The sequence below is a fragment of the Dasypus novemcinctus genome, chromosome 20 (genome assembly GCF_030445035.2).
Source record: "Dasypus novemcinctus isolate mDasNov1 chromosome 20, mDasNov1.1.hap2, whole genome shotgun sequence".
NCBI classification, from domain to species: domain Eukaryota; kingdom Metazoa; phylum Chordata; class Mammalia; order Cingulata; family Dasypodidae; genus Dasypus; species Dasypus novemcinctus.
Genome location: NC_080692.1, coordinates 12676010 through 12748098, shown reverse-complemented (window position 1 = coordinate 12748098; position 72089 = coordinate 12676010). Strand labels below are relative to the sequence as shown.

Below are 72089 nucleotides of genomic sequence, written 5' to 3'. Positions count from 1 at the left end.
TCCTAACTCCTTTTGAAATCTCTGGGCTATAAGAATTCTTTTGTATCTGGTGTTTCCCCCTTTTGGTCAAAGTTTTTTTCCAAATGCATCACTGGTTGATGCTTGATATTAATCCCTTGGTGCCAGGGAGGCTCATCCCCAGGAGTTATGCCATGGGGAAGGTGGCACATTTATTTGCCAGGTTTGGCTTAGACAGAGGTCACATTTGAGTGTGGAGGTTTTCAGGAGTTAACTCTTAGGCAATAGTTATTATTACACTAATTTTCAATTTTACAAGAATAAGGTTCTTAGTCACATACATTAATATGGAGGGTTGGCATATTAATCTGTGTAGCTCTATTAGCACTGCCTATGTACATGAGAGATTCTTGCCTCTCTCTTTGAGAATGTAGCAGGACTCCCCAGGGTGCAATTTTAATATTTTGTTGTTTATTGTGTTGTTCTCCACCCACTGAGATAATACCCTATAACAAGATGAACACATTCATATTCAACAGAAGCATGCTCCAGGTGCACCCTTTCCCACACATCCTCTTACTACCAACACCTTGCACCAGTGAGACTCCCCTGCCAAATTTGGAGGACATTCCCACAACTGTATTTTCAATCACAGACCTCTACTTCCACATAGTTCACCTTTTCCTTCTCAGGATGAGTCTTAATCTGTATGACTGAAGGTCTTATAAGAAGAGGAAATACAAATGCAGTCAGTTAGTAGAAACCAGAAACCAACAGAAGTCAGAAGAAGAAAGGAGAAGTCAGTGGAAACAAGGAGATAGCAATCACCATGTGATGGAGGCAGAGAACAAGCCAAGGTACTCCAAGGACTGCAGGAAACCAGCATTAGAACACTAAAGGCTCCAGGGAGAAAGTATGACCTTGCCAATGCCTTCATTTGGGACTTTCAGCCTGTAAAACAGTAAACCAATAAATTATTGTTGCTTACCAGTGTGTGGTATTTTCCGGCAGCCCTGGAAAACTATGATATCATCTATGCCTTGCATAGGATCTAAGGTCCACCAAGTCAGAGGGCACAGGGTGGGGTATGATGGAGCTGCCCATGGTCCTCAGCCATCTGTCCATGCTGACAACTGGGTCACCCCATCTGATGTAGGACCCTCTGCCTGCCTCTTCTCAAGGGCTCGATTGACAATCTGACCTCCAGTTTCAAGGTTCGTCTCACTCCACCCCTGTGTCCTCTCATTCCACCCTTTCAGGCCAGCTGGCTTTCCATACCACATCTACACCATCATCAGTCACCCCCAGCAAACCCTTTGCATCATCCCCTCTACATCAGGACCTAAGGCTCTGTCTTAGACTGCCAGGCTATGACAAATACTGCACACTGGTTGGCTTAATCAACACACATTGTCTCATGGTTTTTCATCAGAGAAGATACACAGATGATAAACAAACACACGAAAAGATTTCAACATCATTAGCCATTAGGGAAGTGCTAATTACAACCCCAACAGAATATCACTGCACACCTGTTAGAACTGTTAAAAAAAAAAAAAATTAAAAGTGACAAGCCCGAAAGTTGAGAAGGATGCAAAGAAACTGATCTTCAGACATTGCTGGTGGAAGCATGAAATGGAACGGCCACTATAGAAAATAGTTTGGCCACTTCTTTTTTTAAAAACTAAACATGCAGCTACCATACGACTCAGCAATCTCACTCCTAGGCATTTATCCCAGAGAAATAAAAAATGTCTTTCCACACAAAAATCTGCCCATGAATATTCATAGCTTTATTTGTAACAGTCAAGAATTACAAACAACCCAAATGGCCTTCAGTGGGTAAAAGATTAAACAAACTATGGTGCGTCCAACCCATGGATTGATACACGCACACTGTTGATACCCAGAGCTTGGATGGATCACAAAGGCATCATGCTGAGGGGAAAAAACCAATCGCAGTGGCATACTATATGATTCCATTTGTATAACATTCTCAAAAGAGCAAAATTACACAAATGGAGGAGACACGATATGTTTGCAAGGGATGGGGAGGGAACAGGGGAGTGGGTGTGGCTATAACAGGATATACAGGGAAGCGGACTTGGCCCAGTGGTTAGGACATCTGCCTCCCACATGGGAGGTCCACCGTTCAAATCCCGGGCCTCCTGACCCATGTGGAGCTGGCCCATGTACCATGCTGATGTGCACAAGGAGTGCCATGCCACACAGGAGTGTCCCCCACATAGGGGAGCCCCACGCGCAAGGAGTGCTCCCCGTAAGGAGAGCCGCCCAGTGTGAAAGAAAGTGCAGCCAGCCCAGGAATGGCACTGCACACACAGAGAGCTGACACAGCAAGATGATGCAACAAAAAGAAACACAGATTCCCGTGCTGCTGACAACAACAGAAGTGGACAAAAATAAGAACACACAGCAAATGGACCCAGAGAATAGACAACTCGGGGCGGGGAAGGGGAGAGAAATTTAAAAATTTTTAAAAAATAAAAAAATACAAAATACAGAAACAGGATATACACATATGATGAAATTACATGGAACTACACACACAAATGAGTGCATGTAAAACTGTGGATTGCACCAATGTCAATTCCTCATTTTGACACTGTACTGTGGTTCTGTAAGATGTAATCAGCGGAAAAATATGGTGAAGCGAACGCGAGACCTCTACGTACCATTTTTGCAACTTCCTGTGAATCTATAATCAATTTCAAAACAAAATTTAAAATTACAAACTAAAGTTGGGAAGCAGGTGTGGCTCAACGATTTGGGTGCCCACCTGCCACATGGGAGGTCCCAGGTTTGAGTCCCGGTGCCTCCTAAAAAAAGACAAACAGATGCTGCCTTCCCCCACAACAGAGCTAGATGCTGCCCCCACCGCAACAAGCAGAGGCCACAAGCCAGCAGACGCCACAGCCCACAGGGAGCAGATGTTGGGCATTCCCCTCTCATGTGGGAGGTCCCAGGTTCAGTTCCCGGTACCTCCTGAAAAAGGCAAGCAAACAATGAGCAGGCAGATGAGAGAACCATGGGGGGCGTGGGCGGGAATAAAGAAAGAAAAATAAAGTGAAAAATAAATAAATCGTAAAAAAACAGCAACTAGAGTTTATTATACCATGAATCCTGATGGAAAACAGGACACCAGCTGTCGGTGGGGACAAGGGCAGGAGGGAAAGGTTCTTTTCTGCTATACTTGATATGTTCCAGCAACTGTGTGTGTGTGAATGTGTGAGTGTGTGAGCATGTATACAAGTGTGACTGTGTGTATATGAGTGTACGAGTGGTCATCTTCTCCCTTTTCTTTACTAGAATTACCGTCTTCACTTTTGACCTGTCTAATAGGAAACAGAAAGTCATTATATGTGGCTAACTATCAATCAAGCAAGACACACCTAACACTTAATAATGAAGACTGTTGGTCAAAGAAATCCTACTCTATGGGGCCCTTTCTCAGCTCTGCCACTGATATGTGGTCTAGCCTTCTAATGGAGCATTATTTTTTTTCATTGCCTTGGTTTTACCACCTCTCTACTGATATATGTTCCACTTCTATTAAGACTCTTGCTAAGATAACTTTATTACCACAAGAAAGAAAGCTGACTGCCATCTGTCTTAACACACCATATTCCAACACTGTGCTAAGTGTTTTACAAACCATATCTGTTTTATCCCTCAGGACAATCTCCAGTGCACAAATGAAAATACAGCTTCAAAGAGGTGACAGAATTTAATAAACACATCAATATCTGAACTTCAAAATAGCCACATAGCTCATATTACCTGATAAGGCCATTGTGTTTTTATTGAATATTTAGCCTTCGATTTAGTCTACTCTAAATTTTGTGGGTCACTAAATTTTTAGAGTCACTAAATATAGAAAATGTCACAGATTATGTCATTTAAACTTGCATTGGAGTATCTTTTATTTTTACATTGCCTAGGTTTTACTATCTTTTAAATGGGAACACCATTTCCCCTTCTCAAGAGTCTTACTAAGAAACCTTATATTTTGTGTGATTTTTGTATCTTAAAAAAAAAAGACTATAAAAAAATAGAGCTATTAAAACTGAAAAAAAGATGTTATTTAATTCAGAAAATAAGCCAAACAAAACAAAACAAAAAGAAACCTTACATCCAAAGGAGGAAGTATTCTTTTCTATGACATATAACTAATATACATAAGTTATATATTAGCAGAGGCAGATGTCCCAAGAGACCGCCTGTATCAGTCTCCTATTGCTGCTGTAACAAATTACCACAAATTTAGTGGCTTAAAACAATACAAACTTCTTAGCACACAGTTCTGAAGGGCTGAAGTCTAAAATAGGTCAGCCAGGCTGGGTTCCTGGAGGTTCTCAGGGAGAACCTTGCCTTTTCCAGCTTCTAGGGCTGCCTTCATTCCTTGGCTCGTGGCCCCGCATCATGCCCACCTCTGCTTTCATCACCTTCCCTCTCAGACCCTGACACTCCTGTCCCCCTCTTTCTCTTTGAGGGACCCTTGTGATAACATGGGGGCCCACTCAGATAATCCAGGGTGATTTCCTCATCTTAAGACTTTTAATTTAATCACACTTTTACCAGGTAAAAATGTATTCACAGGTTCCCGGGATTGACACGGGCATCTCTGAGGGGCTATTATTCAGTCCACGACCCCATCTGAATATTTACTTGGTGTCCTGCCCCACAGCGAAAAGAAGAATCTTCTACGGGGACCCTATCTGCTCATGCTCAAAGATGAAGGCCAAAACAATGCATGCCCAGTTCCAAAATGAGATGCCACACTCCCTCCCCAGGAAGGTCTTGGGAAGACATGTCCCCAGGCCAATTGTGTGGCCCTTCACTCATCACCAGCCTCAAGGGAATCGCACGTAGGGCTGATGTTGGAAGACTGAAGTGAGGGACACACATCCCCAGAAGGCTGTTTGGGAGTGCCCTGGTGTCTCCCTTCCCCGGGAGGCTGGCTGATGCTGCCCATCCATTCTTCTGTCTCTCTGTCCATCCATCTGGGGTGGGAAGAAGGCCATCTGGGGATAGAGCTGCCCCTGCCCATGATGAACCTGTGTGTCCTGGGGAGTCAATGATAGTCCTACAGGGGAGGGATCACGGGGTTCCCTGTTTCCACCCAAGATGACTGCGTGGAGGTCCTCATTAGGGCCCCAATAAAGGGGACAGTTGGAGAAAGCCAGGGGCAGGGGGAGGCAGTCCGAGCCATGGGAGCACAGACACTGCTGATGGCAGGGGGTCTGCAGTTGGGCCCCTCTCCCTTGAGAAAGCACCCCTCTAGCCTGCTCAGGAAAGGACACCTCAGCCCCACCCAGGGCTCCTGTGCTGGGTCACGCCTGCGTCCTCCCTGCCTCACCTCTCTCTGCCTCAGGGGGTGCCCAGAGTAAAGCCAGGAACAAGAAAAGAAACCCACCTGCTATGATTCATTCTTCATTTTATGATTATTGTCTTCTGGAATGGCATTGCGCCTCCAGACCGGAAACCTCTGACCAGCTTTCAAAGCTCCCAAGGCTCCCCCAGCCCCTGCCCCACCAGTCATGGCCTCTCACTTCTTTTTCCACATTATCTCCAAAGTCTAAATTAAAGCTTTCAAGTGGAGGGAAGAAGATTGCAGAAATGTTGATGACCGTTGAAGTCATCCAGGGGGACTCTTTATACTCATCCTTTTCCTTTTATTTATGTCTTGGAATTTCCTATAATAAGAATTGTTTAAAAAGAAAACTTTTCATCTACCAGATAAGATGCATTCAGCTTCATGTAACAGAGTGCTCAGTGAACAGTGGCTGACTTTGTGACCGTATTTATTTTTCACTTAGCAGCTTCATAAGAATTCCAAACATAAGAGGTTGACATCATTGCTTCAGCTCTCACTTCTGGTCCCCACATTCTTTTATCTTCTTGCTTTGTCTTGGCTTCTTCCTTGTCATGTCACTGTCTCAGGAAGATCGCTACTTCTTCAGACAATGTACCCATGTTAAAACAGGAAAGGGAAGAAAGAGAATCTCCAGCTTGTCGGTCCTTTTCATCAGGAAAGTAAAAACTTTCTCAGAAGCCACCCGGCAGACTTTCCCTTACTCCTTATTGGCTAGAACTCAATTTCAAGGACACTCCAGGTGCAAGAAGGGATGGGAAGTTCAATACCTGGCAAAGGGGAACCAGATCATCATGGGAGGTCTATGGACTGGGCTGTGTTCCCCCCAAAGAAGAAATGTTGAAGTCCTAACCCTCAGCACCTCAGATTATGAGCTTCTTTGGATATAGGGTCTTTGCAAAAGGAATTGGTTCAATTAAGATGAGGTCATACTGGAGGGAGGCGGGTCTCCTAATCCAATATGGCATCCTTATATGAAGAGAGTAATTTGGACACAGCATCGGACAGACAGAGGGGAGAAGGCCATGTGACCATGAAAAGAGAAGACTAAGAGCCGTAGCTGCAAGTCAAGGGACGCCAAGCTTCTGGCCACCGCTAGAAGCCAGGAAGAGGCAAGGAAGGATTCTGCCCTAGAGTTCAGAGAGAACCCTGCTGACACCTCAGTTTCAGACTTCCAGCCTCCAGACTGTGGGACAATGAACTTCTATTGTTTTAAGCCACCCAGTTCGTGGTACATTGTTATGGCACCCCTGGGCTAAGACACTAGGTATCAATCACTCATGATTCATCGCCTGGACTTGGTACCTTGCCCCCTTGCACAAAACTTAGCAAGGAGGAAGGAGAAATGGCTGTTGAATAAGGAACTAACTGCATCTGCCAGATTCCTTGTTGCCTCCTGAATAAACTAGCAGGGCCCCCAAGGATCTGCACAATCACCCGGGATGGTTAGGTGAATGGGTCAACTCAGCCAGGCAATGGTGCCCAGTTGTTTGGTCAAGCAAGCACTTGACTTGTTATAACACAAGGACATTTATGGACTTTAATCATCAGTGAGTTGATTGCATAGATGACTGATTACATCTACAATCAATGGAGGAGATTGCCGTCAGCCATGAGTTGAAGGCCTTGAAGGGGCAAGTGATTTCAGCAATAAGGGAAAGAATTTCCATATCTACTTCAGACAGCCGGCGTCTCCCGGGCGCTCTTCAACGGCCTTCATCAGAGTCCCTGAGGAATTTGGACGTCCCCAGTTGCGTGAGACAGTTTTATAAAAATCTCATACTGTTTACAGATATCTCCTGCCGGTTCTGCTTCCCTAGAGAACCCTGGCTAACACATCATCTAAGCCCACACTCACTTCCCAGCCCTATTTCCACAGCACGACTCCAAGCTCTATTCATTTCTACCTTCTCTAGATCCCACAAGCGCATCCACTGCTTCTGGGCCTTTCTCCAGGCTGTTTCTTCCACTGGTGATGCTTTTCTCACCCTCCCACACACTGAACCCTTTCCCATTTGGGGAAGATCTGCTCAAATGCTACCTCCTCTTCTCCAGGTTATTATAGCCGTTAGCATCATTAGTATCATTTTGTGTTTCTTTGTGCCATCTTCCTTCTCCTGTGAAATGCCTAGATTTTGTAAGGTAGAGACCATGCCTTCCACACTCTCTTAGCCCTTTGAGTCACCTACATTCTCATAGCCCTTTGAGTCACCCACATTCTCATAGCCCTTTGAGTCACCCAGAGTGGCCAACACAGGGTCCAGAACAGTGCTTTTCACCTAATAGTACCTGGTGCATTTTTGTTCCATTGAACCTTACAGTGAGTTCCTATGTACAGTGAGGAATTAAGTTTTTAAAATGATATTGATGATTAAATTTTGTCTAGCACTTAATATATTCCAGGCAATATCTGAGGTCCTTTACAAATATTAACTCCTTACCCTCACCCTGTGAGGCAGACTTTATCATCCCCACTTTACAGATGAGAAAAGTGAGGCACAGAGAGGTTAACTTATTAGCTAAGGCCATAGCTAATAAGTGATGGGAACTCAGAGTACAAATTCATGGTCCCAAAGAGCATGCTCTCAAAGAATATGCCACACTGCCTCGTGTGCTGTATAAAGTCCAATAATGCACCCTGAACATAGAAAATATTCCGTGAGCATTGACTGACAGATGGATGATTTTCTCTGAATAACTATCTACATCCTCCATTGTAAGTGCTGTTTCTGAAAAATACTTTTTAAAAAAGACTTAGTTTTTATATCCATTATGTGTGTTTATTTTGTGTCAGGATCATTAAATATTAGTAGTTTGCATACATGACTATTCAACTATGTTACCGAGAAAGTAGTCTAGTGGCCATCTCATAGTATTATTATTCTAGGATGGCATAGTCTTAGAATCTGTCCACTGCACGGTCTTAGAATCTGCCCCCAGCGTGAGGCGGTATTTTACATTCAAGGATGTCGTCCCAAAATGGGTGGGTATCTTCCGCCATCTAGTGGAGACACATCTTGAAAACCATTTTTCAAGTGGCCTAAAACTCTCAGGGTTGCGTATTGAGCCCATCCAAATGCCAAAGAGAGACTTATGAGTAAAAATAAAAACAGAAACTTTAGATAAAACTGGATTCTTTCGCCCAATAAGTTGCTGCTCTGAAATTATTCTTCCAGCTGGTTGCATCCTTGTGCCTGATTCCCCACAACAGCTTCCTAAGGAAAATACCCTCCTGAAGTATCTAGAAAGAACTGTTCTGATTAACTGACCCCAGGGCTTCGTTCTCTTCACAGCACGACCAAGGCGCTCCCTTGATTGGCGTCTAAGGAAAAGAGGGTGCAGGATGCGGTGGAAAATGCCCATCTGTGGTTTGTAGTGGTCCCTACAGTTCACCTTGGTTATTGATGTGAATGTTACTTGAATGGACTCTTCTGTGCCTGGCGGGAGGCTCAGGGCCTTCCCCAAGAGTTCTGCAAGTTCTGGGGCTCGCTCTCGGGGTCACATCTCCTTTTTGTCCCGTTGACTCTCAGCCTCGATTATAGCTTTCCTCTGTAGACGTTATCACTGTACACCAAAATCCAGTTTCCTTCTTCTTGCAGAGGTAGGGAAAGACGGCGCTTCTCCACTCCCGTGATGTTAACACGGCCGTGTGCCTTGCTCAGGCCAATGAACTATGACTAGAAATGACGTGTGTCACTTCCATGTGGAAACACTTAGCCAATGTGCTTCTTCCCATTTTTTCATTCTCGCTGCCATGCCGCTCTCAGCCTGGGCCTCTGGGTGGCGGTAGTGAAGAACAGAGCCCTCAGCCAACTGCAGCAGGCAGGTCATATGTCCCAGACAAATTTTGTTGTTTTGGAATATGACTCTGTCTTTTTCTAGTTCACCAAAATACCACTCAATAAAAGCTCCAGTGAACATAAGAAACATCTTCCTTTCTTCCTCCCTTCCTCTCTCCCTCCCTCCCTCCCTTTCAGGAGGTACCAGGGATTGAACCTGGGACCATGGACATGGGAAGCAGGTGCTCAACCACTTGAGCTACGGTCCACTCCCCACACGACATATCTTTTCTTATTTTTTAAGATTTTTTATTTTTATTTATTTCTCTCCCCTTCCCATCCCCTTGTCTGCCCTCTGTGTCCATTTGCTGTGTGTTCTTTGTCCACTTGCATTCTCTGGAGTACCAGGAATCTATGTCTCTTTTAGTTGCATCATCTTGCTGTGTCAGCTCTCTGTGTGTGCAGCACCACTCCCAGGTGGGCTGCTCTTGTTTTGCACGGGCAGCTCAATGCAGGTGCACTCCTTGCCCATGGGGCTCCCCTACGTGGGGGATACCCCTGAGTAGCATGACACGCCTTGCGCACAGCAGCACCCTGCATGGGCCAACTCACTGTATGGGCCAAGAGGCCCTGGGTTTGAACCCTGGACCTCCCATGAGGTAGGTAGACGCTCTATCAGTTGAGCCACATCCTCTTCCCAAGACATATCTTTTTAAATGAAACATTATACAGTCTTGTTCATAATAGCTCTTGGCCACCATTCCCATCACTGGAATAGCCCTTCCATACTTCTTTACTCTCTTCTCCCCGCAACTCCTGCTACCCAGAATATTTTAGCCATCCCTTTGTCTTGTTGCTTCCTTCTAAAGCAATTATTCTTAATTCTGCCTGACCTAGAATCCTGTTTTTTAAAATATTTTGAAACTCCCTTTACTATGCTGAAATAAGATGAATAGATAATATAGCCTACCTACACATGTGATTTTTAAAATTCAATATAAATTCCTAACTGGACTATAAAGGAGAAACAAAAGGAAAACCTTCTCTAATAAAATATTATTTTCAATAAACACATGTCCAAGCATAACCACACTAGAAGACATTTTAAGGGAGTCAGATGCTGGCACTCAAGCATAGGCACCTGTAACCTGTGGTGTTACGTATCAGATGGATAAGGCTGTCTTGTGTTAATGGCTTGGATTCCATAATCAGCATTGTCACCAGTGATGACATTTTCCAAAGTGTTGAAGACTTCTCTGTGTAGTACAGCTCTATCTCAGTTTGCACAGTAGTTGCATTCCTTCAAAATTCATTGCATATTAAAATATTTCAAAAGACTATTTTGTCAGGTAGGCTGTGGGAGCCTACCATCTCCACATCCCCATTCCATGTTTCACACTCCAGAGAGTCTCGGTGTTTATTCCCAGTTTCACACTTAACTCATCCCACCCAACCCCATGATCTTTTTTTTTTTAAACAAGAAAGTTTCAGGGAATCAAGAGGTAAGAAACTTCTTTTTTTTTTTTTTTTAAAGATTTATTTTTTTATTTATTTAATTCCCCTCCCCTCCCCCGGTTGTCTGTTTTCTGTGTCTATTTGCTGCGTCTTGTTTCTTTGTCCGCTTCTGTTGTCGTCAGCGGCACGGGAAGTGTGGGCGGCGTCATTCCTCGGCAGGCTGCTCCCTCCTTCGCGCTGGGCGGCTCTCCTTATGGGTGCACTCCTTGCGCGTGGGGCTCCCCTACGCGGGGGACACCCCTGCGTGGCACGGCACTCCTTGTGCGCATCAGCACTGCACGTGGGCCAGTTCCACATGGGTCAAGGAGGCCGGGGCTTGAACTGCGGGCCTCCCATGTGGTAGACGGACGCCCTAACCACTGGGCCAAAATCCGTTTCCCAAGAAACTTCTTAACCTAGCTGAAATAAAGAGTCATATATTTTGCTACGACTATTATTGTATTACAGAAAAATCACTTTGCCCATATAGTGGGTGGAAAGTGTGAGCCTGTCTGCCCTCATGACAACTTGCATGTTGAACCAGCACTGTTGCTTCAGGGTAGCATTTCTGAAAGGAAAACCCCAAAGCTTCAGGAAACTTGCCCCAAATACTACTTGGTTATCCCTCCCTTACCAGTTTTTGAGTGTTGTGTGTGTGAACACATCGGGTTGGGATTTTCTGTTGATGACTCGCGGGGCCTTTGGGTGTAAGATCAAAGCAGAAGCAAGAGGTCTCTCTCGGTGATTGTAATCATGGTGGGTCTCATTCCAGTTTCTTAATTCCCCACGACTGCCCATGCTTTATCTTGAAAATCTTGTTTCTCTTGCTCTTTCCTGGCGCTTCACCTCTCTACTTCCGTATTTTAGAGTTGTATAAACCTGTCAGTGAAAGGCCTCCCTCTGTCACCAGGTGGGGCCATCTTTTGGATTGCTGTGGTACTTTGCTGTGTACTGTGGCATCATGCTACTGGGTAAATAAACCCATTTTAATATACACTTTAAAAAAAGACTATTTTGTGAAGCAGAGTTCAATCTTAAGCTCAAATGATTTTAAACATGTTTTTCACTGACATGAATGCCTGGCAGGGCACTGAAACGTCTTGTGGTACTCAAGACAATTTTTTATTTTTAGGCACTGTCCTGCCCAGAGAAGGACATTTAGCATCCCTGATCCCACCCACCAAATGCTAGCAGCACCTGCGATCAGAAGGCCAACCAAAAAGTGCCCCTCTAAATTTCCCAAATGGCCCCTGGTGGGGACACATTTCATTGATAGTCACAGTTTGAACAATTCCAAAGGGGTCTCATCAAAGCAAGTATTTGTATATATGTAATCTATATTTATATTTACAAGTTTACCTATACACACACAGACTCACACACACAGGGGAAGCCCTCACTTTCATAGTAGGTCAGGACCATAAAAACAAGTATCCAACTGATGCAGAGGAAAAGAAATGCAATTTAAAATTCACAACCGATTGAAACTGCCTCTGTCTCTAAAGAAGTGTAGGCTTTCTCTCCTGAAAATGTCATTATGGGTATATAGCCATTTACATACAGGCGGTCCTTGTGCTACACGATTCTGATAGATGTGAATTTCAGCCACTGCGGATTAGTTAAGTACCAGTCCCCAAGCACCATGGTTCACATTTCAGCTAACATGGTATATAATGTGTGTAATTGCATAAAGTACTTAGTTCACTGCGAGCTCTTTGGTCCACAAATCACTATGTAAATAATAGACGTACCTCATGGTCAGTGACCGATCACATCACCTCTTTCATGTCTGCCTGTGGTTGGTCACTGCCCATGTCATCCAGTTCATGCACAAATAACAAAACCTTTAGTTTGTTGCCTCCTTTTCTCCCAATGACAAACCTCTGTGACATTTTACAAAAACAGGTAACTGGGGAAGTGGGTGTGGCTCAAGTGATAAGGCCTCCGCCTACAATGTGGGAGGAAAGGGGTTTGATTCCTGGGACCTCCTGGTGAAAAAAAAAGAAGAGAAAGCATGCCTGTGTGGCGAGCCAGTGCCCACGTGGTGAGCCAGTGCCCACGGGAGTGCCCGCATGGTGAGCCAGTGCCCACATGGTGCCTGCTTGGTGAGCCGGTGCCCACCCAAGTGAGTCACGCAGCAAGATGGTGACGCAACAAAAAAGAGAGACGAAGGGGAGAGTGAAAGCAAAGCGCAGCAGAGACCAGGACTGAGGTGGTGCAATTGATAGGAAACGCTCTCCACATCAGAGGTCCCCAGGATTGAATCCCTCAGACTCTTAGAGGAGAAAGATGAGAAGAGAAGACAAAAAAGAGAAATAGATACAGAAGACCAAACAGCAAATGGACACAGACAGAAAAAAAACAGCAGGGTGGGGGAGGGGGAAATAAATATTTTTTTTCAGTTGGGTAATTGAAAGAGGGAATTGGTCAGCACAGATGAAAGCATAGCAAAAAAACAGAAATGATAAACCTGGAAGCAAAATTTGAATTGAACGTAAATGGAGTTTACTTAAATGGTAAAAGAAAGAGTTGATGCTCTTTGACCTTGAGTAAAAGGGGGAAATGGCAAAGACAAATGAGTTGATATGGCTAAGAGTCTTCCAAAAAGAGTTGGGAGGTCCTCAGAGGGGTCGTGCTTATGCACAGCTCAGCAGGCCCCAGAAAAAGTCAAAGCAGTTACAACCCTAGGTACTGGTTCTCCTGATGGCTACGGAGATCCACAGAGTATATAGTCATGGCAGATGGATTTGGAGCTCTGTGCCATGTCAGAGAGCCCTACTTTGGAATTTGTGCTCCTGAGTGTGATGGAGCTGGACTCAGATGTGACTTTTCTACACACGCCTCTTCTGTCACTTTTACTGAACTTGTGATTGGCGCTAGGGATGGTCCATACTCAGGAGACTTGAATCTCTGGACTGCCCATGTGCCAGCTGGGCCCTGAGCCTCAGCAGAGTGGCGACTCCTACTCTCTGGTTCGTTGGTCTTACTCAGGTCAGCCAATAGGGAGGTGAAGGTCAACTGACCACACCAGGGAACCAAGAGTGCCTACAACTGCAAGCAGAGGAATTGCATCCATCATCCATGTGGAATCTAAGCCCCCACTTGATCTAGAGGTGGAGAGGACATCACCATCCCAGGGTCCACAGAATGGAGGAATAAAATATGGACTAGAGTGGACTTACTGATATTCTACTATAAAACTATTGTGATGAGTAATAGAAGAAATTTTAGCATCGAGGTGGAGAAAGCGGCCACAGTAGTTGCTGAGGGCAGGGAGAGGGTAGCAGAGATGTGATGTGGGGCATTCTTGGGATTTTGAGTTATTCTAAATGATATTGCAGGGTCAGATGCTGGACTTTATATATCCTGCCATAATACAGAGTGTCCTGGGGGAGAGTGCAAACTACAGGGTAAACTTTCATCTGTGTAGTGCAGCAGTGTCCCAAATTGTGTTCACCGAGTGCTGTGAGTGTGCCACAATGATGAGGGAGTTTGCTGGTGTGGGAGGAGTGGGGTGGGGGGTGGAGGATATAAGGGAACCTCTTATATTTTTTAATGTAACTTTTTTGTGTGTGATGTATATATCTTCAAAAAAATACAATTTACAAAAATGATGTGGTGGGGGGGGAGTGGGTTATATGGGAACCGCTTATGTTTTTTGTTTATTTATGTTTTTTAATGTAACATTCCTTGTGATCTATTAACTTTAATTTAAAAATAAATAAATAAAATATTTATATGGGAAAAAAAAAAGAGTTAAGCCTGGGGATGTTGATTCCAAAGATGCAGTTACAGGAAATTAGGGAAGGTGAACTTATCAACAGAAACGAGAAAAGTGATTGTCACAGAAAGGATGAAGCTATTCCAGAAGAAGCAACACCAGCAAATAAATTTTTTAAATCTTTTTAAAAATATTTTTTCTTAAAAGAACTCTTGGAAATGTTTTACAAGATTGAAGACACAAATGATAAAATTTGGAAGCCAATCCAAACTCAGTAGGAGTATGACAATTCACCAAGGCATAGAAAAGATATTGACTAGTATCATAAATTATACTGCAATAAGAAGGCAAGCACTGTTAAACTACTCTGATAAGTTTTTGACAAAGAAATAAAACACTTTAATTCTCAATATTAATGTGTAACTTATAGTGTTCTAAATAAATATCAATGCTATGATTTTTTATTTCCATATTCGTTTTATAACTGACAGAGATTTTAATGTTTGACAAAAATTGTTAAAGATCACAAAACAATCATAATTTTCCCCATTGATCATTAAGATTGCTTTGCACTGGGAAGCGGGTCTGGCTCAAGTGATTGCTTGCATAGGAATAGTCAAGAAGTAAGCGCTGACTGAGCAGACGAATGAATTGGCAACCCAGTCCCTAGATAGAAGAAATAAAACAATAGCAAACTTGTTTACATAGATTAGGTTCTATACAAAAGTAACACCATAGCATAAATACATGTTTCAAATATATGTATTTGTTTTTGCTATAAGTAAGGCATAGAATCACACTGACCCCAAATCCTTCTCTTTTGGGGCTGCATTTATCTTACGCTGCCCTCTTTTCATAACTGGACTCAAATTAGACTCTTCTCTAGATAAGAGAAGAACAAAACTGGAATGTTGAAGAGCAATTTCTTCACTATCCCAGACAGGAGAAGGGTAGGAGCACTGAGACAAGTGAGAAATGAGAGAAAGTTTTTTCTCTAGATTTCTGTTGAATCATGGAATCATCATAGTCTTTTAGAGTGCATCTTTCAACAATTTTCACCCCAATGCAGGAATTCCTTCATACTCTCTTCCTAAAATGGCATCTTGCCATAATGAACCTTTTCTTTGGCAGACTGAGGTCTCATTCTTGGACAGCTGTCATCTTCATTCCATCTGCCATTCTTGAACTGTGCACTACCACCATGTCATCATATGACACGGTTTTCAAATCTCTAACTATCCTGACTACCCTCCAATGGTTTTCCTCAAATTTATTAAAGTCCTTTATAAAGTGTAATTCAGAATTGAGTGCAATGTTCCAGGTTTAGTGTCATTGAAGAATGCAGAGATCTTACTATACTGCTTCTAGAGTTACTTTGCCTATCAAGATCTCTTTTAATTCTCAATCTGTCCTGCAAAATATTAGCCATCCATCCCAACCATCTGTCATCTGAAGTGTTGATCAACTTAACTTTTCTCTTCATCAAACGTATTTCAAGCATAGATTATTTGAACAGGTTGGGGAAGTAAAGGAGCCTGCTTCTCACCGCTGAATTCATTCCCTCCAGTTAACATCAATCTATTAATCAAAGCTTTTCTGGCTGCGTTTGTTCAAACAGCTGGTTCTATAATTAACCACATGGAAATTTATCCCATTTTCACGTTTCCACCTCATCCATGATAAGCACATTAAAATCCATCTGGGCTTATGACAAATGTAGTTCTTCCCCAGTTTAGAAATGCCACAGAAAAAGAAATAAAATTAGCTCAAATCAATGTTCAATTGAGCACTGTGTAATTACTGATTCTTTACAGTGTAAATGGCCATTTACAAGCTCAGAGGTCAAGTGGGAGGATTTGGGTGTAGCACACAGGCAGTGTTTATGGGTTGCATGTCATCTGCTGACAAAACAGTTTTTCTCTCTGCCTGGGTAGAACTGGGTCCACGTTGCTGGCGTGGACTCAAGCCCCACCTGGATGTGGCCTTGAGTTCTGCTCCCTGATGCTTAAGAACGGTTTTCGAGGACTCTTGGCTTTGCTTTCAGACTCCTCTTGGGCTTTTTTGCTTGCACTTGGATCTTCAGCACCTAGCTGTAATCCTCTGCCCCCTTGATCTGCCTGCTTCTGCAGTGTTATTTTGATTCCTCGTTCCCCACTGAGCCTCCCACTTCATTCCCATCCCACAATCCCCCAAGCGAGGTCCTTGGCGTAGCAGCTAGTAAGCCTCAGGGTCACTCCACACAACCCCATGGAATTGCTTCCTTTTCAAAAGGGTTCTCAGGCCATCTTTTTAATAGTGGCATTTATATATCCCTACATGTGTATGTGCATATCTATACACACACATACGCTGCAAAATGAATCTCGTCGACTTCAAGCTCCCCGACCTATAATTTATAGCATATACATTTCCTTCTCTTTGAAAATTAAGGTAACCAAATAGTAGTAATTTATGAACTCCTTCAATCCAGAAGTTTTTCTGGTACCCTGGGGAGTGATTATTCTGGTCCCGGAAACATTCATTTATATTACTTCAGTACAGTCTCATTATCTCCATATTTCTCCTGGGCTTTATTTTCCTTTTATCTGTTATTTGTGCTACTCTTTTAATTGGATGCTCACACCCCTAGGAAAACCAAAACCATCCAAAATAAGCTACTAATTAACATTGCCCCAGCTATCCCTGACTGGAGGCCATTTTTTTTTTCTACAACAGAAAGATATTGTTCACTGGTTTATTTTTTCTAATGAGCAATAGGCTATTTACAAATAAGCAGATTTCCAATGATGTATATTAAAATGGCAATCCTATCCATTTGAAATCTAAATGGAAAAAGAAATTCATGAAGTCACCCTCGATCTCTGAGTTTTAAACAACTTCCTGATGTAAGGACAGATTCATTGTAGTTTTGTTCCCCCCAAACATGTAAGCACCAAAATTGTCAAAGAACACTTAACATGTGGCAAACCAGGAAGGAATGTAAAAATTTAAGGAGAGGGTGAGTTTTCCCAAGAAAAGCTTTGGAGATCAGTTTACTGCAAGTAAAACATACTTACCAGTGAGTACACACTTCTGATACACATAAATACTAATAAATAACAGGTACTCCAGAAATGGCAGAGCTTGAAGCAATGGATATTAAATAAATTAAAGGTACTTCAGATACAAAGGAGAAAACCAAACGGTAATTAAAGATTGAAATAACCATCTCCGTCAACATAACACAGACAGAACGTTTTTCCCCAATGTTTTTATCAGGGTATTGTTTTTTTTTCCTTTAAACTTGTATATATTAGATGCCAATAATTCTCCTTTCCATTCTAAATATTAATATTTTACCCTTTAAAGGAAAAGGCCAGGGAGAGAGAAAATTCCAAATCCTTTTTGAAATTTACTGTCAGCTCCATTTAGGCAGCTGCTCTGGACAACTAGAAGAGCCGCGCACATTTTGCTTTACTTGCTCCCCTCGCTTTAACACGTACAGGGCCACAGCAAGCACGGTTTGGGGAAAACAGTCAACTTTGGAAAGTTCTCCTAAAGATGATGCTACAACCATGAACACATCTCCTTATTTTACAAGTGAAACACAAAATGGCTTTTTAAAAGAAAAATAGCTGTTGTAAAAAAGACAAAGGGTGGAATCGGTGCTCTGACCATCACAACAGAACATGGATGGTATTCTGTTATGATAACACTTTCCAGGAGCATCCAGCATTTTCTGCCATATGACTGTAGCAAAGGACTTTGAAAAGGAAATGTAAAAAAAGTTTTGTTCTTCGGGTACGTTTCAAGTCACGATTAAGGAGGTCTGCTACAGAACATTCAGCAAAGATGTGTTCAAAGGCAAACACGGCTCACGTTTTTGTTCAAAAAGCTCAATCTTAATCTTAAAGGGGTCCTCCGTAAGAAAATCACATGTAAAATATGTCCTTGGGTGGACTTCAAAAACTGATCATACAAAAATTTTTAAAAAATAAATTAGATAACTAAAATTGTCTTTTCCAGCAGAGATGGACATTAAGTTGTTCTCAATGAGCCATTATTATTGTTGCTTTTACTGTAAATTTGATCATTTTTTTCCTAGCCACACGTCAGCCAATTGCTGTGTGGACCCATATGGGGCTGCTTTGGACCCCAAGCATGTTTTGTCGTGTTTGGGGTCAAGACTGGGGTCACAGGAGACAGGATTGTGGGCATGGGCTCCCCTACTTCTTGGCTTCTGAATGTCTTCAAACCTGCCTGAACAGCTTCGTTGAAAAGGTCCATATCCGAGAGCCAGCAGCCTTGGATGGAAACATCGCAGCCGCCGACATAGCAAGATCTCCCTTACAGGTACAAGTGATGCCAAACCCATAGTTTCCCCAGAACCCAGTTTTTGAGTAAAGGCAAAAATGGTTGTCACTGGGAACTTTCCCACTATAAACAATCTTTGGATCGTATTGACTAAAGATGATTGGGAAATATATTTGCTGGCCCAGAACTGTATTTGTGTGACGTCATTGGAGGAATTCTGTAGTAAACACGAGGATTCATTATTCAATTGGGAAGCTCCTACTTCAAGAGCTAGTGCACCAGAAAATTTTCCAGACACGGGCAAAATCTGCCTATCAGTTTAGGACACTTAATGCAATAATCTCTCATTAGTTTGAGAGATCTGAACAGAGTTGAGTCAGAACTGAAAAGCAGTTTGACGTTCTGATTTGAGATAAGACATGTCTTTTCAGAGTTTCCCATGAATCTCACAAAGATGTCAAAATGTCCATATAGAGCAGGGTTTCTTAGCCAGGGGAACATGGACCCCCAAGGGGTGCTTGGCAAGATTTCAGAGGGTCTGTGAGCTTAAATTGAAAAAAAATCAACTTATTATCTTTATTTTCTCTGACCTCTAACTGAAATCTAGCATTTCCCTCACTTATGAATGTATGCAATAAATTACAGTAGTCTTCATTTCATATCATATTACAGTTGTACATCTTGAAAAATCGCTTACACTCAACCATACTTAAAAATTAGGGTACTTGTTAGACCTGACACTAAACTGAGTGTCATAAAACTACATTCTGAGAATGGGTCTGTGGTTTTCACCTGACTGGCAAAGGTGTCCATGGAACAAAAAAGGTTAAGAACCCCCCGAGATAGAGCAATCAATATATTTATCTTTTTATATTGGAGTTGTTGGTGCTCATTTTTTGACCCAGGGAGGTGAATAGAAATAAGCTTCTTCAGGGAATTCAAGGGAAAGGGTAAGGATCCAGGTTCTTTGTTAATCCTCTTAGCCAATTCCTTGGCATCCTGTTCCTTGTGCTCCACAAACTGCATCTTGCTGAAGGTCTGCTGTGGACATGCAATCCTCCCTATGGGAAATGTCAACTTTTTGCCTTTGTGCTCTTTATAGAGGAGCAGCAAGTCCAGAATATATTCAACCCCACACATGGAGTTAACACGATGACAGCCACACTGTATCTCCTTAAAATCAGTGGTGTGTCCTCTGGCCTTGGCATTGGCATTGACCATTTCCATGACCAGCAGGACAATGTCTTCCAAGGCTTCTCTCTGGGCAAAGTCCATTCCTCTTCAAGGGGGCTGACCATCAGCAGCTGAATACAAATATTTTCTAGTAAGAAACTCCCATTCCAAAATCTCTTCTCGTTGGTGGGGCTGAATCCTCATAGAAGAAGGAGGAATTCCAGTTGCAGGTCTTCTTTATGAATCTTGGTGTTACTGTATTTGCTCATCAGGACAAATTCTTGGTGGAGCTGTATTGTGTGATGCTGAATGCCAGCTACCTTGTGACTAAGCAAATAGCTGTGAAGTCGGTAGTGATCAAATGGGGTTTTGCTGGAGTGTAATGTGATGGCATGGTGAATTTTACTGTTATGGAGATCTCTAATGTAACCTTTTTTGTTCTGTTGGTAATCCTCATAAAAAAGCTGCTGCAGGGAAGTGGATATGGTGCAAGTGATTAGGCTCCCTTCCACCATATGGTAAGTCCAGGGTTCGATTCCCGGGGCCTCCTGGTGAAGGCAAGCTGGCCCAAGCAGTGAGCTGGCCCAAGCAGAGAGCTGGTGCAGCAAGAAGACGCAACAAAAAGAGACACCTTCCCCCCAGCGTGCGACACCCCCCGGGGGTGAGCCTGATGCTGAAGGATTACTACCAAGCACCAGCTGGTGATGCAACTAGAAAAAGACCTTGAATAAAAGGGGGAAATGATAAAGACAAATGAGTTTGTATGGCTAAGAGAACTCAAAATGAGTCAGGAGGTCACCAGAGGAGTTGTGCTTACTCATATCTCAGCTGGATCCCAGAGGCAACCAAAGTAGATACAAACCCAGGCAGGGGTGCTCCTGAGGGCTATGGAGACACCCAGGTCCTATGGTCATGACAGATGGCTCTGGAGTTTAGTGACTTGCCAGTGGACCCTACTTTGGAATTTGTGCTCCTGAATATGGTGGAGCTGGACTCAGATATGACTCCTCTACACATGCCTCTTCTGTCACTTTTACTGAACCTGTGCTTGGTGCTGGGGTTAGTGTATGCTCAGGAGATTTGAATCTCTGGACTGTCCATGTACCAGCAGGGCCCTGAATCTCAGCAGAGTTGCAAAACCTACTCTCCTGTTTGTTGGACTTACCCAGGTTCAGCTAACAAGGAGGTGAGGATGGTCAACCAAAACACCAAGGAACTGAGAGAGTCTACAGCTGCAAGCAGGAGAATCCCATCCATCAGCCATGTGGGATCTAAGCCCCCTCTCAATTTAGAGGTGGAGTGGGCATTGCCATCCCAGGATCCTCAGGATGGAGGATTAAAATATGGATTAGAGTGGACTTATTGGTATTTTAGAATTATTGTGACTCTAGCAAGGGAAGAAATTATATCATTGATGTGGAGACAGTTTGGCCATGGTAATTGCTGAGGGCAGGGAGAGGGAAAAAGAGGTGTAATATGGGGGCATTTTGGGGACTTCAAGTTGTCCTGAGTGATATTGCAGGATCAGATGCAGGACATTATATATCCTGCCATAACCCATTGAATAGATGGGAGAGGGGGAGCGTAAACTACAATGTAAACTATAATCCATGTTCTACATCTTTTATGGGTGCTTGTGAGATGAGGGCTGTTTAGTATCCCCCTTCATCAGACAAGGAAACTGAGGCATGTGGAGGTTTGCCCATTCGTGAAGCCATAATGATGGGTGGGAGAAGCAGGCTAGGGAGTTCTTCAGAGTGAGGCTCTGCAACGCCCACCCAGTGCCGAGCCCCCACCTCTAACCCTGAGCCCTGGCCACCACTCTGCACCCTTTCTCCATCCATTGCTTGGTCAGAGAGATGTGGCCACATCCCTCCCTTCTCTGAGCCTCCGTTGGTCATCTCTTAAATTAGGGGAACAGGGTAGAAGACCTCTAACATCCAGTGTGACCCAAATAACCCAACATGCTCCTTGCCCTGTTTGCACCTCAGAGACGGCCACGTATGAATGTGGTTCTCAGCCCGGCAGATGAAATACCAACACCAGGTCTGAGTCTTATGGGAAGAACAGTCCCTAGGTGTAAGAAACACTCAAATCTACATTGAAAGCTGACATTAGAATGAACCTACAATGGCTGGTCACCTGGCACCCTGAGCTCCACTGTCTAAAGTGGCAGTGGGTTTAAATGTGAACTGAGACAGGGAAGGCAAAACAGAATGGAAACAACTCAACAGCACAGCCAAGTTTCCATGGGTCAAGAACTGAGGAGAAATTAGCTCCACACACTCTTCTTTCATGTTTTTGACTCTTGGTACCTCTCTCCAAGTTCCAACATTTTTCCTTCATAAACTTTAGATTCTGGCCCCAAATTTCACTACTCCATACCTATGTCTAAGAAAGAGGCACAAAAATGTGGGAAAGTAATAGAAAATCATCTTGAGACATTAAAAACAAGTAATCCTTGAAGAAGCCATAATAAAATATCTTATGTGAGAAGGAAGACATGAGCATTCAAATATCTGGATAAAGCAGATCGTCTCCAAGTTATGCCTCATCTGAACTAATAAGCATCTGATAGAGTGAGTGCTTTGCAAGTTAGTTTGGCTTTAGCTTTGAACTTTAAAATATATACTCTTTCACAATAACAGAACTAGAACACAGTCCTATAAATGTGTGAGAGCTGTCGTCACACAGTCAGCTAAGCCACTGAGCCTTAGAGTCAGAGTCACGAATTTCAAGTTTATTGCTATTTCTCAGATTTCTCAATGACTACCAAATGAGTTATTACTGTGTCCAAACATCGTGAAACATGCTGAATTTTTTTCTCAAGATTCCCCACTGGTTTTCACACATACGAAAGTGCATATTCTTCCGGCATTTCCCCAGTAGTGATTTCCATCCTACATATAACGGGGGAGGGGGGTGGTTAAGACATGGTGAACACTTCCAATTCTCACATTGCAGCTGCTGGGCATGGGGGGGGGCGGGATTGGGAAAGCCCGGTTCAGGGCCTGATGACCTAAATACACAACGGCCCTCACAGACAGCCACGGAGCTTCTGAACCTAAAGAGAGAGCAAACAGCGTGTTTTCCAAGACCTTTGGATTTGGAAATAGGCTACCAGCACGAAAGGAGGCATGTGACCCCATTTGTTCTGAGGTAATTCCAAATATCAGGTTAAAATCATTGGAGACGAAATGATTGCCAGAAGTTGCCATAATTGAGGAAATCATAATTATTTTTTAGAAAAAATTAAGGTCATAGGGTCTTCATTGCTCAGAGGTGGTATAATCAAGGGTTAAGAATTAATAAATAATGACGATTACTGAATCATTATATAGATGACTTTTTACCTTACAGTTTAGCATAAAATAGCCAAAGGTTAATATCTGAAATTACTGAAACTGCCTAGACCAAACTCACCCTTTGCAGATGGTCCTTTGTAACCAAGACCTGTTATAACAATGATTATTCCAGATGAATCTTATCTTTGTATATAGTCATTTCCAACTAGCCCCCGCTATTAAGATGATTATTCCAAACAAATCTCACCCTTGTGTATGGGCACTTCTACTGAAATGGGAACTGCCCCTCGTTCTGTACGCCTCCATGCCCAGGTGCCTTGAGCTCTGATAATGATTCTCTTGCAATTGCAATAACCTTGTGACTCACCCTCATCCTGTTCAGCCCCTTAATGTTTATTAATGAAGGCACCTGAGCCAGCCCACCCCAATTACTCATTAGCATAAACTGCTGAACCTTGTATAAAACTATCAGGATTACTGCAGTTCAGGGAGGTTGATTTGGGGGCCCTCAGGCCGCTGACCTCCTTTGCTGTGCTAGCAAATAAACCCCTTCTTTCTCTGAAACCCCAGCATCTCAGGAGTTGGTTAAGGAAATGGGTCAGGCAGAAGAACCCACGTTTTGCTCAGTATCAGCTCATCTCGGGGGAGCATGCCAAAGCAGGGCGAGGATTGTACCCAGGAGAGCTGGGCTGAGACGCTCGCCCAGTCCATCCTGGAGGAGACGGAGCACCATCTGGTTCCTCCCATCCTTTATTCCAGAAGATACATTTTCCCAGAAGATGCATTGCTGTGCAGTTTCAAAAGGTAAAGGGATAACCCAGGCAGAAAAGTAGGGACAGCGTTCAGTTAGGTGAAGTACACTTTGCTTTTCAAGCTGGTTTTCTTTTGCTGTTTGGCACAATGGTGGTGATGACGCAGGTGCGATGGTAGATGTTTCCCTTGTGCCAGATACTATCCACTTCACCTCGCTCCTTGTTGACACGTCCTCGCAACAGCCCTTTGGGGTAGACGTTTCTTAGGGGCTGAACTATGTCCTCTCAAAAGACGTGTTCAAGTCATAACCCCCAATCACATGACTGTCATCCTATTCAGAAACAGGATCTTTAGAAGATCACAAAAAAATGAGGCCAAATTGAATCAGGGTGGACTTTTTAAGCAAAGGGAATTTGGCCATGGAGGTAGAAGTCACTGGAGATGGACAAATAGCCATGCGACGGGGGCAGGATTGACTGCCAGAATGCCACCGAGGAGAAGAAGCACAGCCTGTCGAGACCTTGATTTTGGACTTCTAGCCTCCACCCCCGTGAGACAATACATTCTTGTTTTGTAAGCCAACCAGTGTTTAGTATTTGTCATAGTGGCCCTGGCAAACCAAGACAATATTTTTGCACCAGACTTGGCTAATCTATAAAACTTCTTCACGGCATCATTCTTCTGATTCTGAAAAGTGGAACAGATTTATGTGCTAATCTCATAGGGATAAACCAATGACAAAATACAAAATCGAGAGGATATTAAATTTATGAGAACCAGTGAACTGTTTAGAAGAAACAAAAACCAAAGGAAGATAGCAACAATGCAATATAGTCCATGAGGAAAAAATAAATCATTTAGCAAACCAAGGTGTGCCATCTACACTGTGCAAAGAAGTGCATTGGTAGTTATTCAATTAAGATTTACTGTCAAGAATCTGAAAACAAGAATTTTTTTTTACTATGAACCTAAGTAATTTTATGGATAAAAAATTGCTGAATTAGCATTAGACTATTTTTATGCATTCTAAATTTCTTCATGTAAAAATCTACATTTTCTCTAACGCTGAAAATAATTCTAATGATAAAAATAATTTATAATCATAGCAAATGCTTACGGAGCATTTACTATGTATCTAGTATTTTATATTCATCGTTATAATTAATGCTTATAAAACCCTACAAGGGTAGGTGGATCATTCTCAAGTCACAAGTAAGACTCAAAAAAACTAAGTAGACCACCTAAAGTCCCATGGACAAACCAGGATTGTGAATCTATAAAAACAGACTCCAAAGCCCAAAACTCTTTCTTAATTTTTTAGGAGGTACTAGGGATTGAACCCCATATCTTATACATGGGAAGTAGGTTCTCAGCTAACCACTGGGCTACATCCACTTTCCAATGTTTTTTCGTTTGCATGTTTGTTTGTTTTTAGGAGATACCAGGAATCAAATCTGGTTCCTCGTTCATGGGAAGAAGGCGTTCCACCACTTGAGCTATTAGTACATCCACTCCCCAAAGCCCAACACTCTTAACCACTATCCTAAAAAAAGAAAGAATGAATTGTCCATAAACCTACAACCTAGATATACTTACCATTAACATTTTAGTTACCAGGTTTGGGGTTTTTTTGGCTATCTGTCAATCTACATATTCTTATTCTTATAGCTATAATTATATGCCCACAGTAATTTGCATTTTGCTATCATTATTTGGCAGTCATTCACAAATGCGCTTTTTCTTTTAAAGAATTATTTATTTATTTATTTATTTATTTATTCCCTCCCCCATCCCCACCATGTTGTTTTGCCCTCGCTGTCCACTCTCTGTGTGTGGTTCTGTGTCTGTTTGTCTTCTCTACAGGCAGCACCAGGAACTGACCCCGGGACCTTCCAGAGTGGGAGAGAGGCGTTCAATCTCTTATGCCACCTCAGCTCCCTGGTCTTCTGTGTCTCTTATTGTCTCTCCCAGGTGTCTCTTTTTGGTGCATCATCTTGCTGTGTCAGCTCTCCACGCAGGCCAGCACTCCTGCATAGGCCAACATGCTGTGTAGGCTAGCAATACTCATGGGCCAGCTCTCTGCTCAGGTCAGCTCACCATGTGAGCCAGCTTGCCTTTCACAAGGAGGCTCTGGGAATTGAACCCTGGGCCTCCCATATGGTAGATGGGAGCCCAATTGCTTGAGCCATATCTGTTTCCCCACATGCACTCTTTTTTAAGATGCATTTATTTTATTTTTATTTATTTCTCTCCCCTTCCCCGCTACCCACCCCCCAGTTGTCTGCTCTCTGTGTCCATTCGCTGTGTGTCCTTCTGTGTCCTGTCCGCTTGCCTTCTTGTCAGCGGCACCGGGAATCTGTGTCTCTTTTTGTTGCGTCATCTTGCTGCATCAGCTCTCTGTGTGTGCGGCGCCACTCCTGGGCAGGCTGCACTTTTTTTCATGCTGGGCAGCTCTCCTTACAGGGCACACTCCTTGCACGTGGGGCTCCCCTACGCGGGGGACACCCCTGCATGGCATGGCACTCCTTGTGCGCATCAGCACTGCGTGTGGGCCAGCTCATCACATGGGTCAGGAGGCCCTGGGTTTGAACCGTGGACCTCCCATGTGGTAGGTGGATGCTCTAGCCATTGAGCCAAATCTGCTTCTTTTATATATCAAAAGTACATGCTTGCCATTTTACAATTTTACATAAATACATAGTATTTCATGTTAACATCTCATAAATCTTTCATCTCAGGCAATCCTTACCACCACCATCTTGGTTTAGAACTCCATGATATCTCTCCAGGAGCACTGCCACAGTGTCTCAAATGCTACCCTGGATTCCTGTCTTGCCTCTTCCATCATCCTAGCTGCACCCAAAATAATGTTTACAAAATGCAAATTTTATCTTGCTTCTAAAACTTTTCCCTTGACTTCCCCCTGCCTAGAGCACAGAGTTCAGATTCCTCTGGAATGATATGTCAGGTTCTCTATGGTTCACCTGCACAACCTGCTCCCTTTCACTTTCACTTCTCATCCTTGAATGCCCTGTCCCTAAATACCTTGATCTCACTGCCTGAATGGGATTCTCCCATTATCAGCCTGGAGAACTCCTACTCATTCATCTAGACCCAACTGAAGCATCATCTTCTCTGTAAAATGTGTCCCCACTTCTTAATGTGAATTGATCAAGCCTTCCTCAGTACCACCTCTGCCTGGTAAAACCCTCTCAAGTGTATCATTTGCTGTAGAGTATCATTCATACTTCATGCCTCCTTCTCCACTAGTACAATGAGCCACCTTAGGGTAAGAACTTCCTGTGAGTTATTTTCATATCGACAGCATCCAGTACACAAGTCTCCATCAATGTTTATGGTATATGAACTAACTCATTAACTAGAACTCAAATATTTTCTTAGCCATTTCCCTATTATATGTCATTTTGTTTGTTGCCCATTTATTTTGCTGGTGGTTGAAACTTTTGGATATATTTTTCTTTTATATTATTTATTGGGAGCTTGTTCCCACAAGTATAAAAAGTGTAGCAGCAATATTATAGTTCACAGTTTATATTTAACATATTACTCACCAGAAAGTCTGAATCAATTCTGTGCCACCAATGTGAGATTATCTGTTTCTCCATACCTTCCCAATTCAATTGAAAAATTTCTAATGGGAAGCGGATGTGGCTCAACTGATAGAGCATCCGCCTACCATATAGGAGGTCCAGGGTTCAAACCTAGGGCCTCCCGGACTGTGTAGTGAGCTGGTCCACGCGCAGTGCTGCCACACACAAGGAGTGCCATGCCATGCGGGTATCCCCCATGTAGGGGAGCCCCATGCACAAGGAGTGCACCCCACAAGGAGAGCCACCCCACACAAAAAAAGTGCAGACTGCCCAGGAACGGCACCGCACACACTGAGAGCTGACACAGCAAGATGATGCAACAAAAAGAGACAGATTCCCAGTGCCACTGAGAATGCAAGCGGACACAGAAGAACACACAGTGGATGGACACAGAGAGCAGACAATGGGAGGGGGAGGGATGGGGAAGGATGGGGAGAGAAATAAATAAAATAAACCTTTTAAAAAAATTTCTAATTATTTTCTAGTGCAGCACATGTTTGATAGTAAATTAAAGTTGCCTTCATTTTCATTTGTTTCATGTGAGCCCATGAGCATTTTTACCAATCATAAGGTATCTGCATTTTCTTATATATAAACTGACTGCTCAGCTGCTTTCCCCAGCATGGATATGTCTTAGTTTCCTATTGGCTTAAACTGATACCGTGCAATGGGTTGACTTAACTACAGGAACTGATTTGCTCATAGTATCAGAGGCTAGAAGACTTGCTTCCTCCAAGGGTCTGGATCTTCTGACTGGCTGGCAATCTCTGGGGTTCCTTGGCTTTTCTGTCATACGGCAATGCACTTGGCAGTGTCCTCTCCTTTCTCTTCTGGGTTCCATTGATGTCCACCTTCTGGCTGTCTCTGTGGCTTCTCTCACCATCTGACTTTCACTCTGCTTATAAAGGACTCCACTAATCCAAAATTAAAGCCCAGCCTTCTTCAGCTCGGCCACTCCTTAACTGCAGTAATCTCTTGAAGAAGTCTTATTTACAATGGGTCAGCACCTACCAGAATGTGGATCAAAACCAAGAACATGTCCAAAGCGGGATACAAGTTCAATCCAACACTCCAGCCTAGATTTTAATCTGTAAATTTATCTTTTTGGCATTATTCTTGGCTTTCTGTTTTCACATGCATTGTTTTTCAAAATAAAGTTTAAACTAATCCCCTCTAAACAAAGTCAGAAAACCATCAGACAACTGGAATATTTGTCTTGTGTTCAATTTAATCCTCACAGTAACACTATGAGGCATAAGGGAGACTGCTGAGTCTGGTTAGAATAGGATCTGGTGGAAACCATCATAAATCATCATGTTTCAGAGGTCACAGCAGACTTTCATCTGTTTCACACTGGTTTAGGTTCCCCATGTGAGTGGACTTTTAGAGAATGTAGTTCTCTGCTCAGATCCATGACCAGATTCTAGATCAGGGACATGCAAGAGAGTACAGTCAAGATAACAGGAAGCCACAGATTCCATTCTGGGGACAGTTGATGGAAGAAATGATATGGAGTCCAGATTCTTGACTGACTACATTGGGGCTTACATCATGGTCCTGTTCAATCAGATCTCTAGAGTAGACGCTAGAGAACTAAGACTTAAGAGAAAGGCTACATGTGCCAACTGAGCCCTGAAACCCAATGAAGTTGCAACACCTACTCTCCAGTTCAATGAATTCACCCAGGACAACTAATGGGGAGGAGATGATGGACAAACAACATACCAAGGAACCAAGAGTGCCTACAATTGCAAGCAAGAGAGGCCCATCCATTGGACGTATGGGATTGAAGCCCCCTTCAATTAATGGTGGAGTGGGTATCACCATGCCAGTGTCCTCAGGATTGGGAAACAACTATGGACTAAAATTAACTTACTAGTATTCTACTATAAACTTATTGAGATTCTAGCAATGGAAGAAATACCGTTGTTGTGGTGGCAGTGACCCATGGATGTTCTGGGATTAGGGAGATGGAAAAAAGATGTAATGGGGGTGCATTTTGGGGACTTGGGAATCATCCTAAATGTCATTAAAATGACAGATGCAGGCCATTATATATCCTGCCATAACCTACAGAGTTTAGTGGGAAAGAGTGTAAACTACAATGTAAACTATAAGCCATGTTTAGTGGCAATGCTCCAAAATGTGTTTATCAATTGCAATGAATGTACCACACTGATGAAAGATGCTGCTAATGTGGGAAAATGTGGGAGGTGTGGGGAGCAGGGCATATCGGATCCCCTATATATTAGCTGTAGCATGTATGTAATTGATGTATCTTTTAAAACCTAAGAATAAAAAAATTGAAAAAAGAAAAAGGCTAGTCCTGTAGACTTGCCACTGAGTTTAGGAGCTACAGGTATGTTCTAATCTAAATTTACACTTAGAACACCAGATCTCAGAGGTGGACATAATAGGTTGCTTCTCTTTGGTGTCATAATAAAGAGCAAAGACTTTGGATTCAAGCATTTCTTGGTCTGAGTTTCCATTCTACCCTACTTAATAGCTGTGAGATGTACGGTATTTAACTTAATATTAATAAACTTTAATTTTCTCACCTGAAAATGAGGATACTGATAGTACACACTTCATACGGTACTTACCAAGATTAAAGAGATAATCCAAGTCAAAGTGCCGGATTCAAGGAAGGGCTCAATAAATCTTAAAATTATATTCAGACCATAATGGGGAAAGAATAACATAATATGCTGCCAGGCTGAGATTTCAATGATTCTAGGACTGGGGAGAGTTGTTGCCTGCTAGTCAGAGCAAGGCTGGACAGGAAATGGGCAGGTCAGACATGGTTATCTTAATGAAAGACATTAATGACACATCTTTATTGATGACCATGACTTTGAATCCTGGGCTTCACCATACCTGGTTCCTTATATGTAATAAGTAGTTGGCTATCAAAGTGAGAGGGAACATCATTAACAATGAAAAAAGAAAACCTAGTTCTTTGCTCATAAAACCATTGTATTGTATTTCTCCCCACATTGTTTCTCAATTTCTTCTGTTTTCATTGAAGACAATGGATTTTCTTTCCAGAAACTTTTCACATTAGCCCTTTGCTCTTTGACTCTATTTCTTAGTATAGTTCCTCCTTTGGTCCTTTAAAGAGGTTGACAGTAATAATTAGATCTTTCTGATCTTAAGATTAACAAAAATCAGCCAAAGGAATAAAAAAAGCACATCCAACCGAGGTTGACTTTTTCTCACAGCCCAGTTACTGCCTCTGGCTTTGCTGTTTGAATAACCTCCCAGTGTCCGACCCACCCCCATGGCTCACATTTGAGCTCCAAAACAAATATTTGTCCCACTTTTAAACAAAGTTTGAGCACTTTCTTCTTCTTTTCCTTCTTTTGTATAACGGACCGTGATCCTCTGAACTCCTTTGAACTTGGTTCTGCGGAAAGAAGTGGAGTTCTCCCCAGACCATCTGCTCTGGGGAGCTCGGTGAAGCTGTCTGGCAAAATGAAACGACTCGTGTGCTTTCTCATCTGGTTATTTCTTTCTGAAGCACAGGGCCTGGAAATCCCCACAAATGGACTTACTGAAGTAAGTACTTTGGAAAGACTCCTTCTTGTCGGTCTATACATATGCTCAGTAAATAGCCTCCTTCTATTCAATGGCTGTGTTCTGTGCAGAAGGAAAATTTATGATAAAATTCATCTGAGTAGAAACATTTGCTTTTATAATTATTGCAAGGTATATTTATCTTTTAAAGCTTTAACATGTTTTGCATGCAAATTAGGTCAAGTTCAATGGGCTGGCACCACAGTTTAGCACTTCTGGAGTACAAGTCCTCTCTCCATATCTAAAGAATGGAGATAATAGTAGACCTAATCCCAAGGGTTGTTAGGAGAGTTGAATGATGTATGTAAACTACCTAGCACAGTGCCAGACACCAGTAACACTTAATTGTTGGCTATTATTTTTACTATTAGGAAATATAATCACTTTTTTACTAAAAGTCATTATCAAAGTACTATTGTTTTTTGTACCTAAATCAACAATTATTTCTGTTATAAGGGCATTTAAATATCCTTTTTAAGGGGGAAAATGGCAAGTGGGCTGGCAGACTGCAGGAACAATACTTAGGAAGCTCAAGGACCCTACTCTGGCCCCTTGGCTGCCCCAACCTCAGCCTTTTTGTATAAGGAAATTCTCAAACTGAGTCATTTCAAAAGTCATGTAACAGCTATGTGCATGTCAGAAAAGTGTGCTATGCAAATATCCTAGCAGAGGCAGTGGCTTGCTATACTTACAGAGTGGATTACCTCTAAAAATGCCAAATATGCTGGCATATTTGCAGTGAGAAAAAATAAAGCACTGCTGCTTAGAAACTCGTATTTTCTAACATTTTATAAACCACCAGAGTGTGATGGAAATCTTATAGATAGAGCCAGGAATTGAAACCCAAATGTGTCGGTGCTTATTCGGTCCCTTTTTTTTTTTACTGGCAGACTTTTCATATCTACATTTGTAATTCAGGACACTTATGGTTACATCTATCCACTGAAACATTGCTAAAGCCCCAAGATCTACCCAACACTTCTCCAGACCTTTGTCGATCTGTCCCATCAATCTTCTGGCAATTTGAAAACGAATTCTTGCATCCAAAATTTTTGGAAATGTTTACTTCCATTCATTCACCTCTGGGACATAGTTAGCAAACCTAAGTGTATTGCAGAAATCATTGAATAAAAATGAAATTGCCCAGAGATTAGGGAAGAGATGAAAATAAAATAAAGAACACCCTTGTACTTGCCACCAGCTGTGTCAAAACTTAACATTTTGCCTCTTTTGCTCTTGGTCTTTTTTTTTTTAAATAGAAATAAACACCCTCGATTTTCTTTTTTAAGTTTGCAGAATATGAAGATCTTGTGGAGCTGGCCCCAGGCATACTTCAATTTGTGCCAGAGAATCGGAGATATCAGGTACAGAAAGTTTTAATTCCAAAAGTGAAAGAGAAAATGACTGAAGAAAAAAGAGAAATATTAAGATGCTTTTTGCTAGATTTTCTCAAGAGCTCATTTTTCAGCCGAGAAGAGTCCGATGACTTTACAACGAGGTGGAAGCGTTGTCTAGGGGGAATAAGTAGGAGATCTCCATACAGCTATCCATCAGCCTCCAAAACATAAAGATCTCCTTTGTCCTTTAAAGGATATAGGGCTACACATTTTCTTCTACATGTAAGATTATGGGTAATTTTACTGTGAAGAACTTCCTGTTAGGGGGGCATCTCTTATCCCAGTAGTGGCAGACAATTCCGATTGCAGCCTCAGCACTCTCCTTCCTCCAACCACTCCTGCTTCCTTGGACGCTTCAGCCTGGAGGCCACCAGAAGCAGTGGAGAGGAGGCCCTCTAAGTAAAAGGGGCACGTTTTCCTATATAGACCCCACAGGCTGAGAAAGGAGGCATCTCAAAGGCAAGGCTAATGAATGGCTTATTTTGTATGGGTATGAATTTTTGGTATTTGAACAATCCAGGTGTTTTGTAGACCAATATTGAACCCCAATAGGCAAGTCATCAGGGCCCTCATCTAATCACAAGAGAGTGATATTAGTCATTGGAAAGCACACTCCCAAAGTCTAAAAGAAGGCAGCCATTGACTTCACTGTATTGCATTGCAGCCACTAAAACCTCAGTACTACCCACATCAGGCAAGCTGAGCTTATTTCCAACACCTGACATTATTTTAAAGCCCATCAGACATTAACCACACACCTCTAACTCTTGAGCTAGTCAGTCTTCAAAGGCAAAAAGATTACCTGTGCCCGTGACCACTGTACAGTTGTTCGTGTTAGATAATTCCCTAACATGGTGGCCAAAAGCACAAATTTTCCAGGGGCTAGTCACTGTGCTGGGCTCCCGGCTCCACCAAGGGGGAAATGCATCCAAGTGTCTGTTCTCATGGGGCTTACTCTAAAGAGGAAGACAGAAAACAAAATGATCACTCAAATAGAATGAATAATTACGAAGCAAGGAGAATGCTTTGAAGGAAAGGAATATGCTGCTATGGAAACATGGTAGAGGAAGCTGACCTAGACTGGGGGTTCAGAGAGCTTTGCTGAGGCACTTCTGCCCAAGCTGAGAGCTGAAGGATGAATAGCAATGAGCTCTGTGGGGGAGGAGGGTACAGAGGGATCTGGCAGAAGGAGAACTGAAATAACCATGCAACTGAATTAAAAAAAACGTCAGATGAATAGGCAGGGCACAGGTGATACACACTCTTTAGTGTGGGTTTGGTTGAATACTTTCATTTTAAAATATTCTCCTATTGTATGGTGTATGGATATAGCTCAATAAAATTGCTTTAAAAATGTTGTCTTCGGCATTACATAAAAAAAAAAACGACATGATGTGCATGCAAAGTAGCAGGGAAATTTGTCCAAAGAAACACACTGGTGGGAAAACAGAATTCAAGAATATTTGATATTCATATCTCAGCTCCAATGAATGAATGACTTGCAGCTCAGTATTCATCTCAGAAGAAATATTTTTCAACTGAGAGAAAACAAGTTTTGCCCTTGAGGTAATAAGTAACATATGGTTGAAGAATGATTATCTATCTACCTTCCTTTCACAGAGAAGCGTTTCTGGAGAATCCGGAGAAATGTTGGTAAGTTTACTTTGATTTTGTTAAACATTGATGCCTGAGTGATTTTTCTGTTAACTATTATCTGGAAATCAGTCCATTTGTTTCCTTTGTCTTCATCCCTGAGAGTATTTACCTCTGACTTTCGAAACACCCCCTTGCCCAATTCTCTTTGGAATGTTTCTAAAATTCAGCATTAAAAATTTAGTACTGGAGAGCAGATGTGGCTCGAGCAGTTGAGTGCCCACCTTCCACACAGGAGGTCCTGGGTTCGGTTCCCAGTGCCTCCTAGAGAAAAACAAAAACAAACAATAGGCAAAACAAATGGAAAAAACAACTCAGGGAAGCTAATGTGGTTCAGTGGTTGAGTACCGACTTCCCACATAAGAGGTCCAGGCTTCAATCCCCAACCCCAGTACCTAAAGAAAAAAAAAAGTTAGTAATTTGCAAACATGAGAGATTCCAAGAGCCAAAAATGTCTTTATTTCCTCAAGTTTTGCCAACAACACAGGTTTCATCCAACCTAATTGTTAGTTTTTATTTAAAATATGACACCTAACAGCTTTGGAGAGACAAGGAGTATCTCTGGGAAAGGTACTTTAAAGATGAAATGGCTCAATTCCCTGAAATGTTCAAAGTAGACCTTCCTGTGGCAAGAAAACATCAAATGGAAGAGCTTTGTGTAGTTCTTCCTGCTCTGAACTGACAGAAACTGTGCAAAGTACACTCTTAAGGGATAAGAAGGACAAATAAATTAGCCTGGATTTTATTCCAGCTTGAGGTGAGCAGGATATTACCTAGTTGAAAGTTTTATCCAAAGCGGACCCCTAGACGAGGTTTGGGGGGTGACCCCTGATAAGGAAATAAGCAAATATTTTTCAAGAAAAAAGCAAAATCCAACGGTCCCACAATTGCTATAGTCCTGAAGAAACTTGCAGTTCACAGGGGCCTCCTAAAAGATGTGTATTTTTATCACCTGGCCTCTGAGCACAGTATAGGATACATGCTTAACCTTGCTTACAAATCTGGGGAATGATATTTAGGAAATAAAAAGTGGCTGTTAACATCAAATGCATAGGGAAATGCCATGTAAGTTTTCTGTGAGGACCTTTTCTGTGCTTTCTTTCCAATCACAGGAAGATGATGATAAAATAACTCTTTATAGCTATAAAGTCCAGTCCACTATTACTTCTCGTTCGGCCAATACCATGATCCAGAGCAAAGTGGTCAACAACTCCCCACTGCCTCAGAATGTGGTGTTTGATGTTCAGATTCCCAAGGGAGCCTTCATTTCCAACTTCTCCATGTGAGTAAAGCTGACATAAGACCAGACGTTCTGTACGCGCTACTAGCGGTTAGAATGAACCACAAATGTGGTTTGCTCCTGTGGTGCCCTTTTTCATAGCTGTGGACCCATTGTGGGTGTGGAGGGGATCCCAATGATTTGTTTCTGTGTGAAGTATTAGAATTTGTGAAGGATTTGCTTTTTGTTTTGAGTAAATTAAAGCAAATTGTAAGGCTATCTCTATGGTGAAACCTCACATTCATTTGCATTTTACTATGCTCCCTCGGATGGAAGAAAAATGGCATTGCCCCTGGCTTACAGAAAACTATATATTAGCACCTACGGAGCATGCTGGTTTTATCTGTCATAAGTTTTTCTGTGGGGAAAAAAATATGAGAAACCCTGCCTAAACCCAATCTCCTATCCAGTGCTTGAATTTCTCTATTCTACTGGCATGCGGGTTATACAAGCTTGACTTGAATCTCTCCTTAATGATAAACTCACAACCTCCCAAGACATTCCATTCAGTAGATGATGTGTCTTTTAGAATTATTTCTTACACCTAATTTAAATCTTTTAAAGTGTTCTACCCAATGACTCTAGTTCTACTCACAAAGGATAAAAATATTCTCTATAAAATACATGCTGAAGTATTAGTGGGTGAAATGACATGCCATCTGAAGTTGGCTTCAGTATAATGGACATGCAGAGAACGGAGATACAGATGAAATCAAGGCTGGCCAAGGACAAACAATGGTGTAGCTGAGCGATGGTTACATGGGGGTTTCTTATATTATTCTATTTTGGGTATGTTTGAAAATTTTCATAATAAGAAAGCTTTTAAATTTCTCTAATACATCTCAAATAGTTAAGGCCTTCATTGATCAAGGCCGAACATTCCCTGTTCTTCCAAGTGATTGGGATCCTTTTCTATCCCCTGACCACCCAGGTACCATCCCCAGAATATGCTCCCGTTTTCCAATGTGCCCCTTTCCTTGCCTAGAAAAGAGCACAGTAGTCTACACACATTCTGGCTATTATTATTTTTTTAAAGCATTAGGTTGAGTTACCTCCCATCTGTGTCTTTCATATGTAAGATAACCAAGGACAATTGTAGATAAATAAAATAAAGGATTCAATTACCATACACTTTGGCTTCTCAAAACTGCAGAGCCACAGTAACTGTATTTTATAGAGTAGACTCAGAAAGCATTTAGGTGGCTAAAACATTTTTTAAAAATCCAGTATCCTTTGAATTGGCTTAAAACTTTTAACTTTTTCTTTTGTTAACCTTTCCTAAAAGGCAAGAAGAGAAGGCAAAGCTTTTATGTAATATTATTATATGGCATCATGTCTAAAAATTATATTTAAAACTATGTTAATAATTTCTTAATTTTAAACCACATACTCAGAATGTATCCTAGGCATGCCATCTTTCCTTTTTTCTTCATTCTTTCCTTTCTTCCCCTTCTCATTTCAGAGGGTCTATGAAGTGATGAATTTCACAGAATTGTGATACATATACATTTATTTCAGCCCTCTCTTCGGGCTAAATTGATTAAGGCCCGAGAGGCTATCTGCCTATATCACCACAATTTAAGATCAGCTCTGCAGACCTCCATATCCAGTAAAAATATTTTTTCTGCCTTCATCAAGGTTCCAAATAGTCTCTCATGGGAGATAATTCCATTTTTTTTCTTTTTTTTTTTTTTTGAAGATACATAGATTAAAAAATGTTACTTTAAAAAATATGAGGGGAAGCGGACTTGGCCCAGTGGTTAGGGCATCTGTCTACCACATGGGAGGTCCGCGGTTCAAACCCTGGGCCTCCTTGACCCGTGTGCAGCTGGCCCATGCACAGTGCTGATGCGCGCAAGGAGTGCCATGCCACGTAGGTGTCCCCCGTGTAGGGGAGCCCCATGCACAAGGAGTGCACCCCATAAGGAGAGCCGCCCAGTGCAAAAAAAAGTGCAGCCTGCCCAGGAATGGTGCCACACACACAAAGAGCTGACACAACAGGATGACACAACAAAAAGAAATACAGATTCCCGTGCTGCTGACAACAACAGAAGCGGACAAAGAAGAACACGCAGCGAATACACACAGAGAACAGACAACTGGGGGGAAGGCAAGAGAAAAAAAAATGAGGTTCCCACATACCCAACATGCCACCCCACCCCCTCCCACTCCTCCCACATCACCAATCTTCTTAATCATTGTGGCTTATCCACTGCATTTAGTGAATACATTTTGGAGCACTGCTGCACTGCATGGATTATAGTTCCCATTGTAGTTTACACTTTCCCCCAATACATTCAGTGGGTTATGGCAGGATATATAATGTCCAGCATCTGTCCCTGCAATATCATTCAGGACAACGCCAAATCCTGAAAATGCCCCCATGTCACATCTCTTCTTCCCTCTCCCTGCCCTCAGCAACTACTGTGGCCACTTTCTCCACATCGATAATACAGTTTCTTCCACTACTAGTCACAATAGTTCTGTAGTAGAATACCAGTAAGTCCACTCTAATCCATATTTTATTCCTCCATCCTGTGGACCCTGGGATGGTGATGTCCACTCCACCTCTATATCGAGAGGGGACTTAGATCCCACATGGTTGATGGATGTGATTCTCCTGCTTGGAGTGGTAGGCACTTTTGGTTCGCTATTGTAGTTTTGAAGATTTTTAGTCTTTGAACCATCATATGGTTTCACAGAAGTCCTACCTGGACACATAGGTTCCAGTTCTAGCTCTTTCTGTGACCAGCCGTGTGATCTTGAGTAAGTCCCTGGACTCCATGGGTCTGACTTCCCTGGGTAAGCCTAGAAGTTTTCCTCCTCAAGGTTGCTCTTGGAATTTAGGGCAGGAAAACTCTTCAGTGATATTTTCCTTCACATCCCAGAATGTCTAGATGTTGTCAGAACAACCCAAAATTTCACACATTTCCAACCCCCCTGAAGGAAGACACTGCCCACTTGAGTACCATAAGGTCCCTTTACTTCTGAAGTTCTCTAATCCTACTGTTCTTTCTGACCAATCACCAGCTGGCAGGGGTTAAGTGATATCAGCTACAAATACGGTGGGTAGAGGTATAGATGAATAGAGAAGAAAGAGGTCCCCAAAAGAGAAGATATAGGGATCTACATAGACTGCATGGGGATTCACCACTACCTTCCTCCATCTACCCTTACTCTTTTCCATCCTTGTAACACAGCGTAATACCCACAGGCTATGCCAAACTCTTAACTCAGAGAAGAAGGATTTTAGAAACCAAAGTCAGAAAGCTAGTAGTTTATGAGCCACCTCTCCTGGGCACATTTGTAGTTCAAAAGGGAGACTCAAAGAGGACAAATCTTCACCCGAAAGATAAAGTTTGAAAATGAAGAAAGAATTTAAACACATGCAACAGTTCACAAGGGTAAGTTTTTAGGCTGGAAGCCTACCTAGTCCCTCTTAAATCACATGGTCAGATAAAGGGAGCAAGGCCATGATATATTCAAATGACATTATGCTGGTTGGATCTGGAGATCAGGAAGTAGCAGCTACACTAGACTTATTGGTAAGACATTTGCATGTCAAAGAGTGGGAAAGAAATCTAACAAAAACTCGGATGCCTTCCACCTCAGTGACATTCAAGAGCTTCCGGTGATGGGCATGTGGAGATATCCTTTCTAAAGTGAAGGATAGGATAGTGAAGGTATATTGAAACTAGAAGTCTCTCTTCTAGTTTCCTATAGATGCAAAATGATAATTAACCTCATTGCATTGCTTTCTTGTTGTTTGTTTTGTTAAGACTGCTCTTTCAACCAACTGGCTGCCTTCTGTCGTTTTCTAGGACTGTGGATGGCACAACATTTACTAGCTCCATTAAGGAAAGGACGGTAGGCCGAGCACTCTACTCTCAGGCAAGAGCAAAAGGCAAGACGGCTGGATTGGTGAGGTGAGGTTGGGCCAGTGAGCACTGTCTGCCCTTTCGACTCTGTTGCTATTCCCTCTGTATCGCGTTCCCCAACCACAAAGTAGGAGACTTCCAGAAAGACACCAAACCTAAGAAATAGGACAAGATCTGGTAGTCAGATGGTGGAATTAGGTATCACAATTTCTCTTTCCATAAAGGACTCTCATCAGTGAATGGGTTTTGGGTGCTATCACTTAGATTATCCCTACATATTCTTCTTTGCAGGTAGACAGATACTATAGAAAATAAATATTGATTTTCTAAAAAGGTACATAAAGCAGTGACAGAAATATTGGTGGTGGTCTTAGTCTGCCAAAGGCTATCAATGCAAAATACAAGAAATAGGTTGGTTTTTATAATGCGAAATTTATTAGGGGTAAAAACTTATAGTTCTAAGGCCACAAAAAAGTCCAAATCAAGGCACTGGTGATCATGGACTCCTGCCACATGGTGAGGCAAGATGATGGCTCTGCTGGTCTCTCTCTACTTTCTCCTTGAGCTCAGCTATGAGTGATTAGGCATTTCTCCCTGAGCTCATTTCCTCGAGCCTCTGGGGGCGTCTCTGTCTTTCTGCAACTGTAGATGAATCTGGAGTTCTGTCTCTCACAGGACAGGGTCAAAATGGCAGAGCTCCTTTTCCCTGTGTCTCTTCTTTCTCTCTGTGTGTTCTCAGTTCATAGAAGACCCAGCAAAGGATGGAGACACAACCTCGGTCACACCTTACTGATGCAGTCCAATCAAAAGCCCTAAAGTGATCTAATCAAAGGACCCTTAAAAAAATTTAAGGCAATCAAAGGGCCCTATGCCCAAAGGAATGTGTTAGTTTAAGAACATAATCTTTTTTGGGATTCACAACATTAAACTGTCAGGGTGATCTTGCTACAAAGTTTACTACATGTACAGAAAGAAAGGTGTGACCTTTGTTTTAATTATTTTTTCTGCCTTATTTTTATGGGAATAGGATCTTTTAAAGCAACAGCAACTTAGCTTAGATTCTGTGTTGTTGTTTCTCCCCCCTTCTAATCTTAAGACACTGGAAAGGCCAAACTACCTTCAGAAGAGCCATGCAAGCAAGTTCAAAGGGATTTTTAACCCATCAGTCTTTCACTGCATATCTAATTTTATTGCCATGCCCTGCCATCTTCTTTTCATCTCCTCCCTCCTCAACATCTCCAAACTTTGTTTAGTTCAAGTTCCTTTCATTCTATTAATTTAATGAAAATGCTCAGTCCCAAGAGGTTAACTTTGTCTGGGGGATCCAGGAATTCATCACAGAGGAAGTGGTCTGTGGGCTGAGCCCCAGTAGATGAATAGAATCCAGGCATTTTGAAGAAAGAAGGGAAGACATTCCACCCAGAGTGCACATCTCCAACATTACTCCAAGTGAATCAATTATTTTATCTTTATCATTTTGACCAATCATACATTCATTTATTCATATTTATTTGCCACAAGGACCATTTTAGGCACTGGAGACACAGCAGAAAACAAAGCATATAAAAGTTTCATTGAGCACACATTCTAGACTGTTCCTCAGGTAAATATGGCCACATGCTACCTCTTCTCCTCCTAAACCTTACGCAAGGCCATGCTCATCTTTTCCTTTATCTACTGAGTATCCCAAGCTTACTTCACAGTCCTTCCCCAACCTCAAATGAGCTGAGTAAGCACAGTCTCACCTAGCTAATTTAGTTATTTAATTTTAAAAACTCATTTGTGTTTTAGCCTATTGCTTGAATTACCCTCATGGAATTATCCTGATGTTTTCTCTTTAAAACCATAAACATCTTGATGGCAATGATCACATTGGACCTGATATGTACAGTGACAAAAAGGCCTTATACTTATTCAATTAGGTAAAATAATAGATTTCTTCATTCCGAAGACCTTCAAAAGTATTAAAGAATACCTAGAATGATTTTCAACTGCAGTATAGTAAAGAGTGTGCAGTCTCTGGAGTCATCCAAACTTGGATTTGAGTCTTGACTACGAATGACTAGCTCTGGGGTCCTGCTCAGGTTGCTTCTTCTCTGTAAGGTTCATTTGTTTCCATCTGATAAATGATGGTAATGAGAGCCATCTTGCAGAGCTGTTGTATCACAGATGATATATAACAAGTGCCTCATCCATCTTAGAGATCAAGAATAGAGATCAATAGCTGGTAGCTTTGTGGAGATGACAAATCAGCAAGAAGTTAAAAAAGAAAAAGATCAGCTAAGAGAGGAGACCAAAACTCGGGAGGGGAATTAAATTTATCTAGAAGTCAGGTTTATCTGTCTGGTACCTACTGCTCATCTGCATGAACCATTGAGCAAGTTCATCAGCCTGGGGACATCTGGATGCTTTCTGCCTACATCCTGGGTCTGTGGCTCCACTGGGTATGTGGTGACTTTTCTTGGGAACTCCCACCTGTAGGAGCAGGGCTCTTGATATGGAGAACTTCAAAACCGAAATAAACATGCTCCCCGGGGCAAAAGTGCAGTTTGAACTTCACTACCAGGAAATGAAGTGGAGGAGGCTTGGAGCCTATGAACACAGGCTTCATCTGCAGCCGGGACGACTGGCCAAACACCTGGAGGTGAGTACAGGCGTGTGCACGCTGTGGGGAGTGGGGGGACGACGATGCATCCTCTACGATTCCCCTCCCCCACTTACACTTCCTGCTTTTCACCACTGATGGTGTTTGATGTCTCTCTTTTTTTTTTTTTTTTAAAGGTTTATTTTTATTTATTTAATTCCCCTCCCCTCCACCGGTTGTCTGTTTTCTGTGTCTTTTTGCTGCGTCTTGTTTCTTTGTCCGCTTCTGTTGTCATCAGAGGCACGGGAAGTGTGGGCGGTGCCATTCCTCAGCAGGCTGCTCCCTCCTTCACGCTGGGCGGCTCTCCTTATGGGTGCACTCCTTGCGCGTGGGCTCCCCTACGCGGGGGACAACCCTGTGTGGCACGGCACTCCTTGCGCGCATCAGCACTGCGCATGGGCCAGCTCCACGTGGGTCAAGGAGGCCCGGGGCTTGAACCGCGGGCCTCCCATGTGGTAGACAGACGCCCTAACCACTGGGCCAAAGTCCGTTTCCCTGATGTCTCTCTTGATCTGCAAGACAGTGTGGCGTGCTGAAAAGATGATGACTTTGAGGTCAGCCAGGCGACTTCCTTACAGCTCTCCATGCAAGCTTGGTTACTTACCAGCTTTCTGATGTGGGACAAGTTATCTTGAGTCTCCTTTTCCTCTGCTGTAAAAAGGATTCTGTGACCTACTTACCTTAGTTACAAGTGAGATGAACTTAGGGAGAACAGGAGTTCAGTGATGTCCTGTAGTGCCTTCCCACCAGCCCTCACCCATTCCCTGCATCACAAGTCAACTCAAGGGAGCAAAACCTGTGGGATGGCAGTGGCTACCAACTTGAACTCATCTATGCTGTAATCGTCATCTCTTGCTTTAAAATCTGAAATGCTCTTTTCTTGGCTTGAATCTTTGTGATATCATAGGAACATTTTGTTTGTCCCTTACAAGAGTTAGAACAGAGTGGGAAGGAACATGGGAGAGTGCACAGTCCAGCAAGCCTTTCCCATTCGACAGATGGGAAAGTGAAGCACAGAGATTGTGAATTGCCCATAGACGTAGAACACTAAAGGGAGTGAATTCATCAAATATGAATTCCTATTCGAAAAGCTGCATTTCTGATAGAAAACACTCTCTCCTTCATGGCCACGGTATGGCATCAGCTCACTGCCAGGATATGTGCCAGGAGTTCTTTGCAGGACCATCCCTAGTACCTACAGTGCCTTTGTGCCAGTTAGAAAAGGGTGTCCTTCCTCTAGGCAGATCCAGCCCCGTGCCAGGGATCATGGTTTGGTAAATAGGTTATGGAGATTTTAGTTCCCTCTTGCTCCCTGGGCCAGATGTCCGGCAGAGCTAGATATGTGATGGTGGTTATTTATCCAGCAGTAACGATGAATATGTTCTAGTCACCCACACTCTCTTGCTTCATACTACGACTTCCAGGGCAAATATTAATAGTATACAGCAGCAACTGGAAGAGATTAGCATCTAGCCTTTAAACATGCAATTGTTGCGATTGTTGATACTAATCATAATTTCAACAATCGGGGCCAGTTATTTATCCATATGATGCCATCTAATCCTTGTCACAATGTATGAGGCAGATATCATTATCCCTCATTCACAGTCATAGAAACTGAGGCTCAGAATTATATAAGTTACCTAAAGCCACAAAACTAAAGAAAAAGAAAAACCAGATTTGAACCTAGATCTGACTGTACCTAAAATTACATGCTCTGCCATAAATCCAAGAATTCAAGTTTCTGGTAGCAGGTAAACAAATTTTTATTCACTCAAATCTCTTTCACTCTCAGGAATTCCTCACCTTTAAAATGAGATAGACAAGTTTTGGCATATTTTTTAAAAGTGTCAAAGAGACAAATTTCCCGAGTCCTGGTTCAGAGTTGACATAGCCAACTATGGGATCTAGGCAATTCCCTTCCTGGTCTTAATTTTCTCCTTTGTGAAATGAGAGGCTGGGACTAGACCATCTCTAAGACACTTTCCAATGAAATTTATCCATTTCCAAAAATGTTAGCTCTCATCTAGAGATAAATTGAGGAGAAAACATAAAGTTATAGATGTCTTCTGATCTTTATTCCAGAAAAGACTTCGTATCCTCATCAGAAGGGGATTCCAAACATGCATTCCTCACAGGAATCAAGGAGAATATGGACTCTTTTTAAAACTTCCTCATTGTATCAAGCTTTGGGAAAGATTCTTATTCTAAACTCTTTCGTTCCTTACAGAAAGACCAACAAATGTGGTAGGTGGCATGAGGCCACCATGGGCTGGTCCTGATCTCCTAGAATAGAGCAGAACCAGCTCTGGAGTCTGAGGCACACTGTGCCCCAGCCCTGCCCCCACTCTGAACCTGTGCTCAGCATCTCAGCAGGTCCTACTAGATTTTTAGTGCCTATGTCTGCACCAAATTGAGCACAGGCCACAGCTCCTGTGATCCCAGGGGCGGAGTCCTCCCTCTACTTTCTTCCTCTTATGGGGGGACCAAATCTTGTCCCAAGTGCCCTACATATAGATGGAATCTTGTGGAACAATGAAAGCAGAGGTCCCCATTCTCTGCAACTTCCCTGGACTCTTTTCTTCCTTTCCCCCAAGAGCCCTTCAATTATCCATCAGCCATGGCTGGGTCAACTCTTCCAAGACAAAGCACCTGATTCTGCATAGACTTAGTTGTCGCCAAGTGATGAACTATTCGAACTTTTGGAGGTAACAGGAATCCTGGAGGCAAATTAAATTCACACGTTATACTGGAATTTGTAATAACCAAGAAAGAAAGCATTGGCTCTGTTCAACAAGTGCCTAAAGACTTTAGGAAAGCAGATATTATAAAGAGGTTTTCAGAGAAAAGGTAGGCATGTTGCAAAGCCAGGATTCCCAAAGGGGAGACAGCTCGTCTCTGTTGCAAAGGATTCTAAGGAGGGAGAGGCAGGTAAGGAAACCAGTGTGTGCACAGAATGCTGTCTGATGAGCTCACATTTAAATGGGTCTGTACAAAAGAAGCTGGGGGAATCTCATGAAAAGCCAAGCAGAACATTATGCTTCTTTTTTCTCCTCTAACAATGTGAATGCTCTTTTAAATAAAAAGAATAGAATAGAATGAAGAGGTAAGATTAAATCCTAAAGAAATGAGATCATAGAACAGGAGTACTAAATTGCCGGAAGGGGTTTAAGCTTCCAAAGTCAGATGAATCATATCCCAAGGAACTTAAAGAACATGCAGAATGATCTTAGAACCATGCTGGGTAATCGTTGAGAAAAGTTAAAAATGAGAAAAGTGTCAGAGAACCTAGTAATAATTGTACTTTCAGCTTAAGAAGCATAAAAATATTTTAATGCTGTCACTAATTTTCTTTCCCATGTCTAGGTTGACGTATGGATTATTGAACCTCAGGGAATGCGATTTCTTCATGTTCCAGATACATTTGAAGGCCATTTTGATGGTGTTCCAGTCGTATCTAAAGGAAACCAGAAGGTGCAATAGCATTGCATGTTGGTAGGAGTCTACGGGGCTAAGTGCTCACGGTCTCTGTTCTTCTGTACTCAGAGAAAAGGAAAGTGGGCAGATCTTGAACTAAAGGCACTTTTCTGAAGGAACAGAGATCCCTAAACAGAATCTAGGGTCTTCCACAGGACATCCGAAACAAAACTCCCAAATGTCTCATTCCATTTTGACCAGGGGCTGTTCCATTTGGCGTCTCAATTATCCCTGGTTAGCCCCCAGTAGCTAAAAGACGGCTTTCATGTAATACAGTAGATTTCTATTCATCATAGTTAGAAATATTCAGTTTACTTCTCTCTGCCTTAATGACCAAACAAAACCAATTATGGAGGGGTGACACTTTTCTAAGAATCCCTCACAAACTCTTTCTAGAGCTGGGAGCCATTTCTATCATGGGTTTAGAAGAGTACTTTGAATCTCTTTTTAAAAAGGCCTGGGCTATTGCTTAGAAAATAGAAAGTAACAAATGTTGGCAAAGACGTGGAGGAATTGGAACTCTCACGCATTTCTGGTGGGAATGTAAGTTGGTGCAGATGCTGTGGAAAACACTTTGGTGGTTCCTCAAAACGTTAAACGTAGACTTACATTTGACCCAGCAATTCCACTCCTAGGTATATACTCAAAAGGTTTGAAAGCAGGGATTCAAATAGATACAGGCATACCTCATTTTATTGTGCTTCACTTTACTGCACTTTGCAATTTTTTACAAATTGAAGATTTGTGGCAACCTTGTGTCAAGCAAGTTTTTTGGTGCCATTTTTCCCACAGCAGGTACTCACTTGATGTCTCTGTCACATTTTGTTAATTGTCTCAATATTTTGTTATTATTACATCTGTTATGGTGATCTGTGACCAGTGATCTTTGTTGTTACTATTTTAATTGGGACGCCACGAACTATGCCCATGCAAGATGGTGAATTTAATGCATAAATTTGCATGTGTTCTGACTGCTCCACCAGCCTGCTGACTGTTTCATCTTTCTCCCTCTCCCTCTCCTTGGGCTTCCCTATTCCCTGAGACATGACAATATTGAAATTAGGCCAATTAATAACCCTGCAATGGCCTCTAAGTGTTCAAGTGAAAGGAAGAGTCCCATGTCTCTTCCTTTAAATCACAAACTAGAAAGGATTAAGCTTAGTGAAGAAGACATGTCAAAGGCTGAGACAGGCTGAAAGCCAGACTTCTTATACCTAACACTTAGCCAAATTGTGAAAGCAAGGAAAAAGTTCTTCAAGAAAATTAAAAAGTATTACTCCAGTGAACACACAAATGTGATAAGAAAATGAAACAGCCTTACTGCTGATCTGTGAAAGTTTCAGCAATCTGGATATAAGATCAAATCAGTCACACAGCATTCCCTTAAGCCAAAGCCTGATACAGACCAGGGTCCTGACTCTTTCCAACCCTATGAAGGCTGAGAGAGGTGAGGGAGCTGCAGGAGATAAGTTTGAAGCTAGCAGAGGCGTGTTCATGGGATTTAAGGAAAGAAGCTGTCTCCATAACATAAAAGTATAAGGTGAAGCGCCAAGTACTGATGTAGATGCTGCAGCAGGTTATCCAGAAGTTCTACTCAAGATCATTGATGAAGGTAGCTAGAGCAAACAACAAAATTTCAATGTAGACAACAGTCTTCTGTTGGATGAAGATACCATCTAGAACTTTCATAGCTAGATAGAAGAAGTCAATGCCTGGCTTCAAAGCTTCAAAGGACAGACTGGCTCTCTTGTTTCTAATGCATCTGGTGACTTAAAGTCAAAGCCAATGCTTATTTACCATTCTGAAAATCCTAAAGCCCTTAAGACTTACGCTAAATGTACTCTGCCTTTGCTCTATCAATTAACAGTGGAGCCTGATGACAGCACTTCTGTTTACAACATGGCTCACTGAATATTTGAAACCCATTGTTAAGAACTACTGCTCAGAGAAAAATGTTCCTTTCAAAATATTACTGCTCATTGATAATGCACCTGTTCAGCCAAGAGCTCTGTTGAAGATGTACAATGAGATGAATATTGTTTTCAGGCCTGCTAACACAGCATCCATTCTGCATCTCATGGATCAAGGGGTCATTTTGACTTTCAAAATTTATTATTTAAGAAATACATTTTGTAAGGCTGTAGCTGCCATAGATAGTGATTACTCTGATAGATCTGGACAAAGTTAGTTGAAAATTTCCTGGAAAGGATTCACTATTCTAGATGCCATGAAAAACATTTGTGAGATCAACATTAACAGAAGTTTGGAAGAAGCTGATTCCAGCCCTCATGGATGTCTTTGAGGGGTTCAAGACTTCGGTGGAGATGTGGTGGACATAGCAAGGGTACTGGAATTAGAAGAGGAACCTGAAGATGTGGCTGAATTGCTGCAATCTCATGATAAAACTTGAACAGAGGAGTTGCTTCTTATGGATGAGCAAAAATGTAGTTTCTTAAGATGGCATTTATTCCTGCTGAAGAGCTGTAACATTGTTGAAATGACAACAAATGATTTAGAATATTACATCAACTTAGTTGATAAAGCAGTGGCAGAGTTTGATTGTATTGACTCCAATTTTGGAAGAAGTTCTGCTGTGGGTAAAATGCTATCAAACAGCTTCCCATGCTACAGAGAAGTCTTTCATGAAAGGAAGAGTTGATTGATGGCGCAAATTTCATTGTCGTCTCATTTTAAGAAATTGTCACAGTCACATCAACCTTCAGCAGCCACCACCCTGATTAGTCAGCAGCTATCAACATCAAGGTAAGACCCTCTAACCAGCAAAAAGACTATGGCTTGCTGAAGGCTCAGATGATGGTTAAAACTTTTTTTTTAAGCAATAAAGTATTTTTTAACCAAGGTATACACATTGGTTTTTTGGACATAATGCTATTGCACACTTAATAGATTATGGTATAGTGCAAACATAACTTCTATATGTACTGAGAAACCCAAAAAATTTGTATGACATGCTGTTCTGTGATACTCACTTTATTGCAGTGGTCTGGAGCCAAATCTTGACTATCTCTGAGATATGCCTTTACTTGTACATTAATGTTGATAGAAGCATTATTACAATAGACAAAAGTTTGAATCAACCCATGTGTCTGTTTATCAAGAGATGAGTAGATAAACAAAATGTGGTCTATCCATACTATGGAAAGTTATTCAGCTGTAAAAAGTAATAAAGTTCTGATACACACTACAAAATGGATAAATCTTGAAGACATCACATTGAGTAAAATAAATCAGACACAAAGGACATATACTGCATGATTTCACTTATATGATCCCTAGAATAAGCAAATTCATAGAGAAAGTAGATTACAGTTTGCCAGGGGCTGGGGCAAGGGAGCAGAGGAAATGGGGTGTTATTGATTAATGGATACTGATAAAAAAAACTTTGGTCTTGGATGGGGATGAATATAATTAATGCCACTGAATTGTGCACTTAAAAAAGGGTTCTAACAGCAAGTTTTATGTGATATCATATATGTTCCCACAAGAAAATTTAAATTGAAAAAGCCCTGAGAACCTGAGAAAGCAGCGCCACAGGCTGGCAGATGCTCCCCCAAATGCCCAGGCACTGCCCCTTCCTGTCCGCTATGGAGGAAGAGGGATGCAGAACGGCCATGGGGCAGCACTTCCTCCCCCGTGCGCAGGTGTCAGCCCCCCTGGGAGGGACAGGAGCAGAGAGCAGGTTCTGAAGGCACTGTTCTTTCCAGGCGCATGTCTCCTTCAAGCCCACAGTAGCCCAGCAAAGAAAATGCTCCACCTGCTCTGAGACTGCAGTGGAAGGGGAGCTGGTGGTGATGTATGACGTGAACAGAGAAGTGAAAGCTGGGGAGCTCGAGGTGAGTGTACACAGACTCCGGAACGGCCACTCTGAGGCCGATGATCTGCTTCTTGTCCAGCAAACTCCCTGGACTTTGCGGAGTTTCTTGCTGCCGAGGTAAGTGAAGGGTCTGCAGAGAAGGAACTAAAATCATGTTTCTCTACAGTGTCCCTAAGCAACATCTTCTTATATGAAGAAGAAAAAAAAAGGTCCTTGGGTCTCTGAGCCTTGTCTCAGAAAAGCTCTTCCAGTTCTCATAGGAAGAACAATAGAAAATCCCGAAGTGGGAATGTTAGATAACCTCCCAAGGCCCCTTGTGATTAGACTATCAAAGAAAGCACAGATATTATGGGGCTAGGAGAAAGATACAACCAAGGCCTAGAGAAATCTCTGGGGCTAGTGTTAGATTTCAGGGTCAATGATTTTTCTTTTTTTGGTGTTTTTTGTTTGTTTGTTTTTAAAGATTTATTTAGTTACACCCCGCCGTGTCCCCCCCTCCCCCATTGTCTGCTCTCTGTGTCCGTTTGCTGTGCATTCTTCCGTGTCTGCTTGTCTTTTCTTTAGTAGCTCCGGGAACCAATCCTGGGACCCTCTGGAGTGGAAGAGAGGTGCTCATTCTCTCATGCCACCTCAGCTCCCTTCGGTGTTTTTTGAGGGATTTCTTAAAACTTTCCTTTCCCCTTTTGTCAAGTCTTAGCCTCATGCCTGTCTTTCCATTCTTCTAAGATAAGAACTCTTAGAGGGTTTCAACAAGGCTGTGATTCCCTCCAAGGACAGGGAGGTAGAGGAGTGTCTTGGTGGCCACTGCTCACCTCCTGCAGGAGGACACTGCAATGTCCTGGATAGAAGCAACTAAAGGGCAGCAGAAAGAGAATGCGACGGGCCAACTGTTACAGTATGCAGTAAGAAACAAGAATCAGAGACCTAACTAGGATGGCTTCCCATTGACTCCAAGAAAGATCCAAACTCCTAATAGGGTGCATCAAGGTCCTCATGATCTACCTGCTAATGTGCCCTCATTTATTGGCGCATCTCCAACTTCAATTCCAAGGCCCTATCCTGCTGAGCCATGTGGAGGCCCTAACTGGCCACGCTCTCTCAACCCTGGGTCTACACTGTCTGGAACGCTCCTCCCCACCCCACCCTAGCCCAAATTCCCCACCTGAGCAACTCCAAACTCTTCCTCAAATGCCAGGGTAGTTACTTTTACCCTGGAAAATCCTCTCCCATCTGAGCTAGAACACTTCCTGTGCCCTCTCAGAAGCTCTGCTTTCCTGATCATAGCACTCACACTGTGTTACAATATCCTCTTTACTCATCTGTATCTTCCACCAGCCTGTGGAGGGCAAGAACTCTGCCTGATTCACAGTTGTTGAGCATGGTGCCTGGAGCAGAGGCTCTAAATAAACACTGGGTGAAGTGAAGAGAAGTAAAGTGAAGTGAATGAGGTAAGATGAGATGAAGAGAAGTGAAATAAAGGAAACAGAGGAAAGATGAAGAGAAGTGAAGTGAAGGAAAGAGAGATGATGTGAGGTGCAGAGAAGTGAAGAAGTGAAGGAAAGAAATGAGGTGAGGTGAAGAGAAGGGAAGTGATATGAAGAGAAGGAAAGAGGTGAGATGGAGTGCAGAATAGTGACATGAAGTGGAGAAAGGTGAGAAAAGAGGAAAAGTAAAGTGAAGAGATGCGAAGAGAAGGTAAGGTAAGGAAAGGTAAAGTAGGGTAAAGTAAGAGAAGGGAAGGGAAACCTTTGGAGTTTAAACTGCTGAGAAGGCTTGGTCCCTCACAGGAAGAAAATGAGGGAAAGCAGGAAGGAAAGGGGAGAGATGGGTGGATGCCAAGATCCTACCTCTGCTCTCTTCATGACCATCATGTCTCCTGCTCACCATTGCTCCTCTCCTCTCTTAGTCCCCAGGTCACCATCTTTCTATCTTCTAAGCACTGCTGATGACTTGACTCACAAATATGGTCTACTTTGCAGGTATTTAATGGATATTTTGTCCACTTCTTTGCTCCTGATAACCTGGACCCAATTCCTAAAAACATCCTGTTTGTCATTGATGTTAGCGGATCCATGTGGGGAATAAAAATGAAACAAGTAAGTACTTCTGTTTTCTAGTGGTGTGTGGAACTCCCTGCCTTCTCTGTCCTCTCCCAACACTGCAATTGTTCAACCCTTCCCCCACTTAGGGCTATACTTAGCAAATGTGGTTGCTTACTGAGACTGTGAACTCTTCCCAAGGTTTTGAGATTATTGTTAGGTTAACAGGATGCACACCTCGATCTTCTAGCCATTCCTCTATTCTAAAATTCCCTCCCTTCTCATCATCCTCTTTCCTCCTTCCCCTTCTCCCTTTCCTCTGTTTTCTACTCTGAATCACTCTTTCCTTGAAAAATTAGCTCAAAACTCACATCTTTGAAAAATTTCTTCTTTATAAACTTGTCTTACTCTGATCACTCTTCTACTCCATATTCTTTCTGTTCTTCTGCATAATATTTTACTTTAGTCTTTTGGCACTGTTCACAAGTAGCTTTTTAATTTTTACATGCCTGTCTGTTCTAATTCTATTGGAATTCCTTGGGGTTGGCTATCTGTCTCATATTTTCCACTTCTTTGGTCTTCCTCAAAGTTTTCAGCTCAGAGCTCCATATAAGTTTGTGCAGTGTTAAGTGGTATAGATGTGATTTTAAAGAGCAGACAAGGCAATGCCTTAATTTGACATTCATCAGTCCATCCATCCAACCAGTGAAACAGCCAACTAACTCATTCATTCATTCAACAACCATTTTTGACCATATTACTATTCACTATGCTGTAGCAAAGCCAAAAGAATTAAAGTCATGGGTTGTGCCCACTTGTGTTTATGCACCAATACAGGGTTTCTCAGGAGACATATTGGGCTGGATAATTCTTTGTTGGAGGAGGGGAGGCTGTGCATTGTAGTATGTTTAGCAGCATCTCTGTCCTCTACCCACTGCCAGCCATGACAATCAAAATGGTCTTCAGACACTGTTCCCTCGGGGGGGTGGAGGCGGGGAGGGGGGGAGGGAACAAAATTGCCCTCAGTTAAGAACCATTGCTGTAATACAAGTTTATTTACTCCTTCCTTTGTTCCTTCCTTCTTGCCTTCTTTCCTTCCTTCTTTTCTTCCTTTAAAAAAATACTCATTAAGCCTCTACTATGAGTCAGGTACCTGATTCATCAGTGAGCAAAACAGACAAAAACCAAAACAAACAACAGCAAAAATCATTCCTTCCCATAGGGAACTTACTTGTGGGAGGCAGGGAGATGCAAATGGGGAAAAAACATGGTACGTTTTAGACATAAGTTTGAGATGTCTATTTAACACTAAGTGGACATGTCAAGAAGGCTGTTTGATGGACAAGTCTGGTGTTCAAAAGTGAACTCTGGAGTGGAGAAATACAATGAAGACTCTCCAGCATATAGAGATCTGTAAAACAATAAGACTAACTGAGAACACCAAGGAAGTGTAGACGAAAAAGAGAACCAAGCTTGAACCTTAGAGTTTTCAATAGTAATAATGTGGGGAGAAGGGGAAGAGCCCAGAAGACTAAGAAAAAGCAGCTGGGGAGAGGAGAGGAAAAACAAGAGTGTGATGCCCTGGAAGACAAACAAGGCAATTCTATTAAGGAAGAAGATGCTGATGGTTTGGGTCTGACGAGAAGTGAGAATAGCGCATGGGATTTAAAAACGGCATTGGCGACTTTGGCAAGTGTCCTAATTTCCTAAGGTTTCCATAACAAGGTGCCAACTGGATGGCTTGAAACAACTGAAATTGACTGGCTCACAGGTCTGGAGACCAGAAGTCCAAAATCAAGGTGTCAGCAGAGCCGCGCTCCACTGACGCTTACGGGGAGACTCTTGCTTTCCTCTGCTGCTTTACAGGGTTGGCCAGCAGTCTTGGCATTCTGTGGCTTGCGGCAGCAGCAGCACTACAGTCTCTGCCTCCATCTTCACGCAGTGACATTCTCCCTGTGGTGTTCTGCTTGCAAGGACAGCAGGCGCATTGCAGCAGGCCCACCTTATTCCAGTCTGAGCTCATCTTCACTTGAGGGCATCTACACCTAAACAGGGTCACATTCACAGGTCCCGGGGGCTAGGACTTCAACATAGCTTTTGGGGGTGGGGAGACACAATTCAACCCCTATCAGGGTAAAAATGCTAATGGACTGGGTTTAAGAGAGATAGGACAAGAAGACTTGAGACAGTGTGTTTAGACAATTCTTTCAAGGAATTATACTGCAAAGGGAAATGGGGAAAATGGATTCAAACAAGATGTTTAAAAGGGTGAGAGCATGTTTTTATGCTAATGGAAATGGTCCAGTAGAGGAAGGATATTTAAAATCTAAGAGGAAAGCAGACTTGGCCCAATGGATAGGGTGTCCCTCTACCACATGGGAGGTCTGTGGTTCAAACCCCGGGCCTCCATGACCCATGCGGAGCTGGCCCATGTGCAGTGCTGATGCGCGCAAGGAGTGCCCTGCCACGCAGGGGTGTCCCCCGTGTAGGGGAGCCCCACACACAAGGAGTGCACCCTATAAGGAGAGCCACCCAGCGCGAAAGAAAGTGCAGCTGGCCCAAGAATGGCGCCGCACACACGGAGAGCTGACACAACAAGATGAAGCAACAAAAAGAGACACGGATTCCAGGTGTAGCTGATAAGGATAGAAGCGGTCACAGAAGAACACACAGCGAACGGACAGAGAGAGCAGACAACTGGGGTGGGGGGAAGGGGAGAGAAATAAATAAAAATAAATAAATCTTTAAAAAAATAAAATCTAAGCGAGACAAAGGAGCGTTTCTAGAGGGATGTCCTTCAGTGGATATAATCTAGTCCATAAGTGGATGGAGTTGCATTAGTTAGAAATACTGCTAGTTCTTCTATTTACCAGGTCGGAAGGAAAAACATATAGTGCAAATGCTGCCGGGTAGGATTCTGTGGTGGTGGGAATCTGTGAAAATTTTCTTCTGATTGCTTCAATTTCTCAGTGAAATAGGAAGCAAGGTCATCAACTGAGACAGTGGAAGAGGGAGGTGTTGGTGGTTTGAAGAAAAAAGACAAGATAAGAAAGAGTAGTTTAGGAGAGGGAGTAAACAGATGGACATGAGAAAAATATTTGCTCTTCAGATAGCATTAAGGATGCGCCTGAAGATCGTGGGCCTTAAAGTAAGAATAGTCAAAGTGGTTGTATTTATTTGTTTTTTGGTTTGTTTGGATTTGTTTTTTCTCTTTTTCTTCTTCTTTTAAAGTGGTTGTGTTTAATGCAATACATTGGTCTGTATTGACTGAGGTAGTCTCAAGAGGTTTTTCTGGAAGAATGATAGCTTGAGTCGGTACTGAGAAGGTGACAAGGAAGACTTATTGGTCCCCTCTTGTTTTCTATTAGGCTTTACAGCAAATGTAATGAGATTTTTCTTTGCCCACTTTTGAAATAGACTGTGGAAGCAATGAAGACCATACTGGATGATCTAAGAGCTGAGGACCAATTTTCTGTGGTTGATTTCAACCACAATGTTCGAACCTGGAGAAATGATTTAGTTTCGGCCACTAAAACTCAGATCTCAGATGCCAAGAAATACATTGAGAAAATCCAGCCTAATGGAGGTGAGGGGTTTTGGCCTAACGCCCAGTGGGAAAGTTCCATAAGGGCTCAAATCTTGCTTCACTTAAGAAAGAAGCATTATACCCTACCACAATGCCCAGTCTGCAATGGTCAGCCATAAACCACATACTTATTATTAAATGATGAATACTAAGTTCCTGATGCAAGTACAACACATAGTCCAGTCCACACAAGTTTTCACTCTTCCAACCTTTCTCCGAAAAGGGTGTCAGTAAATGGCTTCCAGCCTTATTATTTGCATAGCAAAAACTATGATTGTCTTCAGAGAAGGGTCCAGTATCAGCAAGGCTGATTTAGTTACCTTAAATCTGGTGCTTAACAAAATGGAAGACTTGCACTTTACAAGGGTTAATTCATCTCGAGGAGAACAATTTCCTATGAAATGAGCATTTTACTCAATTGGGGAAACTTGACCAGCCTGGGAAAAAATTGGAAAGCAATCATTTATTCAATGGGAGAAATTTTACTGGCCTGGGAAAAAATTGGAAAGCAATCAAATGATTTGGGTACTAAATAAATTATATATGAGTAATCACCTGACATGAATTTGAACCCAAGATATGATGGTTTCTGTTGAAAGAGAAAGTGTGCGACAGTGTTTATTGTTTGAACAGGCACAAATATCAATGAAGCACTTCTGCGGGCCATCTTTATTTTGAATGAAGCCAGTAACTTGGGATTGTTGGACCCCAACTCAGTGTCCCTGATCATTCTGGTTTCTGATGGAGATCCAACAGTTGGCAAGTATCACTTCAATTTTCTAGTGGCAAGTGTATTTTACTGCTATTTGCTATTTCGTGGGAAAGCAATTGGCTTAAAACGGGAAATCTAATGGCATTTAACAGGGTTTCTGAAACATTTTAAACCCACATTTCCCAAAGGAAGACTTCTGACCTTGGAGCATTCCCCCCCCACCCCCTTTAACCCAGGCCTCTTTTTATGGTGCTCTGGGACCCCTCAGCTTAGCCTACATAATATGGGGAAATTTTAATAGTATGTTAGGGGTATTGCAGATCCATCTTAGAGGAATGTATTTAGTTCCTCAATTTAAGAATATGTGAGACACTTCAGCAGAGTTACAACACCTACTCTGTGGTTCGTTGGACTTACCCAGGTCAGCTAACAGGGAGGCGAGGGTGGTCAATCCCCACGCCGGGGGAACTGAGACAGTCAACAGGCAGGCAGGAGAATTCCATCCATCAGCCATGTGGGATCTAAGCCCCCTCCCAATTTAGAGGTGAAGTGGACATTGCCATCCCAGGGTCCTCAGGAAGGAGGAATAAAATATGGATTAGAGTGGGGGAAAAAAAAAAAAAAGAATATGTGATGATGGAGTGCAGGAGCTGGTATGATGAGAATTTATCCTGTGGCTAACTCTCGAGTCCACGGAAACATGCTCATCCATGGCTCTCCACATTTCTCCTCAATCTTTCACTACACACAGAGAATTGACTTGTCTCTGATGCACCCTTTAAGTCAAGCACTTTTTTTAAAACGACAAAATAGTTTCAATATCTCCCTACTTCTAATAAGTACCGTTATCTTTATTTTACTTGTTTCTTTGTGCTGACAAATCTAATTTAACGGTGACTACGAGATGGCGAGGAGTCTGTCCTTAGACAGGCACTGTGTCTAAGATGGTGCCTAATGCACAGTCAAGTGGGATAGAAAGGGGTGAGGCAGTGACGACAGTGGCATCTGGAGCAATAGAGAGGCTAAAGGCAAATATTTTATTAATAGTGAGGCTAGAATGTGCAGTTGTTATGTATTTGTTTAGGTTCCGTGTTTCTTCTTTGAATAAAGCTATTGTTAACATTAAATTTTAGAATAAAATCATAAGGAAGAAAAGGAAAGAGTGAAAATTAAATCTCTGTCCCTCTGCCATCCACTTCCAGTCCCTGGTGGCAGCCACTGTTACCAGTTGCATGTATATCTTTCCAGAGATATTCAGTGCATGCTTGTATACTACATATACCTTTAACACACACACATATATGCATGCATATATACAAATGCATCCTACAGACACCACTCTTTTTTTTAATTGATTTTGTAAAAATATTACATTAAAAAAATATATATGAGGTCCCATTCAACCCCACCACCCCCACCCCACCACTCCCCCCCTCCCAGCAACACTCACTCCCATCATCATGACACATCCATTGCACCTGGTAAGTACATCTCTGGGCACCTCTGCACCCCATGGTCAACGGTCCACATCAAGTCCCACACTCTCCCCCACTCCATCCAGTGGGCCCTGGGAGGACTCACAACGTCCGGTGATTGCCCCTGAAGCACCATCCAGGGCAACCCCAAGTCCCAAAGGCGCCCCCACATCTCCTCTCCTCCTGCCACTCCCCACACCCCTCAGCCACCATGTCCACTTTTCCCACTCCAAAGCCACCTTTCCTCTGTGGACCTGGGATTGGCTGTGTCCGTTGCACCTCCCTGTCAAGAGGAGGCTCAGATTCCACATGGATACTGGATGCAATCCCCCTGCTCTCAGTTGTAGGCACTCTAGGCTCCATGGTGTGGCGGCCGTCCTTCTTCAACTCCATCTTAGCTGAGTGAGGTGAGTCCAATAAATCAGATTGTAGGAGCTGGACAGACACCACTCTTTACCTTGCTTTTTTCCTCTAAAAATGTATCTATGACGTCATTTATATGTAAAGAGTTGCCGAATTCATTTTCATGACTGCATAGTGGATCACTGTTTGAAAATACTCTTATTTAACCAGTCCCCCCTTATTGGTGTATATGTAAGTTGTTTCCAAAATATTGCCAACAATGTCGCTGTGTACCATGGCCCATACTTCATTTCAACATAGCTGAGTGCCTCTGTAAGAAAAATTCCTAGAAGTTGAATTGCTAGGTCGAAAGGTAAGTACATTTTTACTTTTGACAAATTTTGCTTACCTGCCATACATGGGTTTTCCAAAAACTTTTTCAAACATGCTTCTTCATGCCTTTCCTTTCTGTTATCACCAACTTTAGGTGAGCTAAAATTGTCAAAAATCCAGAAGAACGTAAAGCAGAACATACGAGACAATATCTCCTTGTTCAGTTTGGGGATAGGATTTGATGTGGACTATGACTTTTTGAAGAGACTCTCCAATGAAAACCGTGGAATTGCTCAAAGGATTTATGGAAACCAGGACACTTCTTCCCAGCTCAAGGTAACATTTTTTTTTTCCTGGTCTTTTAAAAATTTCCCTCACTCAAATTCCTCCAACTAGTCGCATTTAATGCCTAAAAGAAGACCAAGTTTAACTCGAATGCATCACTATTTTCAGTCATATCCAGCTGCAATAATTGAGAAAAGCTGTTCCACTCCTTTCTCCTGCACTCTTACCTGCTTATATTTCTGCACTAACAGTGAGAGGTGAAGCAGTAAGACTGTGGTCATGTACTTCTTTACTCCCAGCAATGGTTCTTGTGAGTCCTCAGTACTGCTAAGTAGTTGGTCCTCTTTCTCATTCCTCACGGCCACCTGCGAACTTTAAAGGACTCTGGGGGAAGTGGACTTTGGCCCAGTGGTTAGGGCGTCCGTCTACCACATGGGAGGCCCGCGGTTCAAGCCCCGGGCCTCCTTGACCCACGTGGAGCTGGCCCATGCGCAGTGCTGATGTGCGCAAGGAGTGCCGTGCCACACAGGGGTGTCCCCCGCGTAGGGGAGCCCCACGCACCCATAAGGAGAGCCGCCCAGCGCAAAGGAGGGAGCAGCCTGCCAGGAATGGTGCCGCCCACACTTCCCGTGCCACTGACGACAACAGAAGCGGACAAAGAAACAAGATGCAGCAAAAAGACACAGAAAGCAGACAACCGGGGGAGGGGAGGGGAATTAAATAAAAAATAAATAAATAAAGGACTTTGGCATCTTTGATATCAAATTTGTATAATAGTACTATAAGACAGATCAAACTCAGACCTGCAAATGTCATTCAATATAGAGGATATGAATCATGTGTTCAGTTTAACTGAATGGACAAGAAAAAGATGTAGAAAAACATACCTTAGCCTGTCCTCTGTCAGTGCCAAGCACCCTAGTTAAACTTGGGGGCAGGTAAGATAGAAAATTCCAATTTGGGGAATATCTTTATTTGAGTGTCCATGAATTTTTTAAGCTAGTCTTAAGAGAAAAATAAAATGCTGGACTTCTAAGTCAAGGGTAGAATTTGTTAAGACAAATTTGTAACTTCTTACACCTCAGTTTTATCACATGATAATGTTGAAACTTTTTCCTTGTCCCATAGCTTCCAACAGAGATCCTGCGAGAACAAATGAAGAGATTTGAATAATCTCAGAGAAAAATTCCTTAAGACCTACAATGCAGTGTGAAAATAATGATTTCTCTGTTTTGTTTTTGTTTTGTTTTTTAATTGTAGAAATTCTACAACCAGGTCTCTACTCCATTGCTCCGGAATGTTCAGTTCAACTATCCCCATTCGTCAGTAACGGATGTCACCCAAAACAATTTCCATAACTATTTTGGAGGCTCTGAGATTGTGGTGGCAGGAAAATTTGACCCTGCAAAACTGGATCAAATAGCGAGCATTGTCACCGCTACTTCGGTATTTTGCTTACCTGCTTACTCTGAAAATACTAATTGGTTCCCTGGATACAGTTCATCTTGTATACTAATACACTAATACTATCTATTCCAAGAGTTGGGTCTATAGAATAAAAGCAATAAGTGAAGGAAAAAGCATGAGAACATTTATGCCATCTTCCCAAATATTCTATAAATCCTTACCTTTTTCACCCCAAACCCAACCCCAATCTCTGGAGGTATACACTTACTTCCTTCATAGATGATAATCTTCTATTTCTTTGTATTCCCCTTCAAGTGCACAGTGCTCTGATGCACGCACAGTGGGTACCAAAAAATGCTAAGTGTCTAACTATAATTCTCCTCCGCTGGTATCTTCCAATGGAACCTCTGTTATCTAGGCTAACGCAGAGTTAGTCTTGGAAACCTTGGCCCAAATGGATGACCTGGAGACTTTCCTCTTAAGAGACAAGCATGCAGATCCTGATTTCACCAAGAAACTGTGGGCCTATCTAACAATCAACCAACTTTTAGCTGAACGGTAAGAAGAGAAGAGTGCATGTTACAAGGATTGGCAAAGGGAAATTTTGACCTTGAAAATTTGAAGTGATATACAAAAAGAGTTTGGAACCAAGAAAGGTAGCAAGGTGATACCGGATTTGGAGGGTTCATTTCCACTGGTTTCCAGCACTTTTGCTAAAGTTGGGATCACTCTTTTCTCCTTTATTGAGGTATCACATGCATAAAGTAAAGTCTGCAAAGTACTTTAATCTTAGGTGTGCAGTTTAGTGAATTTTTATATTACATAGAACACCCATGCAGTCCAGATCCAGCCGGAGAGCACGTCCACCACCCATGAGTGTTCTCTTGTGCTCCTTCTCACCAAATACCTACCCTTCACCTGACTCTTCTGATGTCTATCACCATCAATTAGTTTTGCCCATTACTGAACTTCACATAATCATACCATTTGCCCTCTATTGTTTCTGCCCTCTTTTGCACAATATGACGTTTGTGAGGTTCATCTGTGTGTATTGGTAGTTCATTTTGCATTCATTCTTGTAGACACGTTACTGCCCAAAAAGAAATTTGGGGTTATGCCATCACACAAGGAAAGGCTATCCAGAGGTCATCTATTTCCCCTCTGGTTTCTCAGCTGAGCTGCATTTCAACTCTTCCACGGAAGAACCATAGTGCTTGAGTAATGGGTAGTTCCTAGACCACCTGTATCAGAATTACATGGGGTGTTTGGTAAAAATAATAATAATAACCATTTCTGAGTCCCTCTTCACCTCTTAGATCAGATTCTCAGGAAGATGGAACATGGTCATCTGAACTAGTTAGGAAAAATGAACTAGTTGAACTCACTGAGGACATCCCTGATGTTGTAAGATTATAAAGCACTCACAGTGCTGTATGCTGTGGCTTTGAAGTCAGTGAGAAATATCCCTGGCCCGTTTATGGACGCACCCTGGATGGACTTAAAGTCATAGACAGAAGTTAAATATGGATTTATAAAAGACCATCCCTGGGGACTGCATAGCCTGTTCAAATGCTAAACTTCACGCAGCCTGGTACTTCTTTCCCTCTCTCACCTTGTGGCCTGCGAGGGTCCTGGCTGAACACTGCCACGGTGGGGTGGTGGGATTTTAATTCAGCCTCAAATGTAATGATGTTCTACCATGCCTACGTTTCCTGAATACAGAAGCCTGGCTACAACAGCAGCTACCAAGAGGAAAATTACGAAGACGATCCTGCAGATGTCTCTAGAGCATCATATCGTGACCCCGCTGACTGCGATGGTGATTGAGAATGAGGCTGGGGACGAGCGGATGCTGGCAGACTCGCCCCCGCAGGATCCCTCCTGCTGCTCAGGTCAGCGGGTCACATGGTAGAGAAGTAGCCCAGGCCCCGGCTCTGCCCTTGACCATGGTCCTAGCGCCCCAGCTTCTCTCCCGCCTCCAGGCTACTTCCCACTCCCGGGACTATGGCACTCTGCCTCAGCTCTTCCTGTCCATTTTCTTTGGGCATGCTTCCTTGCTGGGGTCTTCAAATGTTTTTGTTCACAGTCTCCTAAAAGAATTTTGAAAAACTATGTGTCCCCAACACACATTTCTAAATCAACATTTATGATTTTTCACCTGGTTTAAGTAGCTACAAAGAATATATGTTTTGGCATATCGTAAATATTGGCCTTTTAGCACCAAACTGCTGTATCACTGCTTTAAATAGGTCCTCTGAAGTCAAATACCTAGTTTGCCACACACCATCATACATTCAAAAAAAACTACATGAACAAATTCTATTTTGATTATTGGAAATCATATGTTGGTCTTTCTTTCTAGACAAATTTGTATGTACATTCCACTCTCCCTCCTGATGCAATATATTTTTATGCTTAAAAAAATATATTTTATTCATCACCCTACTACTCCTCCAGAAGTGTTTATAGATTTTAATTTAAATTTTAAAAATTCCTTGTAACCTTAAGACTCTGGGTATTAAAATAAATTTGTCAGAATTCCTGCTAGTGGACAATTGATCAATATGATATAAATACATTACAAATTTTGATACAAATAGTAAGTAAAATTTTATTGGACATCATCTCTTATTGAGACAAATGTGGCTGAGAGTTTTATTGTGTGTTGATAGATCAAAGGAGACAGGATTCAGTATCAATTCTATTACTGCTTCTCATTTTTATCGCGTAAGTCCTCATAAGCCTTGTTGACATAGATAAGTTGACAGGAATGGAAGGAGCTTTGTTATCACAATGTCACTCAATTATTTGAACTGCTTCCAAGTTATATGCCAAAACTCAAATAACATCATTCAAAAATTATTTTTGATCATCTATCTGCTGACAACTGCACTGAAAGCAAAAAACTGGAAACCATCAGACTTACAAAAATACTTGTTACACAGGCATTAGAGGCTTTTTTTTTTTTGGCATGACACTGATATTTCCTATTGACTCTTTGGTTTGGGGGTGATATTTGCCTTCCCCTTATAAACTAAGAAAAAGGTGGTTGTGAATGGGCTTTTCTTAGGAATTCTCTTAACTGAGAATCTAGAAATTGCCTTAAAACTATCCATGCCCTCTGTGCCCTGTGGAAAGTCTCCTGGGAAACCCCAAGAGTTCACGTACCCCAGTTTAAAAGTGCTCTGGTTTATTATTATCTCTTCCTTCCTATTTTTTAGACTGTTTTTATTGAGACATATTCTGGACAAATACACTGAAGGGAGCATTTTCTGCATTTTTGTTTTGTTAAAGTGAGTGGCTAAGTGGTCTAGGTTCAAGGAACTTGGACTTCTGGCCTCCCTGTTCTGATAGCCTGGAGTCTCAATAGTTAAAATTATCTAGGGAGAATCAGACACTTGGGATTGGCATATGTTTCTTGAAGACAGAGACTGGATTTCAGAAAGTAAATTTTTTTTTATTTTTTTTATTTGTTATGTAAAATTTCTCTCTCCAGAAGGAGGACCTCATGGGAAAACTAAATTGTTCATATTATTGTTGGGTGTGTAAGTGGTGGCAGGCCTGGAAATGTCTGTCGTATTTAGAACTTCTCCAGCGGCTGCGGTGGCCCTCCTCTCCCCGGCCTGTGCTAAAGGCACGAGGCCCTCCCCCACCTCTGCGAGCAGTTCCCTCTACCCCAGACCCTCCTAGCTTAGGCCCCCGACTCCAGAGAGAGCGTTAGAGCAGGTATGCAACGTGATGCCAGAAGGAGCTAGAAGAGAGAAAACGCTGGAATCAAGATAGGGGGAGAAAACCTCAGCTGAGAACGTCTGGGGGCGGCAGAGTGCAGATTCTTGACCTTGGAAGCAATCTCCATGGGAACTTGAACATGGTAGCTGATGGGGGCCGGTTTTCTACACAGGTACCCTGTACTACGGCAGCAAGGTCGCTCCAGATTCCATCCCATCTTGGGTCAACCCTTCCCCAACACCCGCGGTCCCGCTGCATTTAAAGGCGGCTCCAGTGATGGAAGCAACTCCTCCTCCACATGTAATAAGAGGTAAACACCTTTACTGCTTTCACTTCCCGAATGGCAAGTGGATTGCAATCCTGTGGAGCATTTATATACACTGATAAAGCCCCTGTGTCCCGATAAATGAGGTGATTTTTATAGACATCGTTGCCTGCCACTGAAAGAAGACAGCTCCGTTTCCAAAGAGGTGAAGTGAACTTTCTGGAACGAAAGAGATGTACCCCTCGTGAGGGGAGGATCGATGAGGTGCCAGCGGAAAGGGCATTCTCTGGAGGCCACACCACCTGTCTGCCTTGAGCCCCTTGCTTAATATTTCTGCACATCCTTTCTTTCTTATTGAGAACAGGTATAATGACACTTACCAACAGGTATAATGAAGCTGTTGATTAACAGGAAGCTATCTTTAAAGTGCTGGCGCATAGTAGTCGCTCAGTAAGTGGATGTTATTATTAAAGATTAGGAGCTCTATGTTTCATGATCAAAATTACCTTAATATTGTTTCCTATATAACTACATTAAAAAAAAAAAAAGACTAAAAGCCCTAGTTTTGCTCACTTAAATATCCTAGCTTAAAAAAAATCCTAGCTACAAGTGATTTCAGGGAGGGTAATGGCTGATAGATGTGAGCAAATGAAAGTCAGGAGAATGTTTTTCTGCATGTTTTGACAGCCGTGACTTCTTTCCTCACAACCAGTCCAGGAGTTGCCTAGGGGCAATGGGAGGGATTGCCTGTGCTTGTTTTCCCTTTCTTTCTTTTTTTCTTTTTTCTTTACTAAAAAGGAAGGAGTTTCAACATTCAAGGGGAGACCATGTCCCTCCGCCAATAGGAAGGTCCAAAGCAGCAGCCTTACTTGAGTTTTTTTGACATTTCAATTTGAGTGCTGCTCACGTTCTCCCTAGTAAGGTGCAGCTTTCCTTAGACTACTGGAACAGTGAGACTTCTACCAGGAAATTCCCAGAACTGATTTCTCAAGGAGATCGCATACCTACCACTGACCAAACATTGTGTTCTAGCAGAGAAAACTGAGCAGGCACTTGGGTTATATTTGGAGCGACTTCAGCTCACTCTCTGGCTTGTCTCTGGAATGATGACGTGTGGGCTGGAAGAGATGGGCAGCTTCACCTTTTTATTGGTGATAATCATCCATGCAACCCCCCCCTCACTGCCCACTCTCCTGTCCCACCACCCCTGGCTATGAAGCCTAACCAGGGACTCTGCATTTACGCTTTCAGTTAAAAGTGGCAACTTTAGGCTGCACTTAAGAGGAGGGAGTCCATGTGGACACTGAGAGCAGGAAACTACTGCAGCGGAGTGGGAGCAAGCCGCTTAAGCGGGGACATGGAGAGAGAAAGGTCATTCCTGCGGTCACCCCTGAGTCCCCCTCCCGCTGAGAATACAGTTCTTGCTCCCAGTTCCCAGTCTCTGGTGTAGGAGACAATAAAAGGAAAAGTTAGTCTTAGGGTCAAACTCTGCTCATGCACCCCTGGGTGATGCTCTGAGGTGTCCCTGGGTCTCAGTTAGCCCACCTTTAAGCGGGGATGATAGGACCTTCCCTGCAGGATGGCTCAGGAGGCAAGTTCCTGGCACGCAGCAGGAGCTCAGGACGTGCGGGCTAGTCTTAATGTCCATAAACCTCAGATCCCAGGAATCTATAGTCAGGGGGTCCTCGAGCTATTTGCAACCTAATCAAAAAATCGAAGGCTGCACAGGTTAACTGGAACATAATGTTTCCTTTATTGTACCTAGAATTATGTCAACCTAATAGGATAGTCTTGATTAACTCTGGCTTATCAGAAGGTCTGGTTGGTGGGATTTTGGTTAATTAAAATGGCAAAACCAATCATTATTTTTCATGCAAGCAATTTCCTTCTAACAAAATATTTAAGCACCGTATTTGGGTAGAGGAAGAAAGAGGATATCATAATAGACTACCTTCTTATTAAAAAAAAGGACTGAGAATATCTGTTCTGTTTTAATGATGTGAACAGTGCCCAGTTCCAACACAAAATCAATTAATCAAAGATGTATTAACAACACAGCATGAAATTGGAAGCATGGAAGACGCAACAGGAGTATATGATTTTGTTCCTGCCCTGAGTTAGTTTATTCCTCTTTTTCGAGTTCCAAAATACACACTTGAAAATGAATAAAAACAGGGCAGCATGACAAAGCCCCCTCCCCGGAGCTGTCTGTCCCTGATGCAGGTGTAAGCTTGAAACCACACAGCTTGAGGGGAGGGAGGGTTTGAATCTGCTCTGCCACTTGCCAAGTCTGTGATGTGACCCCAGCAAGACCTTCATCCTCTCTTCAAGGATACTGCAAGTATATATTGAATTAATGTTCGCAAAGAGATTTGCCATAATATTGAGAAAACAGTAACCTCTCCATGGATGGTAGCCTGCTCTTCCACTTTTATTCCAGAAATCACAACCACTGCAGTTTACTCCCACCCGAGTCTTCCACTTCAATCCCTTCGGTTACTGAGGTTAGAAATCCAGCAGTGTTAAGTAGTTCTTCGCCACTTGGTTACCAGATATTGTGGCGTCTATGGAAATGCCTCTTGAACATTCCCTCACTTGACACTCCTAATTCACTCTATTAGGTCTTAAATGCAACATTTCTCACCTGGGTTACTGCTGTAGTTGCTAAATGATCATTGATGTCTCTTTTCCAATACTCTGTTTACACTACCACCAGCTCTTTTCCTAAAATGAGCATCAAGCCATGTCACATTTATGCTCCAAAACCTTTAAGAGCTATCCAACAGAATAAAGGCACATTCTCTAGCCTGGTGTCCAGGGTGTTGAAAATCTGCATCTTTAGTCTTATCTTATTCTCCCTTCTTCAAGAACCCATCCTCTAGATACTTGACCGATTCTCCTAAACAGGTCACACAGACGTGTCTGTCTCCATGCCTTTCTTCTCCATCCTCATTTGTCCTCTCAGAACAGAATCTCTCTCCCGTCATTGTCTTTTGTCTGCCCCACTTCTCCTGCCTTCAAGACTTAATTCAGAAGCCAACTCCTGCATGAGGCCCTGCTCAATTTTCCCAAGTGGAATTAATCATCTCCATTCTCAGAGTTTTGCTTAGGTCATTAATGTACCATTTTCTTCATTCTATCTTGCATTAGTGCAGGGGTTCTTAACCTTTTTTCTTCCATGGACCCCTTTGCCCGTCAGGTGAAAGCCTGGACCCCATACTAAGTCCACACTATACTGTGTATTATTTAATAAGGAGATCACTTCCTCACCAACAATTCACCACAAGAATAATGTGTTTTTTTTTAATTTTCAATTCAAGCTCATGGGCCCCCTGAAATCTTTCTACGGACCCTATGAGCCCCTGCATTCGTGGTTATATCTGCTTCTTTCGCTACATTATTTCCGTCTTGAAGCTACAGACCATGACTTATTCATAGCTGCATCAGACATTGTCTGATTTGATATTTTGCTCATAGTTTTTTGTCGTTGTTTTGCTTTGTTTCCCTTTTATCAAGTATTTGTTGAATTGTTAAATGAAAGAGAAACAAGGAGGATCAGTCAGGAAAACCATGTCCAGGGCAGAAAGGTGTCCTCTCTTAGGAGTGGCTTGATTCTTCATTGCTCTTGGAATTGATTCTTACCCTTTATGTCAACGAATAAGATTGGTCTTTTTATTTTCCTGCACTTAGTGCGACTACTTAAAAATACATGTCTATCCATTATCTATCTTTCTTCTATCTATATAGTGTGCTTCTTATTCCTTGTGTCTTTCCTATTCACTTTCTTATCTCTAAGTGTCTAGCACATTACAAATGTGCTAGGTACACAATAAGTCCCTACCATGTGTATGCAATAAAGAAGTTCTGGGAGCAGTTGGGGCTCATGCAGTTGAGCGCCTGCTTCTCACATGAGAGGTCCCAGATTCAGTTCCCAGTGACTCCTAAAAACAAACATAAACAAGCATACAAGTGAAAAAACAACTCGGGGGGGCCCGTATGGCTCAGTGGTTGAGCGCCAGTTTCCCACATACAAGGTCCCAGGTCAAATCCCTGGCCCTGGTACCTCAAAAAAACAAACAAACAAACAAACAAAAAACAAGCTCTGATGGAGTCTCCATGAGAAAGGGGTGATGGGGTAGGGACCCTGGATCCCCAATCCCTAAAACAGTGCCAGGCACACAGTGGAAGCACAATAAATACTCATTCTTGTTAAATTAATGCTTAGGAATAAAATACTATTCAAAATCATCTCCTTTTATGATTTGCTCTGTATATGTTAACTTCCTTTGTATATTTTTCAGTTGAAAATGACCCACACTTCATCATTTACCTACCAAAAAGCCAAAAGAATGTTTGTTTCAATATTGACTCAGAACCTGGAAAAATCCTCAACCTGGTTTCTGATCCAGAGTCAGGTAAAATAAAATGAATTTCCATTTGAATTAGAAAATTTTGCAGTTGACATGCTTCACTTCACTACCTGGGAGTTCTTGTTGTTGCTTTTTTCCTTCTCACCTTGGTGGAAAGTCTTGTATTTTTCAAATTCCAACCATTAGTGAGAAATGAATTATAAATATATTCCCACATATTTTATATAGAAACATATTCCTAGGTAAAATACTCTGTGAGTATGTAGTAGAAGAGCCTATTTTGATATAATTAATTTATACTATAATAAAATATATTGGTTATAAAATGAGATTTACAAAGGAAAAAGTGTTATTTATGTTCTGAAGTGAGAATAATTTTCCCACATTGCCAAGTTTTATCAATTTGAATTACAGAGTTCCTGCCCCCCCACCCCCACCCAACACACACACACAAATGGCAAATAAGGAAGGAAAACCCCTTTTTCTTTTCCCGTAGGGATTTCGGTCAATGGTCAGCTCATTGGTGGCAAGAAGCCCAAGAATGGAAAACTAAGCACGTATTTTGGAAAACTGGGATTTTATTTCCAAAGTGAAGACGTGAAAGTAGAAATCAGTACTGAAACCATCACCCTGAGCCGAGGGTCTCGCACGTCCATCTTGTCGTGGTCTGACACAGCTCATTTAATCAATCAGAGGCAAGTATTTCCATGTCCGAATATAGACCTGCCCTCGAGACACTGCCACATAAATACCTCCAGACTTCAGCGATACAAGCATAGAACTTAAAGTCGTCATCTTAAATACGAGGAAGCCGAGAGTCAGAAAAGTTTTCTTATCCGCTACTTGCAGGGGCCATGGTTTTTGTCACCATTGCGTCCCAGTGACTAGCCTTATGTCTGACATGTAGTAAGGACTCAATAAATATGCATTGAATAAGTAAATGAACCCATCCGCTGAAATCCATAACCTAGTCCTTGTCAGAGAGCATGCTCAGAAACAGTATGCTGATACATCTAATATGTAGGAACTTCCTACCTGGTGTCTGTTAATTCACTGCTCATAGACAAACATACATTTTGACAGAATTTTAGAGATGGGGACTAAAAATAACATTCTGGAGCCAAAAAAAAAAAAACACATTGTGAAGCTCTAGAAAACCAGTGGAATGAAAAATCTATGCTAGCAATGAGAAGAAAGACCTTCTGAAAAAGTCTGTTCCAGAATAGTTCTTTCCATTCTGACTTTACACTAGGGTACGTGTCTCACTGAAGAAAGAAAAAACTGTAACGATCACGCTGGATAAAGAGATGTCCTTTTCTGTCTTACTTCATCGTGTTTGGAAGAAGCATCCGATCAATGTAGACTTTTTGGGGATCTACATTCCGCCCACAAACAAGTTTTCGCCTCATGTTCATGGACTAATAGGTAGAGTATCTAGCAACCATCTGGCAAGTACAGGAATCACTCTCGGCCTTTAGCAACTTTGGATGGCAGTGGTTAGAACTTGGGAAAATGATTGGAGAGGCCTGAAGAAAAGCCGAGGCAGGACTTAGTGAGGCAGTAAGGGGCAGGGGCGGGGGGGTCGGGGTGCTCAGTGACGTAACCAAGACCCCTTGCCACTTCAGACCAGGTTTTCCCAGAGCCAGGATTGCATGGTCACAGCTGGGAAAGTTAAGAGAAGGGCAAATCAACTTTAATGATGAAAATGTTTTCTAACTGGAAGGAGGTGAGCTGGTTTAGGAAACCTGTTGATGGCCCTAGGTTTCCAAGAATGGTTCAAATGTAGGCCTGTGGCATCATAAACCAACCTTGTTTTTGTGATTTACTCTCAGGGCCTAACCTCTACCCCTTCCCATCAGGGCTTTGGGTTTCACTTATGGTCTGGCAGATCAACCTCATGTGTTAAGTGACCATGAGGTGAACAGCAAGAATTTGCTCTCAGAAAGGAGCCCATTGCTCCCACCGCTGCTCTCTTTTCCTCTTAACCTGTCTTTCTACGCTAGATGTTCAGGAGTGAGGACCAAAATGTAGCTTGGATCATTGAAGGCCCTGCGTTTTGATGCAACCTTGACTTAAATGTGAACAAATGTCTGGATTTTGTATCTAGGCCAGTTCATGCATGAGCCAAAGATCCGTATCTTCAATGAGAGACCAGGAAAGAATCTGGAGAAGCCAGAGGCAAGCCTGGAAGTGAAAGGACACACACTGACTGTCACCAGGTAGGCCTCGGATGCTAGGAATGGGCTGCTATTAGGGTTGGCCTCACCCAGCAAGCTAGAACAGCGGGAAAAGCTGTTGGGAGCATTATTCCTGTCAAATGAAAGAATTCTTTAGCAGTAGACACATGCCTAACATGTGCATAAAGACACTGCAGCCAGTCTGTCTTTGAATGTAAATAATAACTAGACATAGAAGTATAGGTCATAAAATGTCAAGACCAGTACAGATATGAATCTGTTGTTCTCATCTTCACACATTAGAAGCCTGAGGGTGACAAGTTGGATAATTGAAAAAGTTGATCAAAGGAGGACTGTCATAACATATCTTTTCACCATAGTGCAAGAAAATGAATGTACGTTTTTATGTAAGGACCAAACCTTCATTTTGAGTATGATCTACTGAGTGCATTTTTTGTAGCATACACAAATCATATCCACAGTGCTTCATTTTGAAGCGAGAACTCAGATACTAGTAAAGCATTCTGAGTGTAAAATTCTTATAAATTCCCAACTTTTTATAGCTGTCTCACCCATACCTAATTTGAAAACTTTTTAAAATCTCTATTGCCTTTTTGGAGCTTTTATAGAGCAGTCAACTTTATTAGAAATGACTTTTTTTCCCCACACTAAGATCAATGGCTTCCACATACTTAATTAAACCATAAATTTTACAATAATAATTAAGGATAAAATTACAGAAATAATTACAACCATACAAAAATAGATTTGTGAACTAAAGAAGTGGACTCCAGGTGTGTAAACCACTCAACTAGTCTTGGCTTGAGTTATCAGTGGGCATCAGTGAGCAGTTTTCTGGAAGAAATGGTAAGCACCAGTTAATAATAAGAACAGTAATAAGTTAACCGAGTTTGGTAAAGGAGCATTAACTATACCTCAATGTCAAAAGGTAATAATGTGGAGCCTCAACTTCATCTATTAGAAGCACCTCATGATGCCATAACTGAAACAGAGTCGATGGAGCTGTGGGCTTTGTACAGTTAGATATGACTAAGGCTCATCAATGCCAATACCCCGTAGAACTTTTCAAATCATTAGCTTCCTTGTCCTCTATGTGGAGAACATGAACTTGCTCAGAATCAGCTGGCAGTGCCTTTAAATAAAACACTGACCCCTCAAGTGAAGGTAGGAGGCACTCAGGTTCATTCTTCCGTAACACGGGAGATGGATCACAGCACTTTGGAATTTCACTCCTGCCTTCTTTGCATTTGCGTTACTTTGTACGTCCTTACCTCTCTAGAAAAGTCCGTAATGGATCATCTCTGTAAGGGTTAGTTGAATTATCTGAAGACACACCACTTGTTCTTTGTACTTTCAACAGCAATCCTCAGGCTCGGACGTTTCACACGATTTGGGGAGCAGGAATGGGGGTGGGGAGAGGCAGAGACAGTGCTGGAAAGGGCACAAAGAACATCTCTTCTTTGAAGAGAGTCAGCCTTGCTCTGTTCCCTGACCATCGTACCATTTTCCTTGCAGAGGCTTGCAGAAAGACTACCGAACCGATATAGTGTTTGGGACAGATGTTGCCTGCTGGTTTGTACACAACTGTGGAAAAGGTTTCATCGACAGACATTACAAGGATTATCTTGTGCCTCAGCTCTACAGCTTCCTTAAATGGCATTAAGGGCTTATAAACATACTTTTGGAAATTATATGTACAACTACTTGTCCCCTGCGATTTTTGTAGCCATTCTTCAGTTTGAATGATTAAAAACTAACCAGGTAACCTGAAGAAAATAAATATTTTGCAAAGAAGCTTTAGGATTCTGTTGCATTTTCAAAGGCTGAGGTGAGTTAATCAAGGGGATGCAAAGGAAAGCTGCTCTGGCTAGTCAAGCGGGTGTCCAGGTGGAGCCCCGGATTTGGCAATGACTGTGATCATTTCACCGCGACTGAGCGTTGGGCCCTCACCCTTGCACGCTGAGCACACTTTTACGCTGTGGGTTACATGGGAAATTCACTATACAAAGGTTATTAGCTGAGCGCGGAATGAGAAAAGGGGAAGTTATTTGATCTTAGTTTTGTAGCAAATATAAACCAAAGCCTTTGACCCTCTGTGATGCTCGAAGTTCTCCAGCCCTTCTTTGAACA

At 42.4% G+C, this 72089-nt stretch overlaps 1 protein-coding gene, 1 long non-coding RNA gene and 1 pseudogene across 3 annotated transcripts; 1 reads left to right on the top strand and 2 right to left on the bottom strand.

Moving 5' to 3' along the window:
• Window positions 1–18361: 18361 nt before the first annotated feature.
• On the bottom strand, window positions 18362–20325 carry LOC101418185 (chondroitin sulfate synthase 1 pseudogene; annotated as a pseudogene).
• Window positions 20326–22535: 2210 nt separating this feature from the next.
• LOC131274733 (uncharacterized) lies at window positions 22536–23443 on the bottom strand. Of its 2 annotated transcripts, none has more exons than XR_011646696.1 (3): window positions 23363–23443; window positions 23234–23263; window positions 22536–22874 (listed from the first exon to the last, which is right to left on the bottom strand). It is a non-coding gene; the product is annotated as an uncharacterized lncRNA (long non-coding RNA). The 2 variants fall into 2 exon arrangements; XR_009182009.2 differs by having other exon boundaries at window positions 22536–22710.
• A 7226-nt stretch (window positions 23444–30669) lies between these two features.
• Window positions 30670–71753, top strand: ITIH2 (inter-alpha-trypsin inhibitor heavy chain 2). Its single transcript, XM_004480074.3, has 21 exons — window positions 30670–31037; window positions 32345–32419; window positions 34073–34105; window positions 35218–35387; window positions 39206–39310; window positions 41744–41906; window positions 45273–45380; window positions 49109–49237; window positions 51198–51314; window positions 54675–54843; window positions 55477–55602; window positions 57860–58041; window positions 59251–59436; window positions 59816–59955; window positions 61120–61289; window positions 63299–63436; window positions 67693–67806; window positions 68258–68456; window positions 69014–69186; window positions 69869–69980; window positions 71475–71753. Exons 1-21 carry the CDS (start codon window positions 30954–30956, stop codon window positions 71620–71622), a joined length of 2841 nt encoding a protein of 946 aa, XP_004480131.2. The 5' UTR covers window positions 30670–30953; the 3' UTR covers window positions 71623–71753.
• Window positions 71754–72089: the final 336 nt, after the last annotated feature.

Coding starts and splice junctions, on each gene's coding strand:
- ITIH2 (XM_004480074.3), top strand. CDS start 30,954: ATGAAACGACTCGTGTGCTTTCTCATCTGGTTATTTCTTTCTGAAGCA. Junction 34,106..35,217: donor GAGAATCCGGAGAAATGTTG/GTAAGTTTACTT, acceptor TTCCAATCACAG/GAAGATGATGATAAAATAAC. Junction 59,437..59,815: donor GCATTGTCACCGCTACTTCG/GTATTTTGCTTA, acceptor TCTGTTATCTAG/GCTAACGCAGAGTTAGTCTT.